Raw genomic sequence first — 72,089 nt, forward strand, 5'->3', positions numbered from 1 at the left:
AATTTACACTTCAAATGTTACCCCCTTTCCCCCGCCCAAAGATTTCTAATAAAAACACAGACCTTATTTATTTTTATTTTTTGGGTATGTGTATTTTACCTACGTGTATGTCTGTGTACCATGTGCATACCCAGTACTGGTGGAGGCTAGAGCAGGGCATCAGATCCTCAGAACTGGAGTGGCAGATGGTTCGGAGCCACCGTGTGGGCGCTAAAAACCAAACTGTCAGAAGAGTAAGCACTATTATTATTTTTTTTCTTTTTTTCGGAGCTGGGGACTGAACCCAGGGCCTTGCGCTTGCTAGGCAAGCGCTCTACAACTGAGCTAAATCCCCAACCGAGTAAGCACTATTATTGTTACAGGGATTTTGGTGTCCCTTCATGGGGTCCCATGGTACCAGGGAAAGTTGGGTCCAGTCTTGGAGTTTTTAGTGCCATTAATAAAATAATTTTAGGAATGGATTCAAATGAAAGCTCAAGGACAGTTTTATTAAAGTTTTTTTTAGGAGCCTCGAAACCCCAAAGCAGGCCAGCTGTAGACTTCAGCAGCCGCTTGAAGGAGGTGAATGGATGAATGGGGGCAATAATCTTTTTTTTTTTTTTAAGTTTTATTGAAGGTGGTATGGAGGCCAGGAATGCAGTAGACAAGCAGCCACATGATAGGGAGGGAGACTTCAGAAAGAAAAAAAAAGTAAGGCCTGAGGGCTGGAGAGATGGTTCATTGATTAAGAGCACGGACTTCTCTTCCAGAGGTCCGGAGTTCAATTCCCAGCACCCACATGGTGGCTCACAACCATCTGTAATGGGATCTGAAGACAGCTACAGTGTACTCATATAAAATCAATCAATCAATCGATCAATCTTTTTTTTTAAAGTGTAAACCCTGGATGTTGGGAATATCCAAAGAGTTAAGGAATCATCGCTCAGGAAAGGGAGGAAGTAAAGTAGTTAATACTTTTCTGAATAGTTCAGAAAGTCAGGAAAAGGGGTGGGGGTGGGGGTCTGGAGAGATGGCTCAGCGGTTAGGATCACTGACTGCTCTTCCAGAGGTCCTGAGTTCAATTCCCAGCAACCACATGGTGGCTCACAACCATCTGTAATGAGATCTGATGCCCTCTTCTGGTGTGTCTGAAGACAGCTATGGTGTACTCATATACATTAAATAAGGAAACACATCTAAGAAAGAAAGAAAGGAAGGAAGGAAGGAAGGAAGGAAGGAAGGAAGGAAGAAAAACAGGCAGATTTCTGAAGCTACTCGGCATTAAAGGACTGATCATTCCACCTTTCCGTTTAGCAGAATGGCTGAAGGTGTTCCTTGGTGGTCTCTGGGCTAGATGATTGAACCAGCCCAGCTGGAGTGGTAGGTCTGCACCTAGGACAGAGACTGTATTCTCTTGACCAAGAGTTTTTTCCTATAACATAAACTGCTGATCCATCTTTCTAGCACCAAGATTCCTAATTTTGTCAGTCATCAAAGACCACATGCCTGGGACCTCCTGAGGGGAACTTAATTAATGTTTGTGAAGAACCAAGGCCTCCTTGTGAAAAGGTGCTGTGTATAGGAAATATTCTTTTAAACACCAATTGTCTGGCCCCTCTAGAGGCCCAGTAATTAAGCAACTGTTGTGGTTCCTGAGTGGCTAAGACTTTAACATTTAACTGTATTGTAATTAAGCCAGGCCTTCTGGAAGTTAGTGCCCCGCTTTGCAGCGAGGAAGAGAATTCCGCCAAGCATCTCTTTGCAAAAACTCGCTTAGGTTCCGGGAACCTTGCCAATTGCTTTTCCCATAATCTGAATGTGGTTACCATCTCCTTCTGTGCAATTTCTTTTGAGGTGAACGGAAATGTCTTCTGTTTCTTAGACTCCTCTGGTATGTAATTGGTCAACCATCCATATCCATCGGGGAGAGGTTTGACTGGAACACTCTCAGTGTATCCCTGGGGCCAGAAGCAGAGACGGGAGGATGTGTGTGGCAATGCCCATGGAAGGGAGTGGGTGGAGGGACGGTTGTGTGGGGAGAGGGACAAGGAGCTGCAAGGAAATCCCCACCCTCTCAGCTATCCTTCCCAGGTCCTCCTGGACTACATTTCCCAGCTTCCCTTGCAGTAGAGCAAGGGGCACTTGGCTGGGGCTTTGGCTAATAGGATGTGGACAGACCAGGGGTACATCTTCAGGCCTAGGTAAACATCTTTTTTGATTCTAGCATTGACTGGCTTCCACATTCCAGAAGACGCCCAAGAACACTTCCCCCCTCCCCCTGATGACCCTACACCCACAAAACAAAACAAAACAAAACCAGTCAGTAAAGCAGGCAAAGGCGTTAAGAAACCAACTGTCCGTGGAATTCCAGAAAGCAGCTAACCCCATCCTAGGCCCTGGAGTCCGAAGGTCCCCAAAACAAGCATCCGACTTCCCTCCCACTCAGAGCTTAGGGAAACAGTTGACCCGAAACGAAACGTGTTTTCTGGGTTCAGCAAATCCAAGCTCATCTCCCCCCCAACCTCCCAATCCCAAAACAAAAAAAAAAAAAAAAAACCTTACAGATTCCCAGAGTGCACCTCGTTCTCCAGTACCCTCGCATAGGAACGGCTGCTTTTGGGGGGGTTCCAACCTCTTTTAATCATTAAAGTTTGTCTCGTGGTTTTGAGGTCGAACTGAGTCTATTTGATTTCCCTCCTCTGACCTGACTTCTTACACTCTTTAAGGTAGTGGCACCACGAAATGTCACGGCGGGGTGGGGGTGGGGCTGAGATCCTGAAACCCCAGGAAAACCCCAAGGCAGATCTCTTCACTGGGTTTTGCATGTATACAAAGTCAGGTTATTATTATTGTCAATACTTTATAATTATCGTTAATTTTTGTGTGTATGGCTTGTGTTTGTGCCTGTGCCTCTGAGTGTGAACAGAAGACAGTGTGGCATGCTGGGTTTTACCTCCCCCCGCCCCCGTGTGTGTGTGTGTGTGTGTGTGTGTGTGTGTGTGTGTGCCAAAGACTGCAAGTGGAGGTCAGAGGATGTGTTTGTGGAGTGGGAGTCAGTTCTCAGTTCTCTCCGTCTGCCTTTATTGGACAGGTTTCTGGGATCCAGTGCAGGTCAGCTTTGCTCACCCAGCCCTTTTACCCACTGAGCTATCCTACTGGCCATTTCTTCTGGTTTCTGGCTAGCTACTGCACCCACCAGGCCAGCTGGTTCACCAGGTCTGGAGAGGCTCCTGCCTGCCTGCCTTTTCACAGTATCCACAGGGATATCAGATACCACTGTGTCCAGCTCTCTATAGACTCTGGGGATTTGAGCCCAGGTCTCCTTGTTTATGTGACTTTCTCTCAGCCCAGAAGTCAGCTTTTTTCTTCTTCTTCTAAAGCTACACAAGCCAGTTCTTTCATTAGTGGGAGCTGATTTATCTGAAGGAGGAGAGAGACCATTTTCTCATCTGCAGAGTGACTAGAATGATGGGGTTTCCAAATTGCCTTGGTAGGCTGTGGAAAAGACGCGCAAGGGGCCAGCTAGTTAGCTCAGCAGATAAAAATGCTTGCCGCTCAAGGCTGATGACCTCACAACCCCCAGAATGCTGTGGAGGAGGGAGAGAACTAATTTTCCAGAGTTGCCCTTTGGCCTTCACATGTGTACTGTGGCTCAGACATGCCCCTCCACCCCAGCATAGATACACACATAATAATAATAAAAATATTTTTTTTCTTTTTTTTTGGAGCTGGGGACTGAACTCAGGGCCTTGTGCTTGCAACATAAAATTTTTAACCAAGAAAAGGCAGACAAGAGTGGAGAAATAGTTTGAAATGGGATCAAACATCTTCCCAGAAATGACTGCTACTGTCTTAGAAGTGATGCTCACACTGTCCCCAAGTGATGATTCACAAATTTCTCCAGCATAGGTCTGTACCCCCACTATCCTAACCCATCCCCTGTATCTGACATACTGGGCAGCAGGGCTGACAGCTTCCTGATACTCACACCTCCCAGGAACCTTCGTGCCCTTTGCAGACATCACTAATCAGGCACAGAGTACGTTTAGTCTGAACTGAGAGGCAGCCTCAGAATCTTTCTCAATATACTGTTCAACGTTCTCAGCCACCCTCAGTGACCTAAAACCTAGGAGTGACATATTTTCCTTGCATTTAAGTTGGCTGCTTAAAGCTCACCAGCACTCTTGATCTTCCTGTCTTTTGTGAGACAGAGCCTGGAGAGATGTGTCTGAGGCCCCATGCTGTAGTAGTCGGCCATGTTGATGCCCGTGGTCTCTCCTGCCACCAGAGATCATACCGAGGTCCTTGGCAGGTGCTGACACTGGAGACCATGTGGATGTCTGTACTGTCACCAGAAACCACAAAGAAATCCATGATCCATGCTCTCACCGAGTTTAAAGGGCAAGGAAGCTACTTTTGCATTGGCATCGACGACTGTAGACTCGCAGTTGAGAAAGGGCATAGAAGGCTTCAGTGACAACTCTTACCCACCACCAACCCCCTAAGGAGTAACAGCCTAGGCAGGAAACCATTGAAGAGAACTATTAACCACCATGACAAGGATGCTGAAGTGTAGCTCTTCACAACTGACGGCTTCTGGCAGGGGTGGGGGAGGGGAAAGACTCAGTTTTCTTTAAGGGGCTGGCTACTGAGAGTATGACCTTGCTTCAGGGAGACCAGCACAGTTGAACTTTGGATTTTGTGTGCGCGTGTGTGTGTGTGGGCGTGTGTGTGTGTGTGTGTGTGTGTGTGTGTTGGGGTGTGTGCGTCACAGGATGGGGGCAGACCTGGGAGTTCTAAAAAGTGAGTGTGACCGGGTTACATGATGTGATGTGAGGTTTCCAAATCATTAATAAAAATACTATTGGTTACAAAAAAGGTCACTGGGGATCTCACCTCAGCCCTTCTCTCCCTTCTTTGGGCCAGGGCACCTCCGTATCTTCCCCATAATAAACTGTTTCCTTTCCTCTAATTACCCACATGTTTCTGTACAACTCATTGTAATGAGGTGCAAGAACCTGGAAACTTGGATGTCTACCCTCTAGACGCGTATCTGTTCTGGTAACCTCACAGGGTCTAGACTGTCCTCAAACCGGGTGTGGGCCTGGAGCTTCTGCTCCTCTTCCTTCGATGCATTCGTTGCCATAGATGGTTTCTGTGGGGCTGGGGGAAGACTCCAGAGCTCGGTCCGCGCTAGGTAGGTGCCAAGTGATTGTCTCCAGAGGTGCTAGCTCTGTGCTATGATCAGACGCTGCAGAGCCTGATACAAGCTTCCATCTTCTCAGATCTTGTTGTGCACAGTGGCACTAACGCTGGTCGGCTAAGCCAGGCCCAGGCCCCTGACAGTGGGGATAAGGGTCAGATGACATGTGTAACAGAAGCTCAGTGCAGCCAGCCTGTAGCATAATTGCAAGGCTGTGACTTGGGTGCAACTGAGGTCTCTCTAGGGACTGTGCTGTGTTCACTTCTGTACTTGACATCAGTGAGAAGGACTTTACATGTGGGTTCCCTAGAAACCCAGACCTACTAAGGTTCTGAAACCAGACCAGCGGGAAGGAAGATATTCCAAAGAGGCACCATGCTCCTCCTCTCTTTGGCTATCAGACTATTGAGACACAGACTTCAGGAAATTGGAGATTTCCCAGGAATCTCATGCTGGGAGGACAAGACTAGGATCTTGGGGGTGCCATCCAGTGGGATGGAGTGGGATTGAGGAACATTTGTTTTCTGAAAAGAATGTTCACACTGCTCTGACAGATTATTAGACCTCCTTGCAGACTGGAACTGAGATATTGGTGGGCGGCAGGCACCTCACCTTGATTGGACTTCTTAGCTATGTACATCCCAACAAGCTCCTCCTACTGAACCCAAACCTTAAGTCAAGTCTCAAAGACGACCTTTAGGTTTGGAGGAGGGGCATAGCTGGGTATATTTGTTCTTCTCAAGGTGGGCCATAATTGATCAAACAAACCCTTCTCTATCTATCACTGTTACTTTTGGCAGACAGAGGAAAAGTTACGGCGAAGCTTAGCTTGTCCAGGCTGCCAGGGCCTCAGTTCTGACCCCAACAACTCTCCTAATGCTCCCTGGAGGCTGGTGGGAGCAGCAGGGAAAGTCCTCAGAACAAAGCAAGACAAAGAAAGTTACTTCATTGTTTTCCTTCTTTCCTCTTCTGATTTGAAAAGGGGTCGGTCTGCTCCTTGTCGGGGAACTGTGGAGAGTACCACAGGGAATAAGACAGCCAGGGAGGATGTGGGTAAGCCCTGGTCTGAGGTGACCATGGGGGAATAGAGCCTGGAACTCTCGGGAGCTGACCTTTCCCACCATGCTGCAGGCTCTGCTGGAGCCCACCGTGGGAACAGGCTGCGGGGAGCTGGGGAGAGGCAGCCATTGTCCTGTGTCCCTCCCATTCCGTAAATCCTGCCAGAGCCTGACATGCTGTATAGGAGGGATTGATGGAAATTGGGATTTGTCCCTGCACTGGGGCATTGGTCTGAGGTTTCCCCCACTTCCCTGGAGCCTGAGGGAGCCTCTTTTGTCTCTTGCAAAAATACCATTCTTGACCCCGGAAGGAGTAAGGAGAGCCTGGATCACCCTCCACGGTGACATGTAAAGCCAGGGGTGGCAGAGGTGAGAGCCCAGGGACTGGCTGGTTGGCCAGGAGATGGCAGCTGTAATTTGGGAGGTCAGGGGATCGAGAATGACTCTCAGTGGGTAAGGGCCTCCCTTTCAGTCGGGCTAACTTACATCATTGCTGCCTCATGGTTTCTAATCTGCACTATTGCAGTTTGGGGCAGAATTTTTCACATTCTCAGAAGATGGCTACTGGAATATCAAAAATGTTCTCACACACTTGCCACTAGTGGAGATTTGGAATGGATGGGCTTATCTTGCTGATAAATGGGGCGAAACTTGGAACAGGGTCTTTGAAGTCAGACCTGCCTTCTGGTCTGATGTCCCCTGCCAGGTTGACAGGCTTGGACTAATGGCTTCTCTTTCACCTCTTTCACATTGGAGCACACAGGGAGCTGTGCCTCCGTCTCACAGATGTAGTGTACTGTCTGTGAAAACCTGGGTAGCTAGGAGATGGCGTATTATCTATGCATCCTGCTTGTAAGCACTGGGTCTCACTTCCTAGCAGGAGTTCTACATATACAAATCCTCGGAAATAAACAAGCCTCAGAGTTGAACCCTAGGTTAATGACAGCTAAACCGGCGCCTCTGGCCTCTCTGTGATTTAATCTCACGTTGCCCTTGCCTATGACGTGAGCAGTGGCCATCGATGTGAGAGACTGGTTCTTGGTGTCCCACTTCACCCAAGTCTCACGACAATGGTCTGGACTCAGGGCTAGACTCCTACACTGATCGCATAGACCTCGCCGTCAAGCTCCAGGCGTCTGCCTGCCTCTGTCCTTGCCCTGTGAGGGGTGTAGATGTGTCTCACCACACCCAGCTTTTACTTGGCTCCTGGAGACTTGAACTACAAGCTTGCATGGCAGCCACCTTCCTCACTTAGCCATCTTCCTGGCTTTTACATGTGCTTTGAGACAAGGTCTCTCATTGGCTGGACGGTGATCCCTAAGGGTCCACATCTTCTCCCACATCTACCTCCCTAGAGATGAAAGTACAAGTTTGCCTCACTGGGCCTGACTTCTTTGTCTCCCCTAAACATTGGTTCTGAGGATCAAACTCAGGTCCTTATGCATGTATGCAGCAAGGGCTTCATCAAGACCTTTCTCCCCAACCTACCCTTACTGACCTGCGGGCAACCTGCTGAGGAATTCTCTCCGCCTGATACCTACAGACTGTTGGTCACAAGAACCCAGTGGAGCACTGACTATGTCCTTGGACTGTGTCCTTAACTGCCACCTAGGTCTGCTGCCCTACTTCTGATCTGGGGCAGACACAGCCCTGGATCAGAGTGCCCAGCAACCGCTCTCTGATTTTGCTTCTCTGTGGCCATCTTTCTTTTCCTCTGGCTTAACTGCCTGCCTGGTCTACAAAGCCCATCCATCTAACAACATAGCAGACCCGAGATAAGTCCCATCTTAGGACTGTGAACACAGACCCTTGGACCTGTGAGGTTGATGGATTACACTAGGCTAAGGTGTCTGAAGACTGTGTGGGGTTACAGAGGACCCAAGCAAGGAAGCAAAAATTGAAGGCATACCACCAAGTGTGTTGGCTATGGGGACATGAGAATGTAGCAGGTCCTGGGGGACACATGTCTGTGTGCCGTGCACACTGCAGGGGCCCAGGCAGGTATGAGGCTGAGGTTTATGTAGCTATAAGCAGGTTCTAGCACCTGGCATGCAGGACCTGCATTCCTCCCAAGGGCTACCTCTGAAATTCCATCCCCGCTTCCATTCTGCTTACAGGTGTCATGGATTTAGAGAAAGTCACCAAAAGCCCTGGGTGGGACATTGGGGCAGGACATCATACCTTTCATGGTGTCCCAGGTCCCCTGGTGGAGGGCTGGAGAATCTGGGAAAGGAGAGTAAAGTTTCTCTGGAGCTGTAGCTAGGGGTGGGTGTTAAAGACCCCGGGGTACCTCATGAAACAAAGCCCACTGGGTTGGTTTGTCTTTTGTCAACTTGACACAAACTAGAGTCACTTGGGAAGGAGAGGCTCAGGTGAGGAAGGGCCTGCATGAGATGTCACGTAAGCAAGTCTGTCTATGGTGCATTTTCTTGATCGATGGTTGATGTGGGAGGGCTCAGCCCGCTCTGGGTGGTGTCACCCCTGGGTGGATAGTCCTGGGTATAAGAAAGATATTGAACCACTGTCCTGAGAGAAAGCCACTAGGTAACTCTCCTCTGTGGCTCTCTCCTCTGCTCCTCTTGGGTTCATGCCCTGATTTCCATTAATGATCCGCTGTGGTCAGGATGTGTAAGCCAGAGAAACCCTTTTCCTCTCCAGTTTCTTTTAGTCACAGTAATCACGTCATAGCAATAGGACGTAAACCAGAAGGAACACTGTCTGTCTTTCTTATAGCTATCTGTCCTCCTTGGATGCAGGGCTGTGCGTGATTGTCTTTGGTCCCTATCTCATCTCCAGCTAAAGTAGGCAGTGACAGGACGGCTGGCATGCATGAGATAGGCAAGGGTGTACCAGGAGGAGGAGCCCAGGTCACTACAGTACTTGCACGGTGTCGGGCTTACTCCTCTGTGCAGGATGGCTCTGCTCCGAGGTGAGGAGGGGGCCGCATCATGGAATCAGCAGAGGCAGTCAGAGAAGAACCGGCTGAAGGGACTCAACCCATCCAGGAACTGTGAATACTTGTGTTTGCCTTGGCCTTGGTGGCAGCAAGAGAGGAATTTTAATATACTTCCGGTATGAGTTCTGAACCATTGTAGGCACTGCTGACTAGGGTAGGCACAGGCTGTGGCTTTAGAGTGGAGGGCTCCATCAGGTTTCAGATGTCCAGGAATGACCTCTTATCTCAGAGATCAAGTTGGATATTCAGAGAGGTCTCAGCATTGCAACGGTGCCTTGGGTTCCTGTGCAGGTTGAGGGCTGATGTATTTCACATCCCTTAGGGATCCTGGGGTTAGCTAATATTCTAAGAAGGGTCATGCCAGACTCCTGTAGTGAAAGAGCTTGGTACTGATTCCCTGTAGATTCAAAGAGTAGACTCCATCATTACCCCATTCTCAAGAGAGCCAGAAGAGACTGGGAGGCACCTTAGGAGTTGCAGGTGTGGGCCAGGCCAAATCTACCTTTGTGGTACGATGTCATTTCACCTCTGACGCCTGCCTGGCAGAGAAGGGGGCATCTGTCACTCATGAACAGTAGGGTCAATAGGGAGGGGAACTGGGTGTCTAGATAGGTGTAGGTAGAAGTATGTGACACTGGGGGCCACTTGGTGGGCAGGCAGCTAGACAATGGCAAGCATTAAAGTTCAAGTCAGATTGTCCAACTAAACAACTCTTCACTACACTTAGTCTTGTGCATGTGCATGTTGGGTTCTAGGGATTGAACTCAAGTCATCAGGCTTAGCAACAGATGCTTTTACCGACTGAGCCATCTAGCCCGCCCAGCTCTTTAACTTGGAAATATTCTAATTTGCACATGTTAATCGTACGCTGTAGTAAGTTTCATTATAAGATTTCTTCTTTGTTTTTTTTAAAGATTTATTTATTTTATTCATATGAGTACACTGTAGCTGTCTTCAGACACACCAGAAGAGGGCATCAGATCTCATTACAGATGGCTGTGAGGCACCATATGATTGCTGGGATTTGAACTCAGAACCTCTGGAAGAGCAGTCAGTGCTCTTAACTGCTGAGCCACCTCTCCAGTCTTCCTAAGATTTTCATACTTCCCCATGCATATCATGTATTTTGATCATATTTCCTCGCACCTGTCCCTGTCACCCCCACGAGTCCTCTATCTTTCTCGGCGAGGCTCCCTCTTACTTTCACGCCCTTCTCTTTGGGTGAGCCTAAGGGTTCAGCCAGGTGCACAGGACACTTCCTGCTAGCTACGCCACTGAAGGAAATGTCTCCGCCTTCTTCCGCTATCATGAATCTTCCAGATCTTCAGGGAGGTTCAGAGCCTCCTGAGACACCATTCCCTCTATGATGGGCCCACTCCACTTATGTGTTTTTAAAATCTGAAACATTACTTCCCTTTCCTGGATAGATTTTTCTTATGGGTGTGCTAGCCCTTCGACTCTTACTCCGTGGAGTGGAAAGCCTTATACTGAACCCTGGTCCTCAGCTCCAAGCCCAGCAGATGCTGCAGGCCCAGGAAGGGCCATTCATCAGCCTCAACGGCACATGGTAGATCCTGAGGAATCTGGAGGAAAAACAGATGGTTGTATGTGGATGGCATTTACTTACTGCCTGTCAATATTTGATAAGTCTTATTACTTTGCGGTATTGGGTTTTAGAATAAATTAAATGGCTAATGGAAATATTAAAATAGAATTAATTTAACTAAACAAATAAAAACTGGGAGAGGCAATGTGATTTGTTTAGAAGTTACTAAATGTATTTTCAGAGAAAGACTGGGAAGGGATCCCTTGGGATGGCTAAGCTACCCCTGTGTCAGTGGGCCCTTTGGGGATGGGGCGCAGGCCTGTATGGAAGGATGCTGAGGTTTAAAGCCCCACCAGGGCTGACATCGGAAACCACAAATTTACATCTGGATGGTTTCGGGACCCAGACCCTGCCTCTCCATCTCCACTTTACACGTAATGTCTGGTTGAAGGTTCAAGTTTCAGAGCAAAGCCAGTGTTGCACCCACCCTTGGCCTGTCCATTCTCAGAAGGAGAAGCAGAGAGGTTAACAGGTGACACACAAGACACTTTCAAACAAGGTAGTGGCACGGAGATGCTCCAAGTATGTTTGGTGTGTGTGTGTTAAGGTTGATTTTTCTTTTTAAACTAGTATTGACTTGGTGTCTATTTCAATCATCGGGAGGAATGTGAAAGCTATTCTTTGCACAGAGGCACAGATCTGTCTTGTGTCTTCCCTTTTTGCCAGGAACCCATTAAGAAAAAGTCTTTTCTTGGAGTACAGCATGGCCTCTGTAGGTGGTTTTTCTGCTGTAGTCGAGGATACTCTCTGGGTCAGTACCCTGATGCTTTTGCTCAGAGTCAGGGAGACAACTCCAAGTCGTCTTCTGACCATCACACTGGTATTATTGAAACACACACACACACACACACACACACACACACACACACACACACACACACACACGAGATGAAAAGCTGTTTAGTTGGGTAAGCTTGCACTATAATGTGTGTTACTGTCCAGCCACCTGCTCACCTAGCAGCCTCCAGCGTCTCTTAGCCACATACCTCTCCTACCTACACCTACCCAGACACCCAGTTCCCCTCACTCATGCTGACCCTACTCCTCATGAGTGACAGATACTGCCTTTCCTTTCACTCCTGCTTCTTGGCATTAGAAAAGGGGAGGAGTGGAGAGAGAAATGGTGATTTAGCAGGTAAGGTAAAAAGGATTCACAGAGCAGATGGTTTCTTACTCCTGCTTCACCAGGCAAGACTTTGTAAGCCACACCCTCTTTGGTTCTCAGCAGATATGGCAGAGAATTTCCATGGTTCTAGTATGTCCCCACATTTCTAGTATGTTCTAGTATGTTCTGGTATGTCCCCCACATTTCTAATATGTTCTGCTATGTCCCCCCACACTTCTAGTATGTTCTGCCATGTCCCCCCACATTTCTAGATGTTCTGGTATGTTCCCCCATATTTCTAGATGTTCTGGTATGTTCCCCCACATTTCTAGTATGTTCTAGTATGTCCCCCCCATTTCTTGTGCTGAAGACTTAATCTCAAATCATCATGATATTTGAGAATGAGGTCTTTAGGATCAGATCACTCCTAGATTAACACGTTAAGGGCCTGTTCAGAGAGTGACTTTGTTAGTGTAAGCTACACTCTCTCCTAGCTTACCTTGTGTTGCCCCAGGAGACTGCAAAGGAGACTCCCACCAACAATAAAGACAGAACCTCCTGATAGAGCCCTGGTCCTTACACTTCCAGAACTATGAGCCGAAGAAACCTTTTTTATTTATTTATTTATATATTTTTTTATAAATCACCCAGTCTGAGGTAGTCTATCATAGCAACAAAAGACAGGCTAAGGCAAGGAACCAAGGGAGAGTCTGCTAAGAAAGGACATGGTGGAATTCTGTCTCTCAGAGGCAAGAAGATGCAATATGGAGAGCCCCACCTTTACAAGAGCCTGGACTAGGAGGGGGTGGAACTGAAAGCTGACAGGAAGGGCTCTCATAGGTGCCTCTAGAATCCTGACCTGGTCATCAGTTGGGCATCCAGTCTGAACACACAGCTGGTGGGAAGTGGAGAGTGGGGAGGTATGTGTAGCATTTTGGAAAGATTCTGACTGAGATGCTAGCCAGAGGCGGTGGGAAGCCTGGGCTGCAGAGGAAGCAGCTCAGACACACGCTTGATGGAAGAAGGAAGACACTAGAGAGAAGGTGGGGCTTAGGAGGAGGCTTCTCAGGTCAAGTGCATGGTGAGCCAATCGGCCTGTGGCAGACCTCGGTTGGCGTCCAGTCCTTGGACATGCTCCTATAACAAAGGGGCATGTGGTAGCATGTGATGCTCTCACAGTCAACTTTAACCCCCATTTCCCAGCACCGTGGCCTAACAAGTAAGAAAAACTGGTGTGTGTGTGTACGTGTGTAATGTGTGTGTATGTATATATGTGTATGTGTGTGAGTGTGTGTATATGAGTATGTGAATGTCTGTATGTGTGTGTATGTACATATGTGTATGTGTGTGAGTATGTGTATATGAGTATGTGTATGTGTGTATGTGTGTGTATGTACATATGTGTATGTGTATGAGTATGTGTATATGAGTATGTGTATGTGTGTATGTGTGTGTATGTATATATGTGTATGTGTGTGAGTATGTGTATGTGTGTATGTGTGTGTATGTATATATGTGTATTGTGTATGTGTATGAGTGTGTGTATGTGTGTGAGTGTGTGTATGTGTGTGCTCAAGTGAGTGTGTATGTATATATGTGTATTGTGTATGTGTTGGCGTGTGCATGTGTGTTTATGTGTATTTATATGTGTGTGAGAGTGTGTGTATTTATATATATATGTGTGTGTGAGTGTATGTTTGTGTGTGTGAGTGTATGTGTGTGTATGTGTGTGTGTGTGTGTGTGTGTGTGTGCATGTAAGTGTGCAGCAGTTCAGTTCTAAACCACATGCAGAGTCCACACACAGGGAAATCCAAGCTCTAACTGACTTTGCTTCTGAGAGGGCCCTTGGATACACTTGGTGCTGTGCTCTCTGGAGAGAAGGAGCACCATGTAATCACATGGTGAAAGGTGGGCACACTCCCCTGTGATTCCTCTGTGAGACCCTCTAATGCCAGTCAAGAGCCAGGGGTCCTCATGACCTCTTGAAGGCCCTACCCCTTAACCGCATCACACAAAACTGCATTGTGAAAGGTGCACAGGCCCTAAAGCACCTTCGACCAATCCACTGATGTGCACATTAAGGAGGCCCCAGCCTGCCTTTCTCAGCCCCAGGGATTTTACATCCTGTGACTCAAAGCAGCTCTCTGCCAATCAGGTGCTGCCACCAGCTGCCATCTGGTTCCTGCTGCTCTTTATGTGCGTGCACACCTGCATCTGACACTGCCACCTGCCTTTGCTCCGTGGGCTCTAGCTCCCCATCCTCCAGAAGTGCTGTCCCTGTCAGCCCCACCTGCTGCTGCCTGGGGCCCCGAGGCAGTGCACCATCTGCTCCTTCTCTTCAGCAGAAGAGATTTCCAAGTCTCCTGGGGAACGTGGGTGCCTGAACAGTTTCCTTCCATGGGAGCAGGCAATTGCTCTTGCACTGTCTTGTGGGGGAATGTCTTACAGATATTCAGGAGCAGTGTGTGTGTGTGTGTGTGTGTGTGTGTGTGGTACAGGAGAGGTGTGAGCCAGAGCCCTTGTGGGCTGCCAATACCCTTGCTCACTAGTACTTCCTTGCCCAATGTCTCTATCCTTCCTGCAGCGTCCTAACATTCTGCTATGGCCCCACTCCTGCTCCTCTTGGGATATGGGCTGGTCCTGCAGCTCTTGGGAGATCTGGTGATACGACATCCATCTCTTGTTCCTCTCTGTATTAGTTACTTTCTGTTGTGACACTGGCCAAAGCAAACTTGGGGCAGAAAGGGTTTTTCTGGGTCAAGCTTCCATGTTGTAGCCCATTATTGAGGGAAGTCAGGGCAGGAACTCAAGCCATCAATCACTAATTAAGAAAATGGCCTACAGGTTTGCCTTCAGCCCCATCTTATGGAGGCATTTTCCTAATTGAGCTTTCCTTCTCTCAGATGACTTTAGCATGTTGACATAACTAGCCACCAAATCCTGTAAGGTCCCTGCTTACCCAGGATGATTTAGGTTGACTCCAATACTATACCCAGGGACTCTCTGCCAGTACTGGGTTCTACCAAGGGCAACAGCTCCAGAGGTCCCCTTTAGAGCCAACTTTCCACCACTGCTCCTAAAGCCAGTTGTCTGAAGTGGTCTTCCCCTGAAGCAGGTTCTAAAATACACGTTTTTGTTTTATGTTTTTTTGTTTTTGTTTTGTTTTAATGCTGAGTGGCTTTGACAGCATCCTTTGGCATTCCAGAGTGAGGCTGGCCTCCAGAGCTTACCTGCATGCGAGCGACAGACTGGGTCTTTGGGACCAATGCAAATCAACTCTTGGCCTACAGACTGGCCCTAGAAGAGGGGCAAAGGAACTTGGGTGCTGTAGCCTTGGACAAACGAGGTAGCCCTGAGCCCATCCTCCCCAGAGCAGCTGGCAAGTTTATGCCCAGGAGGAGAATGTCACCTACCCTACCACCCCATCAGAAGGGGGAGAGCAGAACACCTCCATGAGGGTGTCTTATGTCTTGCTGCCCCTGAGTGACTCTGACATGGCACAGGAGGGAGGTATCTGTAACCCAAAGAAAGTGGGTCCAGGTGCTGCTAGCTTGGCACGGGAGCCAACACCCTGGTTAGGTCTTCATGAATTCTTTATCCAGTCAGGCCAGAGGCTGAGTGCAGATGAACTACGGGGTCCTCTGTGATGGTGCAAGGCGTTTGCTTGGGCTCAGGCTTCAGGGGTAGGCCAATGGCCTCCCTTCTGCTTTCTCTTTGTTTCTTGCTCTCCACCCTAAACATTATAAGAAGGTGGGAGGTGAGGGGAGGGTGGTTAAGACCACAGTGCCAAAAGGCATTTTGGTGTAAACTGAAGTGTCCCCTCTGCCCTCTCATTTGTCTGCCTATTATCTGCCCCTCTGTCTCTCATCTCCCCACTACCTGGTTCCTCTTCCCTCTACACAGGGGCCCTGATGACACCAGGACCATGTGTCCTTGAGGGACAGAGCTTAGCTCACTGGGTAGAAGGTTACTTTCTCTCTCTTTCAATCTCAGAGCGGTGACCCGGCTGCAGATTTCATTAAATCAAGGGAGGAAAATATTTTTGAAAGAGGGTCAATAGAGCTTAATTGGCCATGTGGTTGGAATTAACAAAGAACAGTTCCCAGCAGCCTTTGAAAGCTCTGGCGGTTGAAACAGCTCCATTGGCTCTGGCTTGGGCCTCAGTGCTATTCAAAGCCTCCATCTTCAAGGCTGGCGGTGGCTGCTGGCTGGGGTGGGGCACACAGCGCATCTTGGGTAAATGTTTGCCTTTCAGTGGCTGAGCTGAGGGATGCAGCTGTGGAAAGCTTCTTCCTCTCTGAGAGAAATCCCCTCCCCACCCCTCCACCCCTCCTACCCCCCATCTCCCCACTCCCCTGCTGACTTTCACAAGGGCTGCTGCATTCTTGGGGTGGGGAACTGGCAACAAGGAGACTCACAAGCGTCCCTCCAGCCACCCTGGTCCCCTTATTCTGCTCAGGATATGCCATGAACAGCTGGTAGCCACATGCTGTGGGGGAAGAGTCTGTGGCACAGCTGTAATCTGGCCATTTCCTGTCAAAGTTTCTTTGTTGGGAGGCTTAATCCCAAAGGCCGTGTTGGTGTTTGTCTTAGTTTGGGTTTCTATTGCTGTGAAGAGACACCAGGACCATGGCAGCTTTTATAAAGGGAAAACATTGCATCGAGGCTGACTTACAGTCAGGGGTTTAGTCCATCGCCATCATGGCAGCGTGCAGGCAGACATGGTGTTGGAGAGGTAGGTAGCTGAAAATTCCACATCTGGATCTGCAGGCAGCAGGAAGGGAAACATTAGGTCTGGCTTGAGCATCTGAGACTTCATAGTCCACTGACATACTTCCTCCAATGAGGCCACACATCCTAATAGTGCCACACCGTTTGAGCCTATGGGGGCCATTTTTTTCAAACTACCACAATGGTACTTGCAGACTGGGTTTTTCAGAGGTAATCAGGGTTAATTGAGGTCACGACAGTGGCCTCCATATTGGGCTTAAGAGCTTTACTGTGTATATGTGGTATGTTTAGGCATGTTGGTTTGGGTGTGACTGCATGGTGGGTACGTATACATTTACATGTATGTGTGGGAGACAGACATTAATATTTCCCGTTGTTCCTTTGACTTTGCCTGCCTTGTGTTTGGAAACAAGATCTTATATTGGCTTGGAACTCAGTGATTTGGTTGGTCAGTGAGCTTTGTGGGTCTGTCTGATTTCTCCTTCCCAGAACTGAGATTACAAGCACGGGTCATCATGCTTGGCTTTTAAACGTGGGTTCTGGGTTGAACTCAGGTTCTTGTGTTGTGTGACTAAGCACGTTACCATTTGACCCATATATCTCCCCAGCTCTGAAATTAGGAACTTTATTTTTCTTCAGTTAAGGACTGAAGAAGCAGAAACAGAAGAAACAAAAGAATTAGAAGAGGAGGAAAAGGAGAAGGAGAAGAAGAGGAGGAGGAGAAGAAGGAGGAGGAGGAAGAGGAGGAGGAGGAGGGGAAGGGGAAGAGGAAGGAAGAGGAGGGGGAAAGGAGAAGAGGAAGGAGAAGGAGGAGGTAGAGAAGAAGAGGAGGAGGAAAAGGAGGAAGAAGAAGAGGAAGTTGAAGAGGATGAGGTGGGGGAAGAGGATAATAAGGAGGTGGGGTAGGTGGGAAGGAGAAAAGGAAGAGGAGTAAAAGGGTAGAGAAGAGGAGGGGAGGAGAAGGGGGAGGAGGAGGAAGTGGTGGAGGAAGAGGAGGAGGAGAAGAAGAAGAGGAGGAGGAGGGGAGAGGACGTGGTGGAGGGGGAGGAGGAGGAGGAGGAGGAGGGAGGCCTGAGCTTGTATACTCTTCCTTGTGCCATGTGACATGCCCAGCCATGGGATAAAGGTAGCAAGAAGGTCATCGCCAGAAACAGCCCTGCCATCTTGAATGTCTATGCTCCAGAAGCAGGTACCTGGCCTCATATATGTAATTATAATAACAGAAAGTGGGGTGAGTGAGGTGCTGACCAGTGGCTTACTGTAGATATTCTTTACCCGTGTGTCCTGGTTTGCTTTCCATTGCTGTGATAAACACCATGACCACAAACAGCTTAGGGAGGATGTGTGGTGGTTTGAATATGCTTGGCCCAGGGAGTGGCACTATTTGGAGGTGTGGCCTTGTTGGAGTGGGTGTGGCCTTATTGGAGTATATGTGGCCTTGTTGGAGTGGGTGTGGCCTTGTTGGAGTAGGTGTGGCCTTGTTGGAGTAGGTGTGTCACTGTAGGCGTCAGCTTTCAGACTCTCATCCTAGTTGCCTGGAAGTTCCATGTCACATGAGTGGCCCCCAAAATATTCTTGCTACCTTTAAATCTTGACAAGCCAACCCTTCATCATCTGTATTTCTCTTATGACTCTTATCTTCCCAGCTCTCACAGAATAGCTCAGGAAGTTCTAAGCATTCAGTGGCTTCTCCAGCCCAAAGTTCCAAAGTCCTTGCATAATCCTTCCTACAAACAACATGGCTACGTCCATTATAACAACAGACACATTGGTACCAATTTCTGTGCTAAATTTTGTTTTCTCTTGCTGAAATAAACACCACAGCGAAAAGCATCTAGTGAGGAAAAGATTTGGTTGGGTCACAGATCCCAATCACAGTCCATTGGAAGACATTGGGGAAGGAGTTCGAGAGCAGGGGCAGAGGAAGAAACCACAGGTAAAACTGCTTACTGGCTTGCTCAGCCTGCTTTCCTACACAACCCAGGCCCACCGTGTATATAAAGGTGTCTGTTCTGCCTCAGTTAACTTAAATCTAGAAACCTCTCACGGTTGCATGAAAAGGCTCGTCTTCTTGGAGATGGTAGATTCTGTCAAGTGGCTGTCAACCATCACAGAGGCGAGCACAGGAATAAAAAGCCAGAAAAATGAAGTAGAAGATGAGAACTGGAAAGGTGAGAATTAATCCCTGGAGATAGCATTACTAGCACGAGACAAGGTTAGGGGGATCTGGGAAAGAGCGAACGAAGACGTCTCAGCAATGAAAACTTTACTATGGAGCTGAACGATAGGAGAGGCCAAGCCGAGGGGAGCGTTGTGGTTACAAGATCAAGTTGGAGGCTAGAGAGATGACTCAGCAGTTAAGAGCAGATATTGCTCTTGCTGAGAACCCCGGTTCTGTTCCTAGCACCCATGTTGGGAAGCTCACAGTTGCCTGTAACTCCTCATATCCAGAGGATGCAACCTCTCTGGTCTCAGAGGGCACCTGTACTCATGTGTACACACTCTACTTCTGTCCCATACAAATAATAATAATAATAATAATAATAATAATAATAATAATAATAATAATAATAATACTTCAACAAAAGGGCCAGAGAGATTGGTCAGCGGTTAAGAATGTTTACTGTTTTACAGAAGATCCCAGTTTGATTTCTTGCACACACATGATGGTTTACAGCCCCCTGTAACTCCAGTGTCTGGGCTCCAATGCCTTCTTTGACTTCCACAGTTCCTGCATGATCATGTCGCGTGCACACACAATCAGGCACTCACCCATACCTATTCAAGATAACTGTTGAAAAAGGATAGGAATGCTAGGCTCCTGCTGCTTGAGGTGTGGATCTCAGGCGAGTACATCAACACCGCTTTAAGCTCGTCAGGCATTCAGTCTCAGGTGGCCTGCTACGTGGGTCAGGCAATGAAATGTGAGCTGTACGAGTGTCAGGATCTGAGTTCAAGCCTCGGCACCCACATTAAAACCCTGAGCGTGGTGGGGTGTTGTTGGAATCCCAGCCATGGGGGGGTGGAGACTGGGCCTCGCTGGCCACCCATTCAGCCTGCTTTAATGGGCAGCTTCTAGGATGGAGGGAGAGCTTGTCTCAGAAAAAAGAAAAACAATAACAACACCCCCAAAACCCTAAAAGGTAGACAGTATTTAAGGTGGAGCAACATCTGTGGGTTCTCCTCTGTCTTCAGTGTGTGCCACCCCCTTACCCCCCACCCCCAACACCAGCACCTGCACGCACATACATACATGTAAGAAATGTGTTGTCACTGTGGTGACACTTTAATCCCAGCACTTGGGAGGCAGAGGCAGGCAGATCTCTGTCATAGAGGTCAGGCCACCTCAAGTATGCTTTTCTTGTTTCTTTCCCCAGTTTAGCTTGGCTTTATGCGTGTGGGAAGGCTGTGCGCTGTTTAAAAATCTCTAGCTGCTTCTTGGAGGCTTGTGGCTAAGGGGAATTTCCTTTCTGATTCCATCCAAATCCTGCCAGAGTTAATGAGCCTGGGGCTAAATGCCGCACCGAAATCATGGTGATGAGTTTATTTTTGGCAAAAATTCATTTTCCTCTGCCTTGAGAAAAGGGCACAAAAACGACTTTTAAAGAAGTTAAAAAAGGAAAAAGCCTTTCTGCGTGTTAAGATTCTTGGAAGACTCGTTTTTAATGACTTGAGTGTGATTTAATAAGAAACAAATGTTTAGCGTTTGTGAAAATAAAGTAAACTGAAAGAGAAAGAAGGTTGGTGGGTCAGTACCATATGTGACTTGCGGAGGAAGCCGGAAGGTCTGGCTAGCCCTACTAGGTGTGACGGGAAGGCTCAGCCACTTGTGAGACTCATTCCTTCAGTCACTTCTGTTCCAGCCAGCCTGACTGATGGCAGTCATGATCAGGAATTAGTTAGGAAGGACCCTGCAGACACGGAGATTTGCCACATTCAACATGGCTCCGGGAATGGACCTGACCCACAGACACACAGACACACAGACACAGGGACACACAGGCATGCAGATACACATGGACACACAGACTCACAGACACTGGAGACACAGAAAAATGCTTGAACTTAGTGAGTAGATCTGATGGAGAAACCACAGCTCCCTGGGAGCGCAGCGTGTTTATTATATAGAATTGAACAGAAAGGCGGGATGATCAAGGAGGTGGGGTTATTACATACAGATAAATAAGGAGGCAGGTTCATGGTATACAGCTGGATTGAGGAGGTGGGCTTAGTTAACCTTGGCAGGAGCAGTTTTTGTAGGGGAATAGCCTTCAGGAAGTAAACATCTGGTGCTAGAAAGCTACAGTAGATATTTTCTGCACATACCTTCAACATGCACACATGGGCCAGAGGAAGGATCTTACCGTCCTTCAGACCCTCACCCTGCGGGGAAGACTTTGCCATTTTTCCATTTGTCTGAGGCTAGGGTGCTTAACATGGCCGGCTCATGTCAACAACATGTACCCATTCGGGGGTTCACACACTCAGGGCTTCCTCTGCTCTCCACAGAGAAGTTGAACCATATTGATGCTCCAAGGGAATCAGAAGAGAGTCCTCCTCCAAGGAGATATGCTCCCTTAAAGGTCCTGAGGTGTAAAGTGTTGGGTGACTGGTGACACTCATAATATTTCCCTTGGGTTAGTGGTGCCTCCTTCTTGGGATTCAGGCCTAGCTTGATGGTTTCCTCCTCCTGAGAATACTCCCTCCTGTTGCAGAGTGTCTCCTGTGGGATTTGAAGCTCCATTTGTCTTCTATGATGGTAACCGGGTTTACCTTCAAAATATTCTTGCAGTGAATGTGGGTAGAAACGGGACATGCCCGCAGACTGTGATGGTCAGCCGTGGTCATCAACTGACTTCCTTTTCTATCCAAATGCTGTGAAGAAACACTGGTGAAAAGGGAGTCTGGGGAAGAAAGTGTTTATTTGACTTACAAGTTGCAGTCCACAATGGAGGATGGTCAGGGGAGAAACCGGGAGACAGGAACTGAAGCAGAGCCCATGGAGGAGTGCTGCTTCCTGACTTGCTCTCCATGATTGGCCTCTTTGCTCTCTTATGGAACCCAGGGCTACCTGTCCAGTCTGGTGGTGGCTGAACCCTTACGCATCCGTCGTTAGTCAAGAGAATGCTGCATTGACACTCCAGAAGGCCAAGCTGACAGAGGCGACTCCTCAATTGAGATAGAATCCTCCCATGCCTCTCTAGTTTCAGTCTTGTTGTTTTGACAGAAAGCAATCAGAACATACACTCGATGGGATTTATAATCAGCAGGGAAACAAATCTTGGGCACGCATGTAAGGCAATTATAGTTTAGGTTAATTAAGGGGGGGGGTGATGATCCACCCTATTAAGTGTGGGCAGCATCACTCCACGGCCTGAGATGCTGGGCTGAAGAAAATGGAGAGATCAAGTAGAGTGCCAGCATCTGTCCCACTCTGCTTCTTGACCCGGTGTGCAGTGTGCCCAGTTGGCTAATACTCTTGCCCCCTCACGTTACTGTCATTGTGATGTGTTGTGCCCTTTAACAGACTTCCTGTCCTTAATTGCTTTTGTCTGGTGTCTCATGGCAGCAAGGAGAAAAGTAACTGATGACACCCCCACCCCCCACCAGTTATCGAGGGATCCATCCATTCATGAGTACCTTTGGGCATGGGTTATATGGTGCTTCCTCCCTGGGCATAACAAGATGTGATTCTTGGATTTTCCTCATAACCACGGAGACTAGATCAGAGTAGAGTAGCAGCCAGAACTTACGTAAAAGGTAAGGGAACTATTGATGCTCCCCAGGGAGGGTCAGGAAACCAGATAGGGAGTTCAGCTATTACTTCCGCCCCCTCCACTCCGTCTGCAAGCGACCTTGGGTGATGCTAGACCATCTAAAATAGTGACGTGTTGATTTAAAATGGAGGTCCATAATCAGCATCTGTGAGGTTGCCTTCCATAATGGAATGGCATTTTGCAGTGATGCAGCTATTTTTTGGGGTGTGTGTGTGTTCACCCACATTCCCATAAGTAACCCGCTGTCGATGCTCTCCCTGTAAGAAAGTCTGATAAAGTCATTGGTCTCACCAGGTTGGACTTTGGTGAAATCTTGCTTAGATCTGTCATTGGTGTCCATCTGGGCTGGGGGTGGGGTCGGCATCATTTGCATCTCTCAGTAAATGTTAATCCGAGAAATTGGCGCCTGGTGTGTAGTAAGGTGGACGAGAAGGGCAATTGCATGGTCCCAGCTCTGGGTAGCAAGGTACAAAAGGGCTGACCGAGCAGCCTGAGTTTGGGCAGCCAAGGGAGAAATCCGGGTAAGGCACTCTCTCCACCTGCCGTGTGGCGTGGCGTCTTTTTGCTATCGTGGTGACTGCATGGATCATGTTATTGGCAATGAGATATATAATTAAACCAGAACCATTGAGAGCTGGAGCCTCATTCTGGAAAACCCCAGGATGGCCGTCTTTATCTGTGTGGTATGGAGCTGAACACCTGTTGGATGAGTGGGGTCGGCTGTAGGAGTATGGAGATGCCCGGAGAAAGGATGACGGTTTAGAACAGATTTTACCATTCTTAAAATGTAGCACAGAAGGAATGAAAGTGTTGGCGGCTGCAGAAGAGGCTTCATGGCCGCCGCCATATACTGAAGTGGGAAATAAAGTCAGAACAAAGATAAAAGGTGGGAACGCCGCCGCCGCCGCCGCAGAGCCCACCTGGAGGAAATGGTTACATGCAGCCATCAGGTAAAACACCTGCCTGCAATTATCCCGTTTTATAGAAAACCACCCTAACCTCTGCATTCTTTATCTGCTTCTGTAAACATGCCTGGCCACAAGAGAAGAATTTCTTGTTGTTTGATCTTAGTTGCCCAGACTCACTAAGGCTGATAGCTATGTCAGCCTACCAATGATGTAATAATTGTTTAAAACGATGCCGAGAAACCTTTAAGTGCTGAAAGAACGATCGGCTGTGCGGTTGTACAGGGTTATGGTGGCTACTTCACTGAACTCACTCGTAAGTTCTCCTGATTCTCCACTTTGTGTCTGGTACCCACTGAATAGAGGTTTTCCTGCCTCAGTTTCCCACAGCAGTACGTCCGAGCTCTGCAGGAACTTGTGTGCGTAAGGGGAAAGATTACAATGAGAAATGGAGATGCGGCTGGCATCCTCCGCTTCAGTCTCCAACCGGATGCTAAGCTGGATAAGGGAGGGGTTGGGGATTTAGCTCAGTGGTAGAGCGCTCGCCTAGCAAGCTCAAGGCCCTGGGTTCTGTCCCCAGCTCCGGGAAAAAAAAAAAAAAAAAAAAAGAAAAAGAAAAACAAAACAAACAAACAAACAAAAAAACTGGATAAGGGAGAACATTAGGGGCCCGTTTTCTGTTTCTTACAACCGGGATGCTAAACGAAAGAGAGGACCCAAGCTAGGTCTGTTTTAAAGACCCCTTCCTGAAATCTAAAACCTTGAAAGCCACGAGAGAAATTGATTGGATGGTGAGGGCAAAGTGACAAAAGAAAGTCCCGGTCCCACCTTTAATAGAGAGGAAGAGAAAACTACCCATGATTCAACACTCAGATGGGGCCTTAATAGTGAATGATCCAGTACAGAAAATCATGAGAGGTAGGGAATAGTCCACCTTTGAACTTCGTGAGTGGGAAAGGACTTTTGAGTAAGAAATGAAAGAGCTCTCTTTTTTTGGATCACGAGGCTGTGGGACGTGGGGGTAGATTGAATGAGTCTGAGTTCTGTGGAAGCAGGGAAACTGTGAGAAGCAAGGCCCTCATTTTGAAATAAATTAAAGAGACCATCAGAAGTGAAGCGGCTTTAACCATTCCATTCCGCAGACAGGTGTAGGACCCCCGTGCTGAGAAAAGGCACGCCTCTCCCGCTGATTGGGTGGGAGCTGGTGGTTTTAAAGTCCGTGGTCATGGGAACTACCGCTCTCTTTTTTTCCTATAGGCTGTTCCTACAGTTATAATTCGGGCTTTTCCAACACAGCCCCTTTGACAAATTGCTCCTCCTATTGGTTCAGGATACATAGCCTTGTCTAATGAATGTTCTGGAGTTTGAGCTTGTCCATTTCTACCTGTCCGTCTCTTCCTCCCGTTATTCCTTCTGAAGAACCAGCCTGCCTCCATTTTAGGCTTAAAAGCCATCTTATAGAAAACACAAACTAGGGCTGGAGAGATGGCTCAGTGGTTAAGAGCACTGAGTGCTCTTCCAGAGGTCCTGGGTTCAATTCCCAGGAACCACACGGTGGCTCACAACCATCTGTAATAGAATCGGATACTCTCTTCTGGTGTGTCTGAAATCAGCGACAGGGTACTCATATACATTAAGTGAATAAGTAAATCTTGAAAAGATAGTTTTTTTTTTTGTTTTTTGTTTTTGTTTTTTTTTTTTTTTAAAAAAGACAAAGTAAGTTCATTCCTGATTAAGATTAAATTTGCTTCTCAAGGATTGGGCTATGCCCTACCTATAACCTTAACTACAAATGGTTCTGTATCAACTATTCCAGGAAACCCCAACCTAGTCTTTGTTTCAAAAAGTTGTTATAACCATCTTGCCATCCTACCTTTGTCTCTAAAGGGTTGTTGTGGTTACCTTGTTATGACTGCCTTTTGTTACAACTGCCTTGTAACCATGTCTTTGTTTCAGGAGGTCCTTGTGACTAACTTGTTACGTTTTTATGTCCTGTAACCTTGTCTATCTTGCCTGCCAAATTCCCCGTGTGGAAACCCCCTCCCCCTGTGCTATATAGTCTTGTCTTCTTCACGTTCATTGCTGACCTCTCTAGCCCCACCTTATGGGAGGTAGCCCGTGTACATGAATAAAACAGCTTGCTTTATTCATTGCTTGCTTTAATTAATTTGGCCATGATGATTTGGATCAGTGGTCTTTCTCCTCCTATCTTGGGATTAACATTTTCTCTTTAAAAAATTCAGGGGTTGGGGATTTAGCTCAGTGGTAGAGTGCTTGCCTAGCGAGCGCAAGGCCCTGGGTTCGGTCCCCAGCTCTGAAAAAAAAAAAAAAATTCATGTGTGTGTGTGTATGTGTGTGTGTCTGTGTGTGTGTCTGTGTGTGTGTATGTGTGTGTGTATGTGTGTGTGTGTATATGTGTGTGTGTATGTGTGTGTGTGTGTGTGTGTGTGTGTGTGTACAGGTCCCAGGTGGAGTTAAGTCCAGGATGTCAGTTAGGCTGGAGCCAGGCCTTCGTATGGAGGTGGTGCTGGGGTGGGTGGGCATAGGCCAGGAATTCAGTAGACTAAGGCAGCCCATGGAGTTTTCAGATCTGGGCCTGGGAGTCTGGGGCTGACTCAGCGGCAGGCATGGACACGCGGGCACACAATTATCTTTAAAAGTAAAATATAGGGAGCTTTCCCTGTGTATCCACAGTTCTTTCTGGTTAGAACAAAAGAGCCTTCGGCTAGCTGATAGCTGATGACCAGGCCTCCTCTCCTGCCTCAGCCTCCCAAGTGTCTATGTGACTAATCACAGGTGTCACTACTTTGTATTCAGTGAGATTCTACTTACCTCTTTTCCAAACTGATCTGTTCATCCAACAGATAGGGCTGGGGCTGGAGAGGTGGCTCAGCAGTTAAGGGCACTTCCTACTCTCGCAGGACCAAGTTTCTTCTCCCCTCCCCGCAGCATCCATATCAGGCAGGGGTTCTGACACTCTCTAGTGGTCTCTGAGGGTCCCTGCACTCAGGGGGCGTATACACACAGAAATACACGCACACACACATAAGTAAAACTGAAAGTTAAAAAAATAATTCCCTTTTCCGTTTTGAATTCTTTCACATCTTTAATAATTTTAAGGTGACGTCACAATCGCTGTCAGGCTGTCTTTTAGTCGGCTTCTCTGGGGCCAATACTTCCATTTGTGACATTTGCTGTTTTGTCACACACAGTAAATGGTCTTAATTGTGTTTTGTAATTCTGCATTGTAAGCTTGTCTTCATGGTGGCTTTGAGAATCTTTTGGGGTTTCAAGAGATCATGTCTATTCAGATTTAGTTTTTGGGTTTCCTAGGTTATCAAGGGAAGGCACTGGCCTGTCACTTAGGTTTTTAAAATGCTAATTTCTTAGCTCTCAGCCTCTTTATGGAGGGAGTACAGTTTTTCAGATCGGAAACCTGTGAGTCTGAGGCTCTGGTTCTTAGGGGAATTTTCCCTGTGTACCTAGAGACCAGGAGGAAGGGAGGAGCTTTTTCGTTGTTGCCAGTGTCTGTGGGTGGAATTTTCCTCCAGGCTCTGTACTGTCTGCATTTGGAGCCCATTCTGGGACTAATTTATACCCACTCCTACTCAGGGCTGGTTACCTGTTCCTACCTGGATGTTTACCTCCTGCTGGTCCCTGTCAGCTTTTCCTGTGGTATAACCATTCCTAGTTTTGTAACTCAGTCCCATGTTGTAAATGTGTGTAATTACTTACCGTGCCACAGGAGCTATATAGCCCCACTGTCTGGGTCCAAACACAAAGATGAGCTCCTCCTGTAGAAATGTAGATACCAATTCCTTGCCACTAGCCTCTGAAGTGACACCGAGCTCATTCTTGTGTGGTGTGTATGCACGGTCATACATATGGATGCACACTTGTATAAGAGCCATGAGGCAAACCCAGGCATGATTGATTGATTTATTTATTTATTTATTTATTTATTTATTTATTTATTTATTTATTTATTTTGAGATTGTCTTACATTGGCCTGGGACTTGACAAGCAGACTAGGCTAGCCTGTCGGTGAGCACTGGGGTTCCACCTGACTCTATCTCCCCTCCCAAACTGGGATTACAAGGCTATAACACTGTAACACCGCACCCCATTATTTTGTCCCATTTTGCATCTCTGGGAGTCAAAAACCAGGTTCTTGTACTTGCAAGTCAAAATCTTCATTCTCGCTCACACCACAACAGGGGTGATAAGTAAGGATGAATGAAGGTCGGTTAGATGGTGCACCTTTCCAGGGTCAGCCATGCAGTTCTATCTGTGCCCCCCGAGTGTGTGTGTGTGTGTGTGTGTGTGTGTGTGTGTGTGTGTGTGTGTATGCATGCCTGTGTCCTGAGATCTGTTTGGAATTAAGTTTCAAGGGCGGTTATACCAAGGGAAAACGAGAAAGAGGTCAACAGCGGGTAAGCATACAGGTGGGGACGTTTTCAGGTTTGCTGAGTACAGAGGTCTTGTCAGGTTCATTCCGCTGTTGGTAGAGGGACATCTCAGAGTCACAGCAACCAGCTAACTCAAAGAGAGCTACTGAGGTGAAAAGGCAGAATACCATCAGCATACCGATAAGGCTGGTCAGAAGAGAAGTTTGACCAAGCTAATGGCTCTCCCCTTCGCCCTTGGCAGAAGGACTCAAGAGGCAGAGGTGCAGAAAAGTTCCTCTGAGTTTTGTGACTCGCTGTCAGTGGTAGTCACAGCTCCATCACTCATAGCCGCCCATCTGGAACACCTGCCAGCATTTGCCTAAGTACTGAGGGCAAACCATTAAAGAAGGGGGAGGCGGGGCTTCGTCAGTGGGACCACACGCATGACACATGGAAGTAGGAGACCCCTGTGTAAGGTGCATGCTCCTCCACCTCTCAGAGGAGCTCCCAGTGGCTGTCTTCTTCTTCTTGAAAGGTTGTTGTATAAGCTTGTGTACATCAGTGCAAAACATAGCTCTCGCCTCAATGGGAATAGGTGGTAGTTTATTCTGAAAAGTTTTGGGTTGGGAGTTCAAGGGGACACTGAGGCAGGTTGATATCTGGGTTAGAGATTTCTTAAAAGGGGTATAAACATACAGGCAGCAGCTTGGCATTAATGTTTCTGTTCTGGGTCCTATGCCGGTTCATCTTGGTTGTCAGCTTAACTACATCTGGAATCAACTAAATCCAAACAGCTAGGCACATCTGTGAGAGATTTTCTTGATTGGGTCATTTGAGGCGGAAAGGCCCACCCTAAATCTGGCTGACACCTTCTGGAGGCAGCCCACATAAGGAAAGGAGAAGGAAACTTTGGCTTTTTGCCTGCTTGTTCCCACTCTTGCTGGTAAGTTTATCTAATCTGTTGCTGAAGCATTCCTTCACTGAATGAGAACCTTCTTCTTCAGAATTCCAACAAATCTCAAAGACCAGCAGTTCTCTAGGACCCCTGGGGACTCCAGCACCAGATTGGGACTGCTAAGATATTTCATCTTGTGGGCCCACTGAATTCTTAGCCTTTCTTTTGGTAAACATCCTTTGTTGAAATTCCTAAGCCATAGGCTGTAAATCACTTCAACACGCCCCCCCCTCCTTTATTCATACATATACATTTCATTCTATCAGTTCTGTTCCTTTAGAGAACCCTGACCAGACTACTAGTTGTCCAGTGACTGGTCAGCTAAAGAATGTCAGTTGATTAATAAACATTTTTTCCTGGCTTGACACAACTTGAAGTACATAGGGAAGGGTACAATCTAGAAAAACAAAGTTCTTTCTTTCTCGAAACCAAACTACTATAGCTATGGGAATTATCACAATCCAACCAAAATGGAGGAGGTTTTATAAGATGGAGTTGCTTTGGCTAACATATTCCTTTAAAAAATACTTCATGTGGGCTGGAGAGATGGCTCAGTGGTTAAGAGCACTGACTACTCTTCCGGAGGTCCTGAGTTCAAATCCCAGCAGCCACATGGTGTCTCACAGCCATCTGTAATGAGATCTGATGCCCTCTTCTGGTGTGTCTGAAGACAGCTACAGTGTGCTTATACATAAATAAATAAATCTTTTTAAAAATACTTCATATATTTCTTTGAGATAATTAAATCATTTCTCTCCTTCCCTTTCCTCCCTTCAAATGTTTCCATATGCCTTCTTTGCTCTCTTTCAAATTCATGCCCTCTTTTTTTTTTCATTAATTGTTGTTACATCTACGTGTGTCTCTCACACACACATTCCGAAATACATTAAATTTATTCTCCTTAGTCTGTATGTTACTTGTATGTATTTGGTTTCAGATTTGACTGTTTGGTGTTAGGTAGCCAAGTGGTGTGCTCTTCCTTGAAAAAGTCTATTTCTTCTGCTCTCGGTAGTCTTTAGTTTCCTGTAGTTCACTGTGTAGGGTTGAGGTCTCGTGAGCTTTCCACCGACCATGTTAGCATGTCTATTGGTGTTATCCATGTCTAGATCTTGTGTAGGAAAGCCATGAGGTAGATATGTATGAGTGTAGCTCCTGACATTCCTGAGAGACATCACCTCATAACGAACTCCCTGATCCTCTGCCTTTCACAGCCCTTCCCTCCTCTGCAATAGTCCCTGAGCTTTATGTGCAGTTGTACTCTAGATGTACCCGATGGAACTGGGCTCCACAACTCTATGTATGATTGGTTGTGGCTTTCTTTAATGGTCTCCATTTGTTACAAAGAGAAGGGTTTTGTTTTGGTTTTGGTAAGGGATGAGGACTACACTTATCTGGGAGTCTAAGAACACATACTTAGCATGCAGTTAGGAATTATGCTGGTTTAGTTAAGTGGTGGTTGTAGGCTCTCCTCTAAGATACATAGCTTCTCCTTGTTAGTTGGCTAGGTTTCCAGTAGTAGGCATGATTTCCCTCTTGTTGATCAGATCATATAGACCATATAGATTATATAGATCAATTAGAGAGCTGTTGGTTTCTGCCAACATATGTGTCACTACTTCACCCTTAGGGTTATTGTGCCTCTGGTCATTGTTGTGGTTCAAAGTTCTCATAGCTGCACAGGACTGTTGGGTACTTCCCTGACCAAAAGAGGACTTCTCATGCCTGGTGGTGAGGTTTTTGTTAGATGGTCTTTGTCTCCTGGAAGTAGCATTGTCAGCCTAGGTGGAAAAGTTTTACTGGATCTATATGAATACATTTATACATGTATTATATCAATTTTTAGGTAGTTAGCTAATGGTGTGCTTCTTTGTGGCTTTCCCAGACATCTTATGATTTTATCCTCATGTCTCCACTTCTACATTTTTCTCCTCCTTACTCTGAGAGCCCTGTTTTCCCACAATTCCCCCTTCAGATTCATACCTTGTCATTTCCCTCTTACCTGCTCCTTGACTCCACTGCCATCTCGACAATGATCCCTTTTTACTTTCCTGAGTCCTGCGGTCTAACATGTTCTTAAGCCAAATATGAATGGCATTGCAATCATTAAGTGGTATTTAAAAAAAAAAAGAATTGTTTTTATTATTTTAAATTATGTATGTGTGAATTTGTGTCTCTGTGTGGGTGGTATGAGTGTGGATGTATGGGTGCAGGTACCCCAGGAGCCCAGGAGCCCAGGAGCCCAGGAGCCCAGGAGCCCAGGAGCCCAGGAGCCCAGGAGCCCAGGAGCCCAGGAGCCCAGGAGCCTAGAAGCAGCCATCAGATTCCCCGGATCTGGATTTGCCATGTGGTGGGAGCCACCATGTGGGTCCTCTGCAAGGGCAGCAAGTACTATTAACTGCTGAGTCATGTCTCTTGCCCACAGGACATTTTACTGATCAAAGAGCACAGACAACTGCAGGTCAAGGCATTTACTAACTACACCGGTGGGAATATCCTGGAGACAGGTTATTGTAAAGCAGAAAGGTGTCTGTCATAGGCTCAGATGCAATCTTCACTTTTGGACTGCTTAGTGGAAGCTAGCTGTCCATGTAAAGCACATTTAGAGGTCTTGTTGTTGTTGTTGAGATAAAGTCTTACATGTCCCAGGATGGTCCTAAAATTGTTGTATAGCCATGCATAATTTTACTTCCATATCGTTTCCTCCTCCTCCTCCTCTCCCTGCTTCCTTCTGCTTCTGTTTCTTCTGCTTTTCTTCCCCCTCCCTCTTCTTCTTTCTTCTTCCTCTTCCTCTTCTTCTTTCTAATTGTTCCTCTCTCCCACTCCCCATCCCCCTCCTCCCTCCTCCTCATTTCCTTCCTTCCTCCTTCCTCAAATAACCACTGAGTTTAATCAGGGATGCTTACATGAGAATGAGTATGGAGATATTTGCTGGAGTAAGAACAACTTACCAGTGCCTACATGATAGAAAAACCACCCCCTCTTACCCAGCCACCATTAACTGTTGGTAGCCCCTTAGCTGGGGGCGGAGCTTCGTGGGTCCCTCCCCTAGCCATTGTTGGAATGGAAGCATCATAGCTTCTGAGTGAAATATGCATGCCATACCCAGAGGGCAGCACTTTACAGGGATGCCCCACGTCCTCCGCCTTGTCTTTGGTGCCATCTCTAGGGATGCTCCCTGATCCTTGAGGTAGAGATGGTATGGATGTCCTGCTGTTGGTGGAGACTCTCGGCACTCCCAGTTTCGAGCCACCACTACCCACTGCAGAAAGAAACTCCTGTGAAGGTTGAGAGCTTCGCTCATCTATGGGCGTAAACATAAATATTTAAATATCTTTAGAAAGCAGTTTGACAATAGAAGTTCCCCCTTGAGCCTAATATAACTTCCCCAGCTCTGAAACGTTTCTGGTTCTCATTCTTGCTTGGTAGGTTCTGAAATTTGTTTTTTTTTTTTTTTTTTTTAAGTATACTAAACTGACATATTCTTAGAGAACGTAACATGTGTGTATACTGTATTTTGATCATCTTCACGTAGCGGCACTGACCTAGGGTTATAAGCATAAATATTTAGAAGGCAGTTTGGCAATGTATTCATTTAGCAAAACAGCGGTAATGCAGTTTTCCTCTGGGCCTGTGACTTCCCTCGCTGTAGCTTAAGGAACAGGCCTTTCAGTGCCAAGTATGAACTCGTCCCTGTGCTGCATACCTCGAATCCAAGCAGAAAGTTTCCTGGCTACTTCCTGAACACGCGTGCCACCATTGTACCAGCGAGTACATTCTGCCTGGCAGGCAGGCCTCGAAGCATGCAGAGGCTGCTGCTCTGAAACCTTTGGCTGACTGAGGAGATGCACCCAGGGGGGGCGTAAGCTTCCAGATCAATTCCAGCTTTATCTCTAAGTATCTGGTATCTTCAGCAATAGGGTCTTACATACATTGCTTTTCTTCTAAAGATTTATTTATTTATTTTATGTATGTGAGTACATGGTAACTGTCTTCAGACACACCAGAAGAGGGCATGGGATCCCCATGATGGATGGTTGTGAGCCACCATGTAGTTGCTGGGAATTGAACCCAGGACCTCTGGAAGAGCAGTAGTCAGTTTTCAAACACTGAAACATCTCTCCAGATCCTTGTGCACATTTCTACACATACATAAACTTCGCATTTTTGGTTTGTTTTAATGCAAAAGATTAAAAGCAACCTGGTAATCTGAGAGGTTCACTCAGATAAGCGTGGTGAGATTATAATTGGCCTTGGCCTTGGAAGGTTTTTCTACAGAGCCTTTCTGCTTTCTGCCCTTCACTACAGGTGAGGCTTTTAAACTAACTCGATTTATTCTAGGTAAGGAAGTTGTTGCCACCCTGAACGGAGTCAAACCTTGTGTAGAGAAATTGAAGAGGTAAGTGAAAAGGTAGAACAATGTTGTGGGCCAGCACGTTTGTTACAGAAAAGACAACTGCAGGTAAAGACTTTTACATTGCTAATGATTGTGTCTTTAGAGGTTTAGAGTAGAAAAGCACACTTTCATCTCAGTGAGGTTCTAGAATAGGCTCACTAAGCCCTGGACTTAACCATTCTCCCCTGCTTGTTTCTCCAAAGCCGATGCTACCAGATAGGTCTAGAGGCATTCACTGAGAGGCCCATGAGGGTATAGCTCCCAGCCCTTCCTGTCCAGCCTTGGCCTGCATTATCGGTGTTCTCATTGAAAACCATGGGACACTGGTGGGCATGGTAGCATCCACCTGTAGTACCAGCGTTTGGGAAGCTAAGGTCCGAGGTCAGTCTGGGCTACAGAGCAAGATCCTGTCTCACCAAGCAAATTGAAACAAAACCAGACAATTTTTTTTAAAAGAAAAGAATAAAAAGAAAGGAAGGAAAAGGAAAGGAAAGAAATGGGAAGAAAAGAAAGCTAGGAGATTAAAATACCTCATGAGAAGGGCGCCCTGCACCTGTTGAATGCTGCTGACTGAAAGAACGCAGAATTAGAGTTCCAGGAAGTTAGTTATTACTGCCCATAAGTGAGTGACTGGCCGCTTGTTTGTTTCTGGTGCCTTTGGATATGCACATTGGGAGCATTAAGCTGTTTTCCAAGAAGGGAGGGAGGCGCGGTGCATTGTGGGGCATCCCAGGGTCGGCCGGGACCTGGGTTCACGAGTCACCATGTTCACTCCACAGCAGCGGAGACTTTGCTGCTCCTGCATCTTCTGTCTTCCACTTCCTGTGTGGGGTCCACATCTATTTCTAATTCCCCAGCGTCTTGCACATCTGCAGAGGTTCTGGCCCATTTCCCTCCTGGGTAGGAAGCTCAGCACTTCCTGCCAAGAAGCCTTAGGAGTGTGTGTTAAACACTCGAAACTCATTAGTGGTTTGCTGGGGCTGCGTCATTCATTTGCTTAACAGCCATGGGAGGAAAGAGAGTTAGTGCCCGACATTACTGTGGCCCCAGCTTAGTGATGCCGACTCTTTTGTGAGCTTACTTGGCACCTGGGTACCCTCTTCCGTGAAATGACTCTATGCTTTCTGTGCCATTTCTAAATGGATAGCTATTTTCACCGTTGAATTTTAGGATAGATTTTTTTTTTTTTATATTCAAAGATGTTTTGTTTTGACAAGGTCTCACTATGACTGACTCAGAACTGGCTGTGTAGACCAGGTTGGCCTCAAAATTGTAGAGCTCTACCTGCCTCTGGCTCCAGAATGCTGAGATTAAAGGCACACCACACCCAGCTAAGCACAAAGTTTGGTAGATTGTTTACAAATGCATACGTTTTGAGAAACTTCCACAGATTTTATAAATTATGCACCAAGAATGGTTCTCTCTATATGCTAGAAAAAAGTCATTTTCAGATAAGTGTTTAGCTTTCTCCTAGGCTAGTTTGTCTTTCTGTGTCTTACAGGGATGCTTACAGAGTGACACGAGTGCGTGCGTGCGTGTGTGCGTGTGTGCGTGTGCGTGTGCGTCAGGGGTAGGTATGAATTCACATGCATGTCTGTGGAGGCCACAGGTGGATATCTGGTCTCCACTGTAGTTATTTGAGGCCGGGTATCTCACAGAACCCGGAGCCTGTCACTTTGGGTAGACTGACCCAGAGCTCCAGGCGTCTGTTTTCCTGCTTCGCCCCTCCAGCTCTGGGGTGACAGACAGGCACCACCATACCTGTGCTGATAGGGGTGCTTTATTTTATTTTATTTTATTTTATTTTTGTTTTTGGAGAATGCTGGGGCTCAAGCTTGAATCCTCATATCTGCGTGTCAAGTACTTTACCTACTGGGCTTAGAGTTGTGAACTTTGATGTGGTCCAGTTGATGGAAACGGGAGGTAGAAAATGGCCAGGTGGGGCAGGGACTCCGGGCAGCAGTTTTGAGGATGAGGGAGTTCTGGGCTCTGTTCCTTCACTGTCTCCTGAATGAGACCCTGAGGCTCCACTTGAGACTGAGGAAGTGTCTGGACACCTGGTTTGACAAACTAGACTGACCAGCCCCGCCCATTCCCCCACCATCCCCCATAGTTCACCCCAGTTTTTGTCATTTAAAAAGACCTCTGGCTAGCAGCTAGGTGGTATTCTATTTCTTACAACCCTTTCCATTGTACGAGAATTCTGAGACCTCTGCCCTCTCTCACCTTTGAATATAATAAAGTCTCTAAAACTCATCGTTTGAGGTCGACAAATTTCATTCTTTGAATTCACAGGACAAGGACCCTGACGCCACTGGTTTGCTGTGGCTGTGGTTTGCTCTTCAAGGAGCTCAGCTCACTGAGAAAGCCTCCCATCTCCCCACCTTGCTGTAATATTTCAGTATTGTGTCCCGTGCTGGGAGTAATATGTGAGGTAAGTCATGGGCTGAGGGGAAAATGCTGACCGGCCTCAGCCTCACAGCTTTAGAAGTAAACTATTGTGATTTGAATTATGCATCTCCCATAGTCTTTGCCATTTGAATATTTGGTCCCAGTAGGCAGGCAGCACTCTTTGGGGTGACTTAGTGGGTGTGGCCTTATTGGAGAAAGCATGGTCACTAGGGGCAGGCCGTCTTTGAGGTTTTAGAGCCTGAGCCATTCTCACTGTTTCCTGCTTGCAGTTTGAGGAATGCACTCTCAGCTTTTCTGCAGCTCTGCCCAACTGCTGACAGACTTCCCCACAATGATGTTGATGGGACTCTTATTATTCTGGAACTGTAAATCCAAGTAAACCCTTCCTCCTATAAGTGGCTTTGGTCACATATTTTCTCACAGCAACAGAAAAAGTAACTAAGGCAAGAGTTTAGCTGTTGCTCTTGGGCCTGTGGTGGAGCAGCACATTCTGATGGGAGTCTTTGTGGAGCAGGCCACTGCTTTATGACCAGAAAGAGTTAGAGAGGGTCCCATACATGCCAAGGCTAGCCTGTTATCCAGTTTCCCTGAGGAAGGCTGCGAACTAGGTATAGTGCCAGTGATTGCAAGGCCAGAAGCTGATGGCTTCTGGCAAGTTAACCCCTGCTGATAGAAGCAGGGGATTAAGAGAAAAAAAGCTTAGTTATAGCAACTCTTTTCTCTTAGGCTCAAGGACCCCTCACTGGCCTGGCTAGAGGCTTTGAGTTCATTAACTCTTTGTGAACCAGAGAGAAAAGAAAAGGAAGAAAGGAAGAAAGTCAGGCACACAGGCAGACAGAAACACACACTCACACACACATACACACACACACACACACACAGAGTCACAGACACATAGACACACACAGACATACCGACACATAGAAACACAGAGACACATAGAAACATACACACACATAGACACACACAGACATACCGACACATAGAAACACAGAGACACATAGAAACATACACACACACAGACACATAGACACACACAGACACACACACACACAGACACAGACACATAGACACAGACACATAGACACAGACACACACTGAAACACACACAGACACATAGACACAGACACACACACACACAGACATATAGATACACACAGACACAGACACATAGACACAGACACAGACACATAGACACACACAGACATACCAACACATAGACATACACAGAGACACACAGGCACATAGACACACATAGACATACCAACACATAGACATACACAGAGACACACAGGCACATAGACACACACAGACATACACACATATAGACACATAACACACACAGATGCATAAATACACAGGCACATAGATATACACACACAGACAGACACACACACATAGGCACACAGACACACACATATAATTACATAGTTACATAGGTATACACTTAGACACAGACACACAGACACACACACATACACACACACTCTCTCTCTCTTCTCTGGTTAGGCCTGACCACCTGTTTCATCAATTTCACAAGTGCACATGCATGTACATACTCATATACCTACATTCGTGTATATATGTACATACATGTAGACAGAAACATATACATACATTTGGTGGATGGAACACAGCCCCAGCAGCTGCACTTTATTTTTTCTCTTAGCCCTTTCATGCCTTCTTTGGCAAAAGTTCTTTAGAAAATTGCTTCATAGATAAAATGTTACACAGAAGGGGAGTCACAGAAGGATGTAGATACTAAGTTCAAAGCAGTGTTTCATTCTATACGTTTGTTCCAAGTTCAAAGCAACAGTTTCACATGGCCTTGCTTTATCACAGAGCACACCTGTGGTCTCATCCTTGGGTCTGATCTAGAATGAATATTTTTCCTTGATCACAAATCTGTCCCAAGCCCATGTCTCTTCTTAGTGCAATGTATGAAAGCTCATTGTCTCCCTTATGATGCAGCCTTTACTTACCATTCTATGAGAAGGGGGGCACATCCTATTCTTGATTCTAACTTTATTACATCTTTCTGGTGAAACAACTAAAACTGTCTCCTTGAACTTTCTTCCTAAAATTATTTGAATCAAATCAAGAATTCTCTAAAGTCATTAATCCATCTAAACAGACTTAATTCATGAAAGTTCATCTTCATGTTGATCTGCAGGAAATTCGCCCAATAGGGTGGGCTGATGCCCGGGAATCATTAGGCTATGTAATAATGGCAGGGAAGGTGTATCAGCAGTGAGAAGCAATCCTCGGACGAAGTCTCTGCGGCTGTGCCTCTCCAGAGTGCACCCATTGCAGCTACAGTGGGCCATTTCCGGGAAACTCACTTACTTGCCACAGTCTTTCCTAATGGCTTTGTTACAAATGCCTATAGAGGTCTTAGAGCCTATGATTACTTCCTCTCACTAGGCCCCATCCACCTCTTAAAGCTCCTGCCTTCCAATAGTGCTAGGTGCTGGGGACCAAGCTTTAGCACATAGACCTTTGGGGGACACTTAACTCAGAGCATCTGGTGTTGATTTCAGTGTTTCCTCTCTCTGTGTGTATGGTTGTGTGCATGCCATAGAGGCCAGATACAACATGGAGTCATTCCTAGGGTATCATCCACCTTGCTTTTAGACATAGGACCGCTAACTGGCCTGTAGCTCATCAAGTAGCTGAAGCTGGCTGGCCAGTGAGCCCCAGGGATGCGCTGTCTCCCCATCCCTAGTGCTGGAATCACAACTGCATCAACCAAACTTGGCTTCTTTTAACACGGGTTCTGGGCATCAAGCTCAAGCACTCACACTGGCATGGCGAACGCCTTACTGACGTGTCTTCAGCTCCTCCCAGTACTTCCTGTTTATATGGGCTTTTGGCATCTTTTGGCAAGCCAAGGACCTGGATATTTTCTTTTTACATTTTCTACTAAATGCACTGTAATTTCTTGTTCTGTGTTTATATCCGTTGTGAGTTAATTTTTCATAAAGTTATATTTAGATCAAGTGTTTTTTTTTTTCCCCTTCTTTTTGCTTGTGCCCGCATCATTTCTTGGCTCCACGCCCTTCTTGCATTTGATGCTGTCAAGCCGCAGCTTCTGGGGCCTGGGGGGGGGGGGAGAAGGCTTAGTGCGTAAAGTGCTTGCTGTGCAAGTGGGAAGCCCTGAGTTTAGATTCCCAGAGCCAAAGAGAAAGCTGCTAAGTGCGACACTGCCCGTGATCCCAGCCCTCAGGACAAGGGTAGACAAGGGATTCCCAGGGCAAGCTTGCTGGCTAGTTAGCCAAATGAGCTGGCTCCAGTTCAGATAGAGGCCTTGTGTGATGGCGATTCCTAGTTATCAACTCCACCACATCTGGAATGAACTACAATTCAGGAGTGAAGGGCTCACCTGTGATCCAGATCTTGAGGCTGGAAGACATAGGCTTCTGACCTGGTTCTTTTTTTTTTAATTAATTAATTTATTTAATGCATATGCATAATTCATAAACCCCCATCCCATCCCCCTCCCCCTTGTTCTATAAGGGTGTTTCCCCTCCCCAACCAACCCCCTTTCCGCCCTGACATTCTCTTACATTGGGGGGTCCAGCCTTGGCAGGACCAAGGGCTTCTCCTCCTATTGGTGCCCAACAAGGCCATCTTCTGCTACATATGCAGCTGGAGCCCTGGGTCTGTCCATGTGTACTCTTTGGGTAGTGGTTTAGTCCCTGGGAGCTCTGGTTGGTTGGCATTGTTGTTATTATGGGGTTGCAAGCCCATCAGCTTCTTCAATCCTTTCTCTAACTCCTCCAACGGGGACCTCGTTCTCAGTTCAATGGTTTACTGCTAGCATTCGCCTCCGTATTTCTGACCTGGTTCTTGACTTGGCACAGTATCTTGGATCTTGAGGCACAGTAGCCACAAAAAGCTTAGGCCCAGGCAAGGTAGTGCACACCTTTAACCCCAGGACACTGAGGCAAGCAGATCTCTGAGTTCAAGGTCAGCTTGGGACAGAACAAGTTCCAAATTCAAGCATGATGATATGCACCTGTAGTCTGGGCTATACCTTCTGCTGGAGGCCTACACAGGGACAGTGGAAGAAGGAAGACTCTCTCTTCTTTGCCCACTTGCACTTACTGGCCAGCACATCTGTTGGAACCTACTTCTTTAGGATCCATCTTATATAGAAGACTATCTGAAACAACGAGCCTCATGGGTCTGAGCAACTATTAGATTCTTGGATTTCCCGTTCATAGCTGCCCATTGCTGAGTTAGTTGGACCACAGCCTGTAAGTCATTAGAATAAATTTCCTTAATATATAGAGACATTCCGTTAGTTTTGTGACTCTAGAGAACCCCAAGTAATACATTTTGTATTCCTAAAGTGAAAAGGGATTAGAAGAAAACCCCTGTGCATGCAACACACACACACATATGCATACACACATGCATACACACATGCATACACACATGCATACATACATGCTACACATACATATACATTCTCACACAAACACACATATGTACACATACACATGTATACATATACATACAGATACATATATATATATTTGCACAGTCTTGATTCATGTGCATGTAAGACTTCAAATTGGATTTAGCAATTCCTTTTTTGTTTTTTTAAAGACAGGGGTCTTATTATATAGCCCTGACTGTCCAATAACTCATTATGTAGGCCAGTAGGCTGGCTGGGAATTCACAGGGATCAGTTTGCCTCTGCTTCCTGAGTACCAGGGTTAAAGGAACATGCTGCGATGCTTGGCTAGGTGCAACAATTCTTAACAGAATAGTCTTCTGTTTAACTCTATTATCCTCATTCTAGTTCCTTAGTCTTTGCCTATATGTTTTGGAACAAGCTCGTCTATATCTTTAAAAGTTCTTGCTGAGACTTGATAGGAGCTGCATTAACACTCCAACTCAGGGCTGGAAAGATGGCTCCGTGGGTAAGAGCACTTGCTATGCAAGCATGAGGGCCTGAGTTCAAATCCCAAGCTGGCCGTGGTCATGAATTCTTTAGCCCTGGCTGGGGTAGGACAGGGGACAGAAACAGGAAGATTGGTGGTATTTGCTGCCTGCCTAGCTCCAGGTTCAGTTAGAGACTTTGTCTCAAGGGGATGTGGTAGACAGTGATATAGCAGGACCGATCACTGACCAAATCCTCTGCCTTCTATTCCCATGAGGGTAGTCACATGCTGTCCCCCTCATGGACATATGGTCCCCCACCTCCGCCTCCACCTCCACCCACAAAAAAAACAAAACAAAAACTGTCCATCATTTGGAAGACAGCTGGTATTTACCAAATGTATCATTGTATCCATGAACATTGTACACTTCTTTTAACTTGGAATATATACATTTTAACCACCGTTTTGTAAATTTCCTGGGAGGTACTTGTTTTCAGCAGATTCCCATGTATTTTTATCACCATCTTCACAGCTGAAGTTCTGCTGTAGTTTAAATGGTAATTTCCATGGGTTGCTTGCATGGAACAACAGCAATACTGTTGGTGTTGGCACGTGGCTCTCGTGCGTTACAACCTTAATGAAATTGCATGCTTGTCCAAGGGTCTGTTTTGTAGATTCATGGGTTTTTCTACATAGACCATTATGTCATCTGCAAGCAGCTGCATTCCTTTCTTTTATTCATCCTCTCTGGTCTGCATGTTCCCTCACCTCTCACCCCTCATCCCCCCATTGCATAGTTGCATGGGTCAGAAGTACCAGAATGAGGGGTGGTCATCTCTGTCTCAGGAGACATCCATTGTCAAAAGTAAGCTGTACATTTTTAGAAGATTTCTGTTATCTAGATGAGAAGTTTCTCTCTGTTCCTTTAAAAAAAAATCACAAGTGATATGGATTTTGACAAGTGGGTTTTATTTCTTATTTTTTGTTTACAAGCTGAAGTGTAATTGCGTTTTTTTCTTCTCCCTTAGTCTTTTAGTCTACTAAATTATAACGGTCAAATTTCAATTTCATGCCCAGGATAAGCTCCACTTGATCATAATCACTTTGAGACTGATCATTGAGGATGGATGGGGGCGGGCGACTCAGTGGTTATTGGACTTGCTGGGTAAGCACGGGGCTCTGAGTTTGGAACCCCGGCACCCATGTGGGAAGCAGGCTTAGTGATACATGCCTACAACCCAGTGCTGAAGGTAGAGAGACAGACGGGTCCTGGGGGCTCAGTGGCTAGCCTGCTCTAGAACTCTAGAGCTCTCGGTCCAAGGAGATGCCATGTTTCAAAATTAATAAAGCTAGGAGTGGTGATACATGCCTTTAATCTTAGCACGTGAGAGGTAGAAGCAGTTGGACCTAGTGAGTTTGAGGACAGCCTGGTCTGTAACCTGGGTACTAGACCACCCAGCAGTACGTAGTGAGACCCTATCATCAGCATTGTCATTGTTGTCATCGTCATTGTCATCATCATCATCGTCATTGTCATCATCATCATCGTCATTGTCATCATCATCGTCACCTGGAGAGTGATGGGAAACATGCCTCCACATATGACTGAGCTAATTCTCTAATATTATATAAGGATTTTTGTGTCTTTGTTCATGAGGGGTACTAAGTTGTACTTTTCTTTGGTCACTTTTTATATTAAAGAAATCACATTTATTTATTTATTTATTTATTTATTTATTTATTTGTAGGTGAGAGAACTTGTGAGAGCCGGTTCTCTTCTTTTACCCTGTGGCTTCCTAGGATCAAGCTCGGGTCTTTGCAGCAAGTGTCCTTACCTACTAAGCCATCTCACCAGCCTGTTTAATAATTTCTTGATACTCACAGGGCATTAGTTCCGAGACCTCCCTAAATACCGTATCCAGCAACTCATCACCATCTGTACGTAACTCCTGCTCTAGGGAACTTGACGCCTCCAACTTCTGTGGGTATCCTGTTCATGTACACATGCCTCTTATGCATGCATATACATAATTATAATAAATAAAATAAAAATAAAAAAATAAAAACTAAGCTTTTTCTCTTTTACTCCCCCTCCCTTCCTTCCTTTCTTTCTTTCTTTCTTTCTTTCTTTCTTTCTTTCTTTCTTTCTTTCTTTCTTTCTTTCTTTCTTTCTTCCATTTTTCTTTCCTTCCTTCCATTTTTGAGACAGGACTTTACTATGTAGCCCTAGCTGGCCTGGAACCCCCTATCTAGATCAGCCTGGCCTCAAACTCACAGAGACCTTTCTGCTTTTGCCTCTCAACTGCTGGGATTAAAGATGTGTGTTACAACTGTGCCCAGCTTGTGCAAAAGCCTGCATTGTACAAACATGGGGGGAGGGTCAAACACTTGGTTGTAGTAAGAATTTTGGTTTCTTTAGAAACCCAGTTAATGCTATGTGAATATGCTTTTGTTTTAATCCTAGGTGTGGGATAAGAGGCTGCTTTTGCAGCAGGTGATTATGATTTGCTTCATGACCTAGCAGGGATGTGATTTTTTTTCCAACTGCAGATAGTTTAATTCTGGGGACTCTGGAGAGGGTGGAAATGCGAGAGCCCCGAGAAGGCCTGTGGTGGCTGCTGCTTGTGGTAGTTCCTGCTGCTGCTGCTGGTGGTGGTGGTGGTAGTGGTGCTGGTGGTGGTGGTGGTTCCTGCTGCTGGTGGTCATGGCTATTGCATTCACTGGATTGCTGGATATTCTGACTTGCCCCTAGGAATCCAATACCCCAATCAGCAGTGTGTAGCCTAAAGAAGTCTATGCTCCCCCTTTCCCTCTAACCTTCTTTCTCTCATACCTAGTGTTTGGAATCGGCAAGAATTAACATAGAACAGGGTTTGGAAGGGTGGTAGATAAATAGAACCCAATAAAATAGCTAAAGTATATGCCAATACCTGGTGACCCAAGGACTCCCCATCATGGCCCAAGGCTTTGCCCTCAGATCATAGCCCACTCAGTCCTCAGCACTGCTTTCTGTTGTTCAGATGTTCTATTTCTACATCTAACTGCATGTCTGTGATGTAGTTCTTTGCTCTGGATCATAAGAACCTAGGAGTCCAGCATCCCTGGGGTGTCTTCATGGGCGTTGAGGACTCTGATCCTGATTACAATGGAGTGTTCTTATCAGCAATGCTGAGTTGGTGGCATGAGAATTGCTAGGGCAGAGCCAGGTCTTGGCAGCACAATCAATAAACCAATAAACCAATTAAAGAAACAAGTCACAGTGAAGAAACAAAGAAAGGAGGTTTATTTAACGTGGCCATGTTGAGAAGAGAAGCAAAGAGGCTCAGTGGTCCCCACTTCGGCCATGTCTATTGAGGCCCTGACATGAGGTTGAGGTTTAAGAGGACAGGAGGCATGCATAACTAACAGACCGTGCGAAAGTTTGGCCCCGCTCGGCATCTTGGCCTTGGCACAGTCTTGCCTTTGAATTATAGTTTCTTTGCAGGGTACAAGTGGCCCCTCTGGCTAGCCCCTGGGAGGTAGAAGTTTAGGGTAGAAGGTGGGGTGAGTACTGGGAGGAGTCCCAGGTACTGAGGGAAGCTGGGAGAGGTGGCCAGCATACATTTGTCCCAGGTTTCTGAGGCCTAACAGAGGGGATCCATTGTAATGCTACATGTAGAGGGTGAGTATGGTTAATAATTTACTGTAAATCTCAAAAAAAGCCAGGAGAGGTGACAATGGGGGCAGTTGGCAGAGAGCTCAGTGGGTAGAGTGCTGGATTGGCAGGATGCTCAGTCAGCAGAGTGCTCAGCGGGTAAAGTACTCAGTCAGCAGTGCTCAGTTGGCGGAGTGCTCAGTGTGTAGAGTGCTCAATAGGTAAAGTGCTCAGTGTGTAGAGTGCTCAGTGAATAGAGTGCTCAGTGAATAGAGTGCTCAGTGAGTAGAGTGCTCAGTAGGCAGAGTGGTCAGTGGGTAGAGTGCTCAGTGGGTAGAGTGAGTGCTCAGTGAGTAGAGTGTAGAGTGCTCAGTAGGCAGAGTGCTCAGTAAAGTAGAGTGCTCAGTAGGCAGAGTGCTCAGTGAGTAGAGTGCTCAGTAGGCAGAGTGCTCAGTGGGTAGAGTGCTCAGTAGGCAGAGTGCTCAGTAGGCAGAGTGCTCAGTAGGTAGAGTGCTCAGTAGGCAGAGTGCTCAGTAGGTAGAGTGCTCAGTAGGCAGAGTGCTCAGTGAGTAGAGTGCTCAGTGAGTAGAGTGCTCAGTAGGCAGAGTGCTCAGTGAGTAGAGTGCTCAGTGAGTAGAGTACTCAGTAGGCAGAGTGCTCAGTAGGTAGAGTGCTCAGTAGGCAGAGTGCTCAGTAGGCAGAGTGCTCAGTAGGTAGAGTGCTCAGTAGGTAGAGTGCTCAGTAGGCAGAGTGCTCAGTAGGCAGAGTGCTCAGTAGGCAGAGTGCTCAGTAGGCAGAGTGCTCAGTAGGTAGAGTGCTCAGTAGGCAGAGTGCTCAGTACAGCAGAGTGCTCAGTAGGCAGAGTGCTCAGTGGGTAGAGTGCTCAGTAGGCAGAGTGCTCAGTGGGTAGAGAGCTCAGTGAGTAGAGTGCTCAGTAGGCAGAGTGCTCAGTAGGTAGAGTGCTCAGTAGGCAGAATGCTCAGTGTGTAGAGTGCTCAGTAGGCAGAGTGTTCAATTGGTGAGTTCTCAATGAGCAGAGTGTTCAACTGTCAGAGTACTCAGTAGGCACATTGCTCAGTGAGCAAAGTGCCTACCTAGTATGTACTGCACCATGGCCTGGGGTCCAGCCCCAGCACCACATCTAACAGGTGTAGTGATGCATAACCGTAATCTGCACTGAGGAGATGAGTCAGGAGTCCAAGTCTGTCCTTAACTACTCAGTGATTTCAAAGGTAGCCAGGGATCTATGTATCCTATCTTAAAGAAAGAAGATAAAAGTTTAAGGTGATGGATGGGCTAATTATATTGCTTTGGTTCTTACATAGGTTCTGGGGATCCAAACGCAGGTATGAGAGTTACCCAGTCTTTATCTATGGATTCACCTTTCTAGTTTGTTGCAAAATTATTCTTTAATGGACCATTATGTTTTTCCTACCTCTTTAATGGCAGTTAGAACTGCCTTGGCTTTCTGGGATTCTTCTGGATTTGGCATTACACAACTCCCATGTCCCAAGAAGCCCCTCTATCCAAGGCATAAGCCCACAGTTGGTCCCTGGCATGACTTACTTGTGGAATCTCTTTCCTTCAGCCCTAGGGTCAAACCCACTGTGTCAATGTGCCAGGTAAGCTGGAAAATGGAGTGTTTTAGTTGACAGGCTCATGGCTTGACCCATGCTTCCATGACCACATTGGAGCCTCAGGGTGATGTTCCCAAATCTTCATTGTGATGGTTTCATAACCTTGACCTAATCCAGAAATCACTTGGGAAAAGTCTTAATAGGGGCTGTGTAGATTGGGTTGGCCTGTGGGCATGACTGTGGAGGATCGTCTTGATTATGGTGGGAGGTGGGAAGACCTGCCCCTTGTGGGCGACACCATTCCTTAGCAGACTTATAAGAGCAGAGAGGGGCTAAGCACATGTAAGCACTTGATTTCGTTTTGCTCTTGATGTGATGTGACTAGCTACGTCATGTTTCTGCCTTGACTTCCCCACAATCATTGACTGTAACCTGGATTGTAAGATGAATAAAATCTTTCTCCCTCAATATTGATTCGATCAGGGTATTTGTCATAGCAATAGAAAAGAAATTAGGACATTCATTAATGCAGCAACTCCCCCCACTGCCACCCCAGAGACCCCTCGGTAAGGTGGAAGTGGCAACTGTCTGTCTTTCCAGGGGCAAGTCTGGACAGATCCCCCACTTCTCAGCGAGCCAGAAGAGAAAAAGGATAAGATAAAGTGTGGATGTGGAAGGAAAGAATCCCGTCCCTCATCTGCTCTAAGCCTCTCACCAGCCAAGAATCGAGAACCGAGAATCAGGAATTCCAATACAACCAAGTGTCTGCGTAAGGCCTTTCTCCTTTCCCAAGTATGAACCTGTAATGTGTTATAACTCTCAGTATAAACCATTGTGGAACCTTCGTGGCTCCTGCTTTTACCTCGTTAGGTTGTCATCTCCTCCAAACTTCCTCCGGAGCCACACAACAGCATCAGTTAATAAAAAGGGCCAGGTGTGGTGGAGCGTAGCTTTGATTCCAGCCCTCGGGAGGCAGAGGCAAGTGGATCTCTTCGAGTTCTAGACCATCCACAGCCAGGACTACCCAGCAAGACCCTGCTCGAACAAACATCAAAAGAAGAGACTTGGGCTAGAAGAGGGAGGGTCTGGTGGGAATCCACTAAGCACACATTCTTGCGGCTTCCAAGAATTCCTAGGCGCAATAGTCAGCATTAAGATTCTTAGCCACAGCTGCCCTTTAGGGAGCCCACACTCCTCTCTCAGTGAGCCTCATTCTCTCCCTGGGCACCTTTGTTTCTATTTTTAAACAAACTTTAACCCTGAGTCCACTGGCACACCCTGACTTTCTTCTCTGCCTCAAACTCAAGGATTCCAATTTTACTTAAAGATTGAGGGATCACTGGGTGCTGTGGTGACAGCCTGGAGCTGTGTCCTGCGGCCGCCGCCACTGCCACGGCAACTTCATTATGACTACTCTGCATGCCCACTTCTTTTTCTTTTCTTTTAAAGTGAGCTTTAAAATATTTATTGTGCTCGCAAATGTGTGCAGTCTCAAATGTGCCAAAGAGGATGTGTGTAAGCCAGAGGGAGGGGTGTTCTCACCTTCTACCACGTGGGGCCTGGGGATCGAACTTGGGTCCTCAGGCTTGGAAGCAAGTACCCTTTACTCACTGAGCCATCTTGGCCGCTATCTTTTTTCTCTAAATAGTTTTTTTTTATTTTCTTAAAATTTATTTAATTTTTTAACTTAGTTTTTTTTCTCTGTGTATTTGTATGGTGTGTGTGCCTGTATGTTCTTGTATGTCATGGCAGGAGAGGGTGTGTGTGTTTATAGGTCTGAGGTTGATGCCAGAATTCTTGATTGCTCTCCCCATTATGAATCTGATAGTCTAGGCAGCCAGCGTGCTCAGGGATCCCACATCTCTGCCTCTCCAGTGCTGGGGTCACACACAGCTTCTGTGCCTTTATGGACTCAGGGACCAGCCCTTTAGTTTGTATGTTTGTGCAGTGTGCCCTTTGCTCACTGAGCCATTTCCCCACCGTATCAGAACCCAGAGCACCTGCTGCTCCAGTCCCCCCACCCCCCATCTGCAGCTGGGTCTTTATCTACCCCAGTGGCCCATTCTGCATACAGGTGGGAAGCTTAACATCGTCCTACCTGACAGGGACTAACGGTGGCATACCACACACGATAAATATATATTAACCAAATGGGCCTCCCTCCCCCACCCCCAGTCGCATCCTGAAGGTCATACATCCGGCACACCCACCAGACAAACGAGAGACCTCCCCTGCTCCTCCTGTCAACCCGGAATCACAGACAGCTTGACCTTAAGCACAGTGGAGATGAGTCACTGTGTGGCATGGACCCTCCCCGTCCTTCTGAAACCTGCTTATAAGAAGGGACCCTCACTCTGTCACATAGGTTCAAGCTCTCCTCAGAGTCCCACCGACTTGTCTTCTGTGATGATTAAAACATAAGTCAGCACTCGGGAGGCAGAAGACAGGCGGATCTCTCTGAGTTGGAGGCCAGCCTGGTCTACAAAGTGAGTCCAGGACAGCCGGAGGTGGTTACACTGAGAAACCCTGTCTTAAAAACAAAACCAAAAACAAACCCAAAAGCATCTCGCCTAAAAAGGCAATGTGCTTCAGCGTCTCCACCGAACCTCAAACCTGAGCCCTTCACAGCCCAGGTTTTGAATTTGATCAAATTTAAGAAATGAAAGCCACAAATCAGATTGAGATTTTTTTTTTTTTTTGGCATGGCTGCATAAATAAATCTCTCCAGGGAGGGAGGGAGGATGGGAGGGAGGTGGCCATTGCAAGTGTCCACCTGGCACATCAACGTCACAGGAGGCCATTGTTTTGGACACGGCTGCTACACTGGCTTCAACAGAGCCATCAAATATATCCAAGTCGCTTACCCTAAAGTTTCATGTCATCCAAGTTACTGTCTGACATTCAGGGGAATTAGAGCCGGAATTAGAGCCGGAACAGCAGAATTTCTCAAGTGGGTCAGGTTCAACCTGGATAGCAGCGAAGTCCTTTCTGCTGTGGTCCTCACAGGACCCCAGGTTTCACAGGGAACGTAACCCGCGGTTCCGCAGTCAGTTGCTCCACTGTTCTGCCTGGCCGCCTGCCTGCCTCAGGAAGCAGCTACGAGCCGACCACCTGTTCTCTGCTTCTGCTCTGTTCAGCGTTCAGCCCTGTGCTGGCCGGCTGCCCTTCTCTGCAGGCTGTCTGACTACTCTCTCGCGAGCCATGTTACAGAGATATCATGATATATGTGTGGTAGAGTCACCAGCATTAGCATGGGCAAGTTGGAACTCTTGAGAACTCCACACACTTGGTGCGCCCTTTGATGCAACTTAACGACCCCCGGATAGGGTATCTGAGCCTCGCTGTAAGAGCACTGTACTGGGCTGGAACATCTCCATTACTTTGGATATGACTGGCTTGAAAATGGGGCCCAACATCTACCCCTCCTCAGAGTGGGTAGTTAACAGCGTAATACCTGCCTTTGTCAGCCCCGATATCCCGTATCACCCCAGTTCCTGGGAAGCACTCTCCGTATTTATGAAAGGGCACAGTCATGACCCAGTGTGTGGTAGAGAAGGCTCTTCATACCGTCGCCATAGTGAACATCAACGTTAATATACAGCACCCTCTGGTGACACGCTAGCAGCCTCAGGACGCCAAGACGATATCATTGACGTAACGGATGCTTCGGACTTCTTTGCACGAGGCAGGCCCCCAGCCCAGTTCACAGCAGCGTCTGTCTGCTACTTATTAAGTTTTACAGTTCTCGCCAGAGAGCAGCCACGGGTAAACAACTGACTAAAATCAAACAATCCTGGAGAGTCCTCATCAACGTTGAATCTCTGCATCTGCTTGCTGTGTTCAGCCATGTTATCTGGGAGAGTAGAATGTAAGAACTTAATGTATTCATCACTGTGGTACTTGGTCATCTCAGCACTGGCTTTGTGAGGGCGATAGATTTCTATTTTTTCGGTAGAGACCATAGTTGAGCAGCAAATTGTGTCATGCAGATTCAGTGAGGCTTCACAGGGTGGCCTTGTCCGTAACAGGAGTTTCCAACATACTTGTCGTAGTAGTAACACACTCTCCTCTTGGTGCCTCCAGTCTCTACCATGTTGCTGACCACCTGGCTCTCCCACCAGTCTGCCCTTCCTTTCTTAATACATTTTCTCTAATACATTTCTGAATAAAGTTTCATTGTCATCCCTCTGCTTCCCCACATCCCCATCCAATTCCGGGCTCTAGAATACAATCTTAGTGGGTGCCCCAGAACGCTGACCCAACTCTGTAACAGCTAACAATGTTCTGATCTCTGGGTAGTTAGGGTACTGATTGGGACCAGCTCAAGGATGATGAAAGCTGAGAGAAGTGCAGGGTGGAGGAGGCCCCATCCATCTGCGTCCATGAGAGTAAAACACAGGACATCTTGGTCCTTGATACACCCTGGAGAATTAAAGTAGTAGGTCTCGATCCAGTAATTCTACAGAGGTGGTCTGTGTGTGCGTGTGTGTGTGTGTATGTGTGTGTATATGTGTGTGTGTATGTGTGTGTATGTGTGTGTATATGTGTGTGTGTATGTGTGTATGTGTGTGTATGTGTGTGTGTATGTATATGTGTGTGTGTGTGTGTGTGTGTGTGTGTGTGTGTGTGTGTGTGTGTGTGTGTGTGTGTGTGTGTGTGTGTGTGTGTGTGTGTGTGTGTGTATGTGTGTGTGTATGTGTATGTGTGTGTGTGTGTGTGTGTGTGTGTGTGTGTGTGTGTGTGTGTGTGTGTGTGTGTGTGTGTATGTGTGTGTGTGTGTGTGTGTGTGTGTGTGTGTGTGTGTGTGTGTAAAGTCTGACTGATGCTCAGATTCCATGGGGTTCAGATGGAGCAGGAGAGAGGACACAGAGTAAGGGAAGTTACGAGGACATCAATTTTTTTCTTTTGAGACAGGGGCTCATATAGCCCAGGCTAGCCCCAAACTTGATAAGTAGCCAAAGATCGGCTGGAACCCTTAATCCTCCTGCCTTTATCTTCTGAGCTGTGGAATCACAGCTGTGTGCCACCATTCCCGGGTTATGTCGTGCTTCGATCCACTGGTTTGAATTTGGAGAGAAAGATATCATCACCCTCTCTTGCTATCAAGATGGAACCAGTGCCTGCCTCCCAGCTGCCTGCCCTGGCAACTCTTCATCTTTCTGTTTTGCAGAATATACAATTTCTTTTCATAAAAGAGAACATAATCTCATTTTCTCACTGGCTACACAGCTTAGCTTTCAATCAATTATCCCCAAATACATTAAAAAAAAAAAAAAGAAAAGGTTTCCATTTCGCCTCTCCGCCTGCTTGGTGCTTGGTTGTCCCTGTCAAAGAATTTGCAAATCAATTGCACTAACAATACTCTCCACAAATTACCCTCAAATGCCTGTGATGTCACCACAGTTAATGGTTAATGTGTGTCCTGATAAATAATGCATCAGGAAGTGACTGGGCCCCCTCTCTGATGTTCAGTGTGAGACAGCCTGTTCTCATGATGAGCAGCTTGGCTCAGCTGAACCCCAGGGCTTAGCCAGGTCAACAGTTGAAGGCAAGACCATTCACCGCTCTGCCCCTGCCGGGAACTTGGCATCTTTCAGCTCTGATATACAAGGGTAGTTACAGGTGTCCTATGGCCATAGGGAGGGTCTAATTGACTTTGCTATGGGAGGTGGGGACGGTACTATGGCTCACAGAGAGGGAGGTATCTTGGGAGTGGCTGGGGAGCAGAGAGCTTCCTCAAGCTTGACAAGGGAGCCCAAGGTTGCCAAGGATTTGCATTCCAAACATATATTTTGTTCCCTGTTACATAAGCAGGGCAGTACTGGGATAGTGTCTTACACTAAATAGGGCTTTGCATGAAGTGCCTGGATGTGTTCTAAGGTGCGTGGCCTTGGGAAGAGATGTGTGTCCCAGGGACTCAGGCTTTATTTGACTTGTCTAGGCTGAGATGTAAGTAGCCAGAAGGTGTATGACTCCTTACCAGGCTTGTGTAGTGTCTTTACATCCTAGATATGTGTTCACCTTTGCAACCATCCACCATGGACTACTTCCTGAGTAAGACAGGCCACAGGGACTTTGGACATCTGTCCTCTGAGGTTGTAGTTTGTTCTGTCCAGAAGTCATCAGAGACTTGGCTTGGGGAGAGTTTGAGGGGGTGGGGCTGGCAAGGAGGTGGACCCTGCTTTGTTTTTTTCTGACATACAGACTGGTTGTATAGTCACGTTAGAGACTGTTGCAATAGCTGAATCCTTTAGAGTTCTACCCCAGGGTTGGTTTGATTGTGGAAGGTGCGGTTATGCTATGTAATTTGTTTATAGGAATGGGCTCGCTTTCCTCACACAAATATTGCTCATACTAGTGTCTTAATAACAAGTATGTTTCGAAACACGAAGCTCAGATCTCAGGGCTTCTTTCTAGGACACCAAAATAAATGGCAGAGTGGCAGCACCAACCCCGATCAAAGGTCTTGAGGTGGCCTTAGCTCTCTGTCCCCAATGTGGATGGGTATTACCTCTGACATACAAGACAGGCTTTCTAAAACCAGGATGTCTGACCACTCCTATTTGTCTCCAAGACAACCGATCTCTTTTTTTCTTTGAGGTGACACTTGTGTTTTGTATTGTCAAAATTAAACCATACACCTCAAAACATGGCTTCAGGTGTCAACAAAAGTCTCTGGAAAGAGACCATGCCTTATATGGAAACTTCTGTGAGGCCTGTTAACCGATGAGAGCTTCAGCATATGGAGAGATTGGGACATTGCAGTACCAGGGCGTAATTACACTCTAATTTGGGCAATCTTTTAGTATCTTGTCTCTTATTATTTTTTTTTAATTACATTTGTGAGATACAGAGTACTCATGGATGCCAGGTGATGACTCCTGCGAGTCTGCTCCCTTCCTCTACCATGTAAGTCCCAGGGAAAACCATTGGGGTTCTTGTGACAGGAAGGAGAGGGATGAGAGCGTTCATCAGGAACCCCTCCCACTTTCTCCTGTCTCCTACACCCATGGGGCAAGGGCCTCTCTCAGTGGGATCCCTTTGCATCTTTTGGCAGCCTCTCCCCCCCTGCCTGGACATGGAAGAGGGGGGCACGGCTTGCGAATGTGGCGGATCCTGGTCAGCCACAGAACAGCGGAGGGGGTGCTATGGTGAGTGGATGGGGCACCACGGACTCAGGAACGGAGGAGACTGAGTCCGTCTTCCCTGACCAGAGAATGCAAATGTGCATACCTTAGATCTAGACAGAGCCAGGCCTGAGACCTTGTGCAAATTATGTCCCTGTCAGGGCCACTCTCCATGTCCACAGATGCTCGAGATGATGACGGTGTTTGCCTCTGGAGTATGCGATGAAAGAGGCCCAGGATACAGCAGGTCCTCACAAGCACAGCCCTGCTGAGGGACACTGGCCATTTGCCTGCTCTGAACCCTTACAATTCTCAGTTTCCATCACGCCTTCTAATGCTTCTCAGTGTGGATCCCAGCTGTGGTACCCCGATTAAAGCATCCCCTTCCAGGGAAGCCGGTCCTGATGTCTCTTCCCAGCAGGGCTCGTTATTATGTCTTCTCCCTGGGTTTCTGTGTATTGACATTTGATTGCATCCGGCTTCACACTCAGAGTCCTCCGTACATTAAGCTCTAATTATTTTGTGTGTCCTTAAATAGAGACGGCAAAATGTCACTTACCGCGTTAATTGGGGTTTGTTTTATCCCCCAGCAAATGTGTTGCGCAGGTAGGTTGAATTCCCTTTGCTCACCAACTCGCCATCTGCTTGTCGAGCATTATCTAGAGACTCCTAGGAGCTGGGTACCCAGGCTTCAGCAGACAACCTCTGCCCGTAGACCTTCCAGATCACAGGCCACCGGGCCCGGTAGCTTTCAGTCACCGTGACAAATACCTAACTTGTAAGGAAGGAAGATTTGCTCTGTTGCACTAAGCCATCACACTTACTTTAGAAGTGTGGGACACAGAGTGGCAGACACTGCGAGAGTGGTTGAGTGAATGGGAAGAGATAAAGTGCTGATGGGTCTTGCATCTGTCTATGGAAGCCATCTGCAGTGAGTGAGGAAGGGGGGAAGTAGGATTTACACGATTTATATTTTGCCTCCATATATGCCTTCGAGTCATGTATGACGTGTTTTATAAAACCATGTGCTGTGGAAGGGCATACGTCAATGGGTCCATGCTGAGGTGTTATTCCTCCCCCTCCAGGTACCAGAGAGAGAGAGAGAGAGAGAGAGAGAGAGAGAGAGAGAGAGAGAGAGAGAGAGACTGGTCAGGAACATGTGGAAAGAGAAGGAGAAGGGGGTCAGAGAGAGAAAAGAGGCATAGAGTGGGAGAACAAACAATCCCTTTTATAGCAAGCCACGCCCACCTGGCTGTTGCTAGGAAACCTGTAGGGCAGAGCATATAAGGAATGCTGGTGTCCACAGAAGCCAGGTAAAAACATCCACCTAAGGATGTGAGCCACCGTGTGGGAGCTGGGACTCGAACCAGGGTCCTCTGCTCTTACTGCTGAGTCATCTCTCCAGCCCCATGTTCTAGTGAATTTTAAGCAGGGATCACATTTGTGTCTTAGAAAATCTAAAGTGGCAGGTTTGGGGTAGAACAGTTAATGGGGCCTGGTGGGAGGCAGGACAGATGGTATCCAGATGCTACAGTTCTGGGCAGGTCCAACTGGGTCAACAGAATCCAGATGGTGTGAAGTGTCTGGAATTGTCACAGACAGGACACTGCGGTGCCATGCCCCTGGGGGGCTTCTGTCTTTCCATTCATGTTTTTCCAGACCCTGGATCCCATATCCTGTACAGTGTGCTGGTCCACAAGCTTGGCCCATAGGCATGCTGCAGGGGTCAGGACAGTGAGGTTTGTTTAGAGAAACCCAGCTTCCTGGCTGATTGAGATGTCAAGAACAGGAGCTGGGTGCAAAACTTGACAAGCCGGGTCCTTTATGGTGGAAGGAAAAAGCCGACCCTTGGTTTTCACCTATGTGTAATGACCTGTGCATGTCCTTGGCCCCCTCATCCCAGATAAATAAATGAATGCTAAAGAGAAAAGAAAAATAATAACATCAATGAATGGTTCATCAATATGCCATTTTATTTTTAAATTTTAGGGAATGTATTCATGCCCAGGATTTAATGTATAGTGTGGTCTGGCCAATGCAGGGCGAGGCACCTTTAGTAGCTATGTGAAGTACTGGAGGGCTTGTCTGTTGACATTTCCTAAGAGATACTGTATTCTTTTACACAGAGGCATGTTCTTTGGTGCATATACCGTCCAACATGTTACCTTCATGGCTGAGAGGCAGAACTGAACACGGTAGAACCTGAGAAGCCAGGAGCATACCTCCACAATGGACACACCAAGAGACCAATACAATCACTGGGTGTAGGGGGTGTAGAGGGCAAAGTCAGGGTAATTGGCCTCTGGCCTTCAGAGACAGCTTGCTGGGGACTTCTGTCACTGTGGTCTTTAGCTCAGTGCAGAGGGGTCTGGGGTTGCCCATGCTCTCTGATTCACAGCTGTAACTACACAGCCTCGCCTTCCACCCCACCTAGTCTGCCCAGTAGGATTTGTGTGATACCTGTTGCTATCTCAAGGCTCTGGCCAGGCCTCTGCTATAACCCTCAAGGTCTCAGATTTGTCTTCAGGTCTGTGTGTCACCAATCACGGTGTAAAAGAAAAACTGGACAAGGCAGAGAGGACTCTAGGATGAGGCGGTCCAGGCACGTCTCTTAGTTATGGCTATGTTGCCACTGGTGGCAACACTGATAGGTGTGGCTATAATGGGAAGGGGTGGGCCATGAGATTAGCTGTGAGTTTCTCCACTCACAGCTGAGTGTACTGACCTCTTTTTCTATTATGCTGATAGGCCATTCAGGGTAAAAAACCTCATCCCAACATTGTGCAGGTCAGACTGAGCTTTATTACTGTCTCTGTTGATCTCAGACCTCAGAGAAGCTGTGGTTCAGGGCTTGGGAGGTAGTTAAGTCAGTGAGAACCAGAATTCCACCTCCAGAAACCAGGTAACTATGCCTGTAATCCCAGCACTCAGGAGGCAGAGACAGGCCAATCTCTGGGGCTTACGGGTCAACCAGTCTGGGTTATATGGTGACTTTCTGGCTAGTGATAGACTAGCCAAAAACCAAACCAAACCAAACCAAGTCAAACCAAAAAACAGGTGGATGGTACCTGAGAAACAAAATCCAAACTTGTTCCCTGAGGCTCACACATTCGTAGATGCAGCTCTCCCATCCCTAGGATGAGGACTCGGTGGATGGGGATGCTTTTCCTCAAGGCTAATGAGCTGGCTTTGACTCCTGGCATGGTAAGAGGAACCAGTTCCCTCAAGCTGTCCTCTGACTCTCACATACGCACTGGGGTATTCTGGCATGCGCACCCATACATACTAAATAAACAAAAGTAAACTTTTGCTTTTCTTTCAGAGAGAAAGAAAAAACTATGGCTCCCCACAAGGACATGAGGGACCAGAGGATCCTGTGTCAAAGCATTTTGCAGAGCACGTCAAGTATGAAAACTTCTGCCATTCTTGATGATTAAGCTGGCCTTCTAGGAGGTGACCTTGAGCAGGAACATTGGGTAAGATGAGAGCTCTTTGCCTATTGTTTCCATAGCCATTGAAATCACAGAGTGGGGGGGGGGGAAGGAGAGGAAAGAGGGGGGGGAAAAGGGAGGGAGGCAGAGGGAGAAGGAGAGGGAAAGGGAGAACAAACCTAGCTCTGAGGTAGCTCTGAGTGAGATCTGGAGAGAACCAGAGAGTCTGAGATGAGAGCTCCATCGCATCGTTTAACTCATTATACTGAACGGGCCAAGGCTGGTGGGCTGCCGTGCCAAAGCTCCACTAGAACGAGGTGGGAGCTATTTCTGTCCCTTCTGGCTTGAAGTTCTGTGCACAGATGATGCCAATAAAACTTCCCTGGGAGGCTGCTACCATGGCCACTGGAAATGGTGGCAGATTAAGCATCTTAAAATTCGATTGTGAAATCAATATGCCAATTACAGTAGTTAAACCTCTGCAGAGCCAAGTTCCCTTTTCTTCCCTGGTGGCTGCGTGGCTCAGGATTCAGGGCTGCATTAAAGTGTCATTCAAGGCCAGGCTTGTGGTTTCCTCTTCGCCTTCGGGAGCCCTATATTTTCTTTCTGACTTCTTTTGACCCTCATCGAAAGCTGTTGTTAAAAACTGGCACTCTGGTGTTGGGAATGCGGCTAGGAGGTACAGCACATTCTGAGTACTTCCTTCATATCCTACGAGCCCCATAGCCTAAGCATATATTTTATATTGCTTCCTATAAGAGCTATCTCCTCCTTCTATTGGTGTATAGCAGAGTTCTCCAAAACTCAGTGGCTAAAGAAAGTATCCATCATTTGTGTGGCATCTGATGTGTGGTTCTTATTCTCAGGACTGGTGTTTTAGTTACTTTTCTGTTGCTGCTAGAAGACATCATGACCAAGGTAAGTTATAAACGAAAGTGTTTAATTGGACTTGTGGTTTCAGAGGGTTAGAGTCCACGATAGAGGAACAAAGTCATGGTGGGAGGAACAGTTGAGAGCTCACATCTCAATCCATAAGCAGGAGGCAGAAAGCACACTGGGACTGGCATGAGTCTTTTTAAACCTCAAAGTCTGCCTCCAGTGACACACCTCCTCTAACAAGGCCACATCACCTAATTTACTAACTGGGGATCAAGTATTCAAACATGAGAACCTATGGTGGTCATTCTCATTCAAACACCACATTCCACTATCTGGCCTCTATAGGGCTCATAACTACGTCATAATGGAACATTCATTTACTCCACTGTTAAAAGTCCCCATAGTCTTTCAGCCTCAACTCTTCTGATCTCTCCTGAGACTCAAAGGCTCAACTGTAACCTTATGTAAAATTAAAAATTTATTACATACTTTAAACATATGGAGGTATAGAACATATATTACCATTCCAAAGGAATGGAGGTATAGTGAGGAAACATTGGACCAAAACCAGACCAAAATCAAAGAACTTAGAGGGCTCAGTCCTTTGAGCTTTGCTGCCCCACCCTGCCTCACATTGGGTCCAATCCCCTTGTACAGCTCTCCTAGGCAGCAGATATACAATAGCTTGGGCACCTCTAAGTCCCAGGGTCTTCAATGCAACTTTCATAGCTTCTCACAATGGCCTCTCATGATCTCTTTTCCTCTCAAGGCCTTCCTGCCAGCCATACATTGTCTGGCCTTAGATGCTTTTTTTTTTTTTGGGTTTATTTATTTTATATATGTGAGTACACTGTACACTGTCTTCAGACATGCCAGAAGAGGACACCAGATTCCTTTATAATTGTGAGCCACCATGTAGCTGCTGGGAATTGAAGTCAGGACCTCTGGAAGGGCAGTCAATGCTATTAACCACTGAACCATCTCTCCAGCCCTGTCAGAGGCCTCTTTAACCACAGAGGAAGATTCTACATCTCTCTTACTCATGTATCTTTCATAGCTTAAGTAAGATCTATGTGGAGGTTGCTGCCATTTTTTTCACTACCCATTTAGGGTGAATCCAGGTCCTCAAATTGAATCACATTTGTAGCACCTTTGATTAGTCATTGCCTTTTAGGAGCAGACAGTTCCTTAGGCCTTTTCCCCCCATGTTGTAAACTTAGCTGGGTGAGGTCTTACACTGAGATCACCCCTCCTTTTGTTTCAATGAAGATCAGACTTCTTAAGCCTGTCAGCACTAGACGTGCTACAACATTGTTTCCTTCTACTTATATCTCTCAACACTAGACTTGCAACATTGTTTCTTTCTCCCTAGGTCTCTCAGCACTGGACTTACTACAACATTGTTTCTCCTTAGGTGTCCCAGCACTAGACTTGTAGCAACTTTGTTTTCTTCTACTTAGGTCTCTTAACACTAACTTTCAGCAACATTGTTTCCTCGTGCTCTTTTGCATTTCATACTGTATATTTGAATTTCTTTTTGCCCTGCATTTTTTTTTCATTGTAGGCATGAACACGAGTGATTAGTAATGATCACAAGACAGAGCCAATATTAGGGTGCCTTGAAATCTCCTCCACCAAAGAAATTAGTTCATACTTTTTGGCCTTCAGCAAATTCTTAGGATAGGGATAGAAGACAGCCAGATTTTCTGCTAAAATATCACATGGATGGACTCTGGGCTACTTACTATTAAAGCACCCACTTCCCTTTTATCTTCTGCTCATCTTGATTGTCAAACTGACTGCATTTGGGATCAACTAAAACCCAAAGAGCCCAGCACACCTGTAAGGGATTTTCTTGATTGGATCATTTGAGGTGAGAAGACACAACCTTAAATCTGGGCCACACCTTCTGGTGGCAGCCTATAAGAAAAGACATGGGGGAAGGAAGCTCTTGCTTTTCTTCTGCTTGCCTTCACTTTTCCTGGCAAGTTTATCTATCCTGTTACTGAGGCATTTCTTTGCTGGTGTTAAAAACTACTCTGAAGAGATTCCAATGTACATAGTCTGAAGACCAGCTAGAATTCTCTGGGGGCCTTCAGCACCAGATTAGAATCGCTGAGACATCCAATCTTTTGGACTGAACAACTACCAGGGGATCCTTGTCCTTTCCACTGGGAGACAGTCTTTGATAGACTACTAGGACCACAGTCTGGAAGGCACTCTAGTAAATCTATAGGTATATATGTCTGACAGTTTTGTCCCTTTATAGAGAATGCTCTCTAACACAGATGGTCTAAGTCAACCTTACCTAGGTCTGCTCTTGTAGCTGTGGTCAGTTGGTAGGTCATCTGGGAGTGTGTTGTTCTTTAGGGGCTTCCTTTTCAAGTCTGGAAGAATGTCAGTCCATTGGCTGGAATGAAGGGCTCGGGGTTGTAAATCTCCCTTCCCCAGGGGCAGCCAGACTTGATCCTATGTCAGTGGCATTTTAGGCTCTGTGTGTGTGTGTGTGTGTGTGTGTGTGTGTGTGTGTGTGTGTATGTGTGTGTGCTTTTGTGCATCATTATATTAGAAGTCATGTCTCATCTCTTCCTAAGTGTTGAGGTTTAAAAGTAAATATTTGTGTCAACTGGGTTTCTGGTGATGTTCACTGCGCATGCTTACTTCTATCTCTTGAAATATTATGCAATACTTCCATTTCTTCATTAATTGATTTTAGACATTGTTTATTGACTGCAGTGGGAACTGGTGATTGAGCCCTCCATGAACTTCCTTCCCTTGGCTCTTCCTCCACACTCAGCATACTTTTATCACAACTTTTGGTTAAATCAATAGTCAGTGTTTATGTCATTATGGCAGTAGATTATGCTTCCTGCAAAGTAAAGTGGAGCATGATGATGTTTCTTTCCTGGAGTTAATGCCCGCATGTTTCCCCTTTATTGAGATTTCTGTGTCCCTGTCTCTGCTCCTTTGCTAAATGCCACATTAGATCAGTTAAATGTGAATTCATATTACTTCCCAAGTAGCTAAATTACTGCTCTATCAATTTCCATTTTTCCCGGATCATCACACTTGGGTTCCTGGCTCGGCGGATGGCGCTTTCTGTCCTGACCCTCACCCTTGGTCTTGTCTCGTAGCTCCTCTTACCCCATTGCAGCAAGATTGGGATGATTCTGGGCCCCTTCCTTAGTTCACACCTTTGTTTTGCTGAAGCACATTTTCTAGCATCTCTGTAAGAACATGCTCATTGCAGTATTTTTTTTTTTTTAGGGGGGAGTCCTTTCATATCTATGTGTTCCTCTTAAATGAACTCTGAGACGTGGGCTTGAATAAATGTGATCCATTTAGAAAAATCCTCTAAAGGATCAGGACTGGAGGATTGGAATAGTAGGACGTCACCTGCTGTAGGTGAAGTGCTAATCTTAGGCTGGTCAGAATCAATGCAAGGTGTGGAGCTTCCACGCTGATGCTCTGGCCACTTGATGGCTACAGGTCCCTTAGGATCGAGAGTGGGTACTCTAGGGGAGAGTTATCTGAGGACCATTTTGGTCATGAGACTCTGCAAGCAGGCACTATAACTGGTGGCCTGAGGTTGGGAGAAGCCATCTTGGAGACCCTAAACCAGCAGGTTCTGTGTTCAACATAGGCTGATAAGCCACGATTATTGGAGAGGTTATAAACAGACAGTTTCTAAGTAGGGCATTATGATGGCTAATCTTGTCCACTTGATGGGATTTAGAATCACCATGAAAAACAGATCTCTGGGCGTGTCCGTTAGGGATTTTCTAGATTAGGTTAATTGAAGTAGGAAGACCCACAGTAGCTGTAGCCAGCACCATTCTTTAGGGTGGGGTTCTGATGGAACAGATAGGAGAAAATGATCTGAGCAACATCATTTATCTCTGCTTCCTGACTGTGGATGCGATGTGAGCACACCCTCACCCTCCTGCTGCTATGCCTTTCATGTCATGACTGACTGTACCCATCAAATTGTGAGTCAATGTCAGGATGGACTGTACCCATCAAACTGTGAGCCAATGTCAGGATGGACTGTACCTGTCAAACTGTGAGCCAATGTCATGGCAGACTGTACCCATCAAACTGTGAGTCAATGTCATGGCAGACTGAACCCATCAAACTGTGAGCCAATGTCAGGATGGACTGTACCTGTCAAACTGTGAGCCAATGTCATGGCAGACTGTACCCATCAAACTGTGAGTCAAAACAAACGTCATCTCTGTTAAATTGCTTTGGTTAGGCATTTTGTCACAGCAACAAGTAAACAACACAGGATTCTTTCAGGGATTTTTAGAATGACACAGAACTGCCCCAGGGTAGTGGTATGGTGATAGGGTAAGTGAGTTGTGGTGGTAGAGTGAGGTAGGAGGGTGGGAAAGCTGCTCTCACAGTTATAGAATTTGACCTTCAGCAGTCCCAGTCTCCTGGAAGTAGGAGGTTGGGCCCCTTAAACTTCTGTATAGATTTAGTATAACATAGAAAGAAACCCTCTCCCCACTGTCCCTGATTGAGTCTCAGAAGGAAACTGTAGTCCAGAGAGAATCTTGGACTGGTTAAAGGATGTGACAACTTATGAGGCTAGGTTTCCAGCAGCTTTGCTGATTGCTTCCCACATGTAGAACCTGATTGCATGAGTCCCAGAATGTGAATCTTTTGGACAGAGGGTAATAGTAGTTGGGAGAGCAAAGCAAGCATCCCATAACCTGTATATAGAATTCTACATTTGATGTGGATTTTTTTTTTCTGAGAATGAATGCATGGATTTATGTACATAGGTAGCATATGCATACATGCTTGGAGACCAGAGAGGGTTGGCAATTTGTCTCGTGCTACCAGGTTGGCCTTATTCTCTTTAGACACAGGCTCTTGTGTGACAAAGGCTTGGTCCCCAACTAGTGGAAACTTAGGGGTGCTAATTGGAGACCATTCATTGGCAATGTCCCTTGAAGGGTATATTAGGACTTAGCTTCCCCCGCTCTCTCTAGCTTCTATTATATAAGTGGTTTGCTCTTTACCCTCAGCAGTGAAGTTCTGCTTTGTCACAGGCCTAAGGTGATGGGGACAAGAGATGAAGTTAAAATATCAAGTCAATATTTTCTCTTTTGAGCTGCAGTACAGGATATTTGAAACTATTGTGGTGTGACTCAGCCTTAAGTGATGTCTAATTGAGTGACAGAAAAAGTGACAAATCAGAGAAAGATTTGACAGCTAGGCTGTGCCCATCTCTCTTGAGAACAGAGAGGAAAGGGAAGCTACCTAAGGGAGAGACAGACAGTACAGGAAGAAGCGAGCACAGTACAGGAACACCATAGAGTTCATGAAGAGCAGCACAGTGGAGTTGTGAGGGAGAGTGGAGCACAGACAGAGGGAGAAGGAGGCAGCTTTGCTGGGAGAGTTTTACAGAGATAGATTGAAGAGAGAACAAGCTAGACATGGGTAAAGACAGAACGAGCAAGAGCATGAGAAGGAGCCAGAAGATTAGGACAGATATAGTCAGTTTGAGGCCACTTTGAGCAATTCATGAGAAACTAAGAGAAGCCAGGTTGAATTAGTCCTCTTGGAGAGGAGTTTGAGTCAGAACAGTGAAGCAGACCAGCCAAGCAGAGCTCAGAAAGAACAAGAAAGGGAGAGCTTATTCCGCAGTACGTCTTAGAGGCTGAAAACATTCTAGGCCTAGATTAGATTGTACAGAGCTAAGAAGCTTCCAGGGCTAGGTGCAGGTTAGTAGGCAGAGGCACCGAGCCTCAGAGATGACAATTAAAACAGGAAAATAAAAGTTGCTTTTACAAAGCTGTGTTTTTTGTTTTTTTGCTTTTTTGGGGTGGGGGGAAGAGGTGGTTGTTGTCACAGCAACCGAAAGCTGACTAATGTAGCTGTCCCTTTAGCAGTGAATTGCAAGAGACCTGACAAGGGCAGTCAACCTTCTCTGCTTACTTACAAGTCAGTATGCCTCTAGGAAGAAGTGTGGTGCCCTCCACCATTTGATAAGCTCCCTGCATTCTTGGCTTTGTAAGGCTCGAAATGAATCTTAATGCTGGAAGACACCCCCCCCACCCGACCCCCAAGTGAGAACAGAGTTCGATGCAAATGCAAGAGGTTTATTTTTCTGGCACGTTGTGTCGACCCTCAATCTACCCCTTGTAGTGAATGACTAGAAGGCAACCCCAATTGGCTGTTACAAGCAGTTTTTATACTTCTTAGGGGCATAGGTTACATCAGTAAGGTTACAGTTCAAACTTACTGGCTAAGTATATTGGCCTTTGAATCTAATGGCTAGCAAGCATGCTGTGCATTTGAACTCTACCTGGGATTTTTCAGAGCGTCAGTCAGTACGTTCTGAGAATTTTTTACTCAAGAATGTTCCTGTGGGTGGAGAATGGAACTTGGCCTAGCCTTTTCCCCAGGTGGGAGGAGGAAGTTGTAAGGAAGTCGTGGGGCTGGAAAAGCCCTTAGGGACCCTCAGCTTCATCCTGTGTGAAGTTTGCTGTCTTTCCTAGGCATTTACAGTGCACAAGTTGCTTATGTCTGCAGGAAGGGTAACAGATGCCACGTGACACCATAAGCCCCTTCTCATCTCATGCCCTATAAAGGGTCTGCAGGTCTTAGGTGGATGCTTCCAGGGCAGGTGGTATAAAATGGATGCCCGACAAAACCATAGACCTTTTCTCTATTAGAGTCTGCTGATCTTGGGTCATGGCTATCAGGGGCAGGTTATGTTCGGGACACATTACAGTCACAGGCAAGATACCCTTGGGGATAGGGGCTGTGGGGGACAGCTCAGCTGCTTCGCAAGCATGAGAATCTGAGCTCGATCTCCAGAACTCAAGTCAGAAAGTCAAGCGTGTGGTACACATTGGCAATTCCAGGGCTGAGAGGGCAGCAACAGATAGGTCTGTCTCGGGGCAGCTGGCTAGTCAGCCTAGCCAAATCCAGGTGAAAGGGACGGAACTTAAATGGTCTTAAGGAAGACACTCAAGGCTAACAGTGGGCCTCCATATGCATGCACATACATTCACATAAATACATGTATGTACACACGCACGCGCACACACACACACACACACACACACATACACACACGCAAAGGACACATACTATTGGAGCGTGAGCTTTCATGGGGGTGGTTGCAACAACCCAATGTCCATAAAATCCTCTTTCCTTCCCTGTGTCTTCTCTCAAGGCAGCTAGAAACACAAGGGACCCTCCTGCCCCTTGGGGGAACATCCTGGCTCCTTTGATGAGCTGTCACTGCTAGTTCTGATTCCACACCCTCCAGTTTAAGAAGAGCTATCTTTTGTCCGGTCAGATTTGCATAAATTATGTGCATCTGCTGGTGCCTCGACGGTAGGTGTAACAAAGAATTCCCAGTCCCTGTGGGATGGGGTCTGAAGCTGTGGCATTCACTTCCGATGAACTTTCTGGGTGTTTGTGCTGTGTCTCCTGCGCACTACTTAAGCATCCACAATGCCCAAAACCCAACTCTAGAGTATTCCAAAATCTAACTTCACTGAGAATGTATAAAATTCTCCCTCAGACTGTGTATATACGAGACATAATGAGTTCTGGGGAGGTGGCCCGGTCGGTAAGTGCTTGCTGTGAAAGACTGAGGAAATTTGATCCCCAGAACAAGTACAACAGAAAACTTGCCATGGTGGTGGATGTTTGTAGTCCAAGTGCTGAGGAAGTGGGAGCAGGTGGCTGTCTCAGACACGCTGGCTAGCCAGCTTAGCCTAGTCAGCAAGCTGCAGGTTCAGTGAGAGATCAAGGTGGACGGTTCTGAGGGCCAGCACCTTAGGTTGACCTCTGACCTCCACATGCCCCACCCATCCCTGCACACTCTTCCCAAAGACACCTAAATCTACTCTAAGATTATATTTGAGTCCCATGCCCAGGATTTCTCATTATTTACCTGTGCCAAAACGGAAAAACAAAAACAAAAACAACAACTAAAAACAAAAACAACAACAAAAAACGCCCCCAAAACCCTAAAATGGAAACATTTCTGGTCTCACAAATTTTGGATAAGGGATCCCCAACCTGTTTTCATTTTCTGATGCTGTATAATGATTGTCCCAATGTTACTAGTCACAGTCCCCGTCACTGCAAAAAGGCAGGGTGACTGGGTGCTCTGTTCAGTGAATCACAGGGTAGCATGGGAATTTTGTTAGGCTGAGCTTTCTTTTAGAGGATCTAGATGCTTCTTTCTGGTTCCTGTGGTTGCAGGGGTCCTTGTAGGTTGGAGCTCATGCTACCTTGCTGGCTGGTATCCCAGGACTGCTTTGAGCTTCATGTCCCCCACCCCCCAACCCCACCCCTGCTCCCCTGTGTCTTCCAGCTGAATTACCTCGAGTCTATTTCAGGCTGATTTAAGAATCAGGGAAAGTGTCCTGTGACTGGGACAAGTGTGATTCCATCATACCCACGAGGATGATTTTTCTGACTTTGAAGTCATTGGTGCCACATGGTATCTTAATCTCAAAGGTCAATCTACCACAGTCTTTTAATATGTCTACATATGTTCATGTGCATCCATGTATATACATGCGTGTATATGTGTAGAGGCCAGCAGTGGTTTGAATGAGAAATGTTCCCCAGAGGCTTAAGTATTTGAACACTCAGTCCCTAGGTGGTCGGTCTCTGTGTTTGAAGAGACTTGGGAGGTATGGACTTGCTGGAGGAAGTCACTGGCTTTAAAAAAAAAAATGTGAGTTCTGTAGCTCGAATTGATGTCACCGCATGTGTGATGCAAGCGTTTAACTAACTGAGCTATTACTGTGGTGTCCCATGGTGTTCTCAGTCCTAGGATTTTTCAAGGAGTACACATCTGAGTAGTGGATGGGGTTCGTGAGAGAATTCTGCCTTCTCCACTCTGAACCAGAGTCCCTGTGGGAAGAGGCCTGGGTTTGTATGCTTCTCAATTGTCCTCTCTCCATTGATGATGAGGTAGGTACAGATAGCCCTAGTCTTAGGGAGAGAGTTGGAGACCATGCTTTCTGCTTAGCTCTGTTTCCAGCTACCCTAGTATCTTAGAGAAGTCACAGCCTCTCGTGGGGTCTGTTAGTGGCTAAATGGGGGTCAATTTTGATTGCTTGGTAGTTGTCCTACTGAGGCCTGTGAGGTTAGCCTGCTCCTGGCAGGGAGTTTAGGATTAGTCGTGCTTGTCAAAGAAGCTAGACAAGAGGCTGGTCTCTCTAACCATCTACTTTCTGAGTTTAGAATCAATAATTTGCAAGCTTCTACTAAATGCATATTTATAGATGTCTTCTAGGTGCCAAGGGCACATGGCATATTGCCAAGATATCTGCTCTCGACAGAGTGTCAAGAGGTCACCTCATGCATGCCGGCAATTAACAGGAAGGCTCTTGGGGATAGTATATGGCACAGCTTTGAGCTGGATTGTGACGGGCACAATAAGGGTTTCAAGACTGCTGCAAAGAGATAAGAGGTAGGGAAGGCAGAAAACTCACATTACGGATGCTGTCTGCCAGGGACCACGGTTGCCTGTCTTGCTTGCCCTCCTGAGTATATGCTATACCTCAGTTTAATAAACTAGAAGCACAAGGATCAGACAGTTGAATCACTTACCTGGGATTCCACAGTGGGGAAGAAATATAAAGACATCACCTCTGGAAGAGCAATAGGCATTGTGGTGTTGAGTTGCTTCCATGCACGGGATAGCTGGAGAGCCCCTGCCTCTCAACCATTCTCATTCCATAGGCATTTACCAATCAACTGATAATCCCTCTTTAGAGAGGAAGCAGGAAGCCTGGTGCACACTGCCTATCAGCCAGAAAACATCCCTTTCGCTCAGGGGACATTAATAGCCGCAGAGTCAGGGGCTGCTTGTTCCCAGTTTGGTTCCTAATCACTCTCTAAATCCCTTATGGCTTGTGAAATAAACATGATTAACTCCAGGAGTTGACTTGTGAAGCCTGCTGGAGAGGAGGTGGTGGCAGCCCAGGGACAGCTCATTTGATCAGAGGTGGCGATTGCTACCTCTGCCTCTGTGTCCAGGGCAGATAAAAGTAAGGGAGGATGGTGATGCTTAATTAACCCTGTGCTTCTTTGATGGGCTCATTAGCATATAGACGAGGGTCCTCTCCCAGCTTGGATCTGATGCTGCCTCTGTTCTTTGCAAACGGGTGTCAGGTGTCGGGTGCTTGCTTGGGAAGTGGCGGCCCAGGCCTTGTGGATCGCACTCCCACCCCCTTTTATTTAATTTACTTTGTTTTGGTGGAGCTGGGGCTCACACTTTTTTTTTTTTAAGATTTATTTTTTATATATAAACACACTGTAGCTATCTTCAGGCACACCAGAAGAAGGCATTGGATCTCATCACAGATGGTTATGAATCACCATGCAGTTGCTGGGACCTCTGGAAGAGTAGTCAGTCAGTGCTCTTAACCGCTGAGCCATCTCTCCAGCCCTAGAGCTCACACTTAAAGCCTTATACTAACTAGGAGAGCACTCTACGGCTGTGCTGTGTCCCCAGTCCCCTTTCCCACCTTTTATTTTATCTACTTTCATTTCCTTTGAGTGTGTGTGTATGTGAATGTGCACATTCGTGTGTGTGTCCATGCCTGTGTGTGTCCATGTGGAGGCCAGAGAATAACTCTGGGCATTGTTCTTCAGGTTCACTTCAGGTGCTCCATCCATCTATCTATCTATCTATCCATCCATCTATCTATCTATCTATCTATCTACCACCCATCCATCTATCCATCCATCTATCCATCCATCCATCCATCCATCTATCCATCCATCTACCCACCTACCCATCACCCACCTGTCTGTCTGTCTGTCTGTCTGTCTGTCTGTCCATCCATCTACCCATCTATCTATCTATCATCCTATCTACCCATATCATGTATCTATCTATCTATCTATCTATCTATCTATCTATCTATCTATCTATCTATCTATCTATCTACCATTCATCTATCTATCTATCTATCTATCTATCTATCTATCTATCTATCTATCATATCTATCTATCTATCATATCTATCTATCATCTATCATATCTATCTATCTATCTATCTATCATATCTATCTATCTATCTATCTATCTACCATCTATCTGCCTGGCATCTCTCAGGCATCTACCTATCCTATTGCCTAGGACAAGGATTGCAAGCCCATGCTATCATGCTTGGCCTTTTCCGTGTGGGTTCTGGGGATTGAACTCAGGGAAGGGCCATACTTGGTGCTTTCTACTGGTGAGGACCAGAGAGATAGTGTCTACGGCATGAGATCATTATTTCATCCAGGGATGATCAACGTGAGGCTGATCAAATAACAGTTATTTCAGGCATGACACACACCTTTAATCCCAGCACTTGGGAGAGGTAGGTGGACCTCTGTGAGTTCAAGGCCAGCCTGGTCTACAAAGTGAGTCCCGGACACCAAGGGCTACCCAGAGAAACCCTGTCTCAAAAAAAAAAAAAACAAAAAAACAAAAACAAACAAACAAAAAAAAACCAAAAAAAAAAAAACCAAAACAATAAAACTGAGAAAACCAAACCAAACCAAACAACAACAAAAAAATAACAACTGCAGTGCATTTATACAACATGTGAGCTCCAAAGTGGAACCAGATGGAGTCCTGGTCCTGTATTCCTCTTGGGCTGGGGCAGGGTAGGGGCGAGGAGGGTGGTGTTACTCAGGCAAATGCTTGTCTCACATGTATGAAGACCTGGGCTAAGATCTCTAGAAATCACATGAAAACCTAGGCATGGCCAGCATGCTGGCTCATGTGATGAATTTTAGCACTTGGGAGTCAGAGGCAGGTGGATCTCTCTGAGTTCTAGCCAGCCTGAGCTATATGATGATATATCTGAGATATGCCAAGTGTCAGGGCAGCTAGAAATATACAGTGAGAACGCCATGTACAAACAAACAGAGCTAGGCTTCATGACATGAGCCTGTGGTGCCAGCAGTGGTGAGATGGTGGGGTGGGGCTTGTAGGCCTCCTACTCACTTGGCCAAGTTCCAGGCCCTGAGAGACTCTGTCTTAAAAAAGGTGGGTGGTACTTGAGTAACCCATGGTCATCCTCAGATCTCCACAATCATGTGTACTCCCACAAGTATACACATACACACAACACACACCCATCACACACACATGCATGCACACACATATAGATGTACACACATACATATAATACATACCCATCACACACATGCAGGCACACACACACACACACACACACACACACACACACACATATATATATATATACACACACATATAGATGTACACACACACACACACACACACACACACACACACACACACACACACACACAGACTTCTTCTCCTACATACCCAAGGGAAACCGAGTAAGTTCCATATGCTCTCCCAGTGACCCTCGTGTGACTTAGGACATGTGCTGTGAGCACACTGGCAGCCTACGCTGACTTTTCAACTCTACACTGTTCAGTAAGTATCAGTGTCCTTTGTCAAAGTGAAGGTGCTTCTTGGTGATATGCACCTGACATCTGAACAAGCTGATGCCTTCCTCTAGCCTTTATGGGCACCTGCACACGTGTCCCAGATAAACATACATACGAATGAATGAATGAATGAATGAAACCCAATACAACATCTTAGCACAATAAAAATTGGAAACAGACAGACAGACTGACAGATCAATTTTGTATTGGGGAGATAGCAAAACCAGTAAAGTCCTTGCTGTGTGTGTGCGTGTATGTGTGAACCTCAGTTGTTCCCAATAGATTGTTCATATTTTGCTGTTGTTGTTGTTGTTGTTGTTGTTGTTGAGACACCTCCTCCCGCTCACCTGAGATCACTAGTTTGGCTACTTGTCTGTTTGGCCAACAAATCCCAGAGATCTGTCTGTCTCTGCCTTCCTAGTGCTGGAATTAGAAAAGCATGTGCCACCTTTGTCTCTCTGACGCTTTTAGCTTGAGTTCTAGGGATCAAAACTCAGGTCCTTTTATTTGCTGGACAAACATTTGATTGACTGACCCATATCACCAGAATCTATTGTACTATGTCCTACATTTCAGTCTTATAATCTGTTTTTGAGTATTTTAAAAGGAAGTCTCTGCTCTGTCTCTCTCCCTGTCTCTCTGTCTCTCTGTCTCTGTCTCTCTCTGTCTCTGTCTCTCTCTGTCTCTGTCTCTCTCTGTCTCTCTCTCTCTCTGTCTCTCTCTCTCTCTGTCTCTCTCTCTCTCTGTCTGTCTGTCTGTCTCTCTCTCTCAACAGAACCCACTGAGCATATTTGTGTGGGTCTAATTATGAGGCTTCTAATTTGCTCTGTTGATTAATGTATCTGTCTCTCAGACCGTGCTGCCTTGCCTTGTGTACTAATGCCATTTTTTCTTTATGTTTTATTTTTTCCCCTTATTTCAAGATTATCTGCTGTTCTGCCTTTCTATTTCTGGCTGAAGGCTCCATTTCTAGACTGTCCTGGCAGTTACCAGCTGGAACTGGCATCCGGTGGCTTTCGCCTGTCGCCTCTGCACACATGTCTACATTGCTATGTCTGACCTATTACAGATAACACAATATTTTTTCAGGCTTTCAGAAGCCCCCAGAGTCCCCTGCCTTGGGACTATTGTAAGATAAAGTCCAACCCAAGCAGTTGGAGAGGCATCTTGGGAGCCGAGGAAAGCTGTTTGCTTGGTAACGAGTCAAAAGGACCATCGTTCACCTTCTTTTTTCTTTAGCTTTTTTTTCTTCCTTCAAGTGGCAGTGATTCAGCTGTGGTTCCAATTAGGACATACGGTAGAATTAATGAGTCCCTTCCACTGTACATCATGGGCCGAATTCAGTATAGAGAGGACATGAAATTGTCCTTGAAGATTAGAGCGCCAGCAGCTGTCACCCTCTAGGCACCTACTAGATGTCTCATAGTGGCAAGTTGCTGGCTAACACATCTCATCCTCACAGTGACGCCAAGGGTTGGCATCACTGCATTCTGGAAGGGGGTGGAACTACATTTGAATGGAACATGATTTAGTTGGTAGAGTGCTTACCTAATATGCATAAAGCCCTCATAAACCACGCATGGTGATGCATGCCTGTAATTCCTGTGCCCAGAAGACAGAGGCAGGAGAGCCAGAGGTTCAAGGTTATATTTGGCTTTATAATCAATGCTAGGTCACTTTGAGATATCTGAAACCTTGTCTCAAAAAGTCAGAAGAAATGATGAGAGCCTCTTTCTTGTAGGCTCAACTACACAAACTCTAGCCATGGGTTGGCTTGTGCAGCTAACTCTTAGATGTTTACAGGGAAACCTATGGAAAGCAAGGACAGGAAGCCATAGGACCTAGAACATCTACATATGTCATGAGATGGAGTCCTTGGGTCCCAGCTAAGGGTGGAGTCATTAGTCTGGTCCCTAGACAGACTGTACTATGGCCTTTTTAGGCACAGATGACAGTCCTGCTCCTGGGACATACATTCGCTTCATGCTATTTACTTCTTGCTTATGAACTTGGGTTGTTGGTCAACCGATCAAGTCTCTGGAACTCAATGGAGCATCTCCAGGAAGATCAAAGAGGAGAGAAGATGGGAGGCATTCTGGCTGGGTGCTTCTCTCTTCCTGCCTCAGCTGAACAGTCAGCATTGATGGCATGTGACCTGGGACAGGCCCTCCTCCACCTTCTGACTTGAAGGGAGGTCAAACAACAGGATGTTCTAAAAGGGAAGTGAAATATTCTGTTCTGCCTGGAAGTGCCTTAAGCCCAGGAAGTAAAAGCTCTTCTGGAAGTAACTGAAACAGACCAGATTCACTAGGCCCCTCCTTCCCCAGGTATATTGAAACTAGGAAGACCTCCGACAGACACTCAGGTTGACTTACTTGGAAGAGGCTCAGAACTTGAATTACTAGGAAAGGATATCGTTACAGTGTATCGTTTCCAGTTTTATGAGATTTGATGGCATACCCACTGTGGTCTGCTGTTGGCTTACTATAGAGGTGAGAAGTCATTTGCTCTTGTTTCTCCTCAGGAATAAATGTCACATAGCAGGTGCCACCATAGGAGATGAGCACATTGCTAGGAGATTCCCAAGAGACAGTTTTTAAGTCACTCTG

General features: G+C 46.5%; 1 pseudogene; it reads right to left on the reverse strand.

The window, feature by feature from the left end:
• Nucleotides 1–22,802: 22,802 nt before the first annotated feature.
• On the reverse strand, nucleotides 22,803–49,665 carry LOC116898473 (annotated as a pseudogene).
• Nucleotides 49,666–72,089: the final 22,424 nt, after the last annotated feature.

Source organism: Rattus rattus, chromosome 4 (genome assembly GCF_011064425.1).
Source record: "Rattus rattus isolate New Zealand chromosome 4, Rrattus_CSIRO_v1, whole genome shotgun sequence".
Classification (NCBI taxonomy): Eukaryota; Metazoa; Chordata; class Mammalia; order Rodentia; family Muridae; genus Rattus; species Rattus rattus.